General features: G+C 40.9%; 3 protein-coding genes across 10 annotated transcripts in view; 1 reads left to right on the plus strand and 2 right to left on the minus strand.

The window, feature by feature from the left end:
* Window positions 1–7,698: 7,698 nt before the first annotated feature.
* LOC133564523 (uncharacterized) lies at window positions 7,699–21,203 on the minus strand. Of its 4 annotated transcripts, none has more exons than XM_061918886.1 (3): window positions 21,052–21,203; window positions 17,635–17,771; window positions 7,699–12,989 (listed from the first exon to the last, which is right to left on the minus strand). In XM_061918886.1, the coding sequence occupies exon 3, from the start codon at window positions 12,075–12,077 to the stop codon at window positions 10,584–10,586; it is 1,494 nt and encodes a 497-aa protein (XP_061774870.1). In that variant the 5' UTR covers window positions 12,078–12,989; window positions 17,635–17,771; window positions 21,052–21,203; the 3' UTR covers window positions 7,699–10,583. The 4 variants fall into 4 exon arrangements, with proteins under 4 accessions (XP_061774870.1, XP_061774871.1, XP_061774869.1 ...); XM_061918887.1 differs by lacking the exon at window positions 17,635–17,771 and adding an exon at window positions 19,824–19,982; XM_061918885.1 differs by lacking the exon at window positions 17,635–17,771 and adding an exon at window positions 19,824–19,988.
* A 195-nt stretch (window positions 21,204–21,398) lies between these two features.
* LOC133564524 (period circadian protein homolog 2-like) lies at window positions 21,399–41,266 on the plus strand. 4 transcript variants are annotated; one of them, XM_061918888.1, is made up of 22 exons: window positions 21,399–21,550; window positions 24,640–25,201; window positions 26,766–26,858; window positions 27,964–28,118; window positions 28,248–28,369; window positions 28,540–28,741; window positions 31,266–31,317; window positions 31,653–31,795; window positions 31,915–31,993; window positions 32,081–32,187; window positions 32,342–32,495; window positions 32,675–32,783; window positions 32,867–33,146; window positions 33,981–34,134; window positions 34,220–34,356; window positions 34,528–34,731; window positions 35,037–35,282; window positions 35,351–36,366; window positions 36,481–36,697; window positions 36,795–37,032; window positions 37,266–37,416; window positions 39,563–41,266. In XM_061918888.1, the coding sequence occupies exons 2-22, from the start codon at window positions 24,759–24,761 to the stop codon at window positions 39,716–39,718; spliced, it is 4,458 nt and encodes a 1,485-aa protein (XP_061774872.1). In that variant the 5' UTR covers window positions 21,399–21,550; window positions 24,640–24,758; the 3' UTR covers window positions 39,719–41,266. The 4 variants fall into 4 exon arrangements, with proteins under 4 accessions (XP_061774872.1, XP_061774875.1, XP_061774873.1 ...); XM_061918889.1 differs by lacking the exon at window positions 21,399–21,550 and adding an exon at window positions 22,848–22,966; XM_061918890.1 differs by lacking the exon at window positions 21,399–21,550 and adding an exon at window positions 22,855–22,878.
* A 15,598-nt stretch (window positions 41,267–56,864) lies between these two features.
* her13 (hairy-related 13) overlaps window positions 56,865–72,089 on the minus strand; it is a 22,051-nt gene continuing 6,826 nt past the window's right edge. The window contains exons 2-5 of one of the 2 annotated variants that reach the window (XM_061919475.1): window positions 70,995–71,345; window positions 70,850–70,936; window positions 70,692–70,773; window positions 56,865–57,825 (exon numbers count right to left, since the gene is read on the minus strand). In XM_061919475.1, the coding sequence (XP_061775459.1) occupies window positions 57,374–57,825; window positions 70,692–70,773; window positions 70,850–70,936; window positions 70,995–71,048 (675 nt within the window). In that variant the 5' untranslated portion in view covers window positions 71,049–71,345 and the 3' untranslated portion in view covers window positions 56,865–57,373. Of the gene's footprint in view, window positions 57,826–70,691; window positions 70,777–70,849; window positions 70,937–70,994; window positions 71,346–72,089 lie in introns of both variants that reach the window. The other variant, XM_061919474.1, reaches the window with a different exon arrangement.

Here is a 72,089-nt window from a genome sequence, read left to right on the forward strand (position 1 = left end):
TGTAATTCATCCCAAAGGTGTTTTATCAGGTCCAGGTCAGGACTCTGTGCAGGCCAGTCAAGTTCGCCCACACCAGGCTCTGTCATCCATGTCTTTATGGACCTTGTTTAGTGCACTGGTGCAAAGTCATGTTGGTTGAGGCAGTGGCCCGCTTGGAAGTTGGGAGCATTGAATTGTCCAAATTGTTTTGGTATCCTGGAGCATTCGAAATTTATTTCACTGGAACTAAGGGGCCAAGCCCAACTCCTGAAAAACAACCACACACCATAATTCCTCCTTCACCAAATTTCACACTCGGCACAATGCAATTCGAAATGTACTGTTCTCTTGGCAACCTCCAAACCCAGACTCGTCCATCAGATTGCCAGATGGAAAAGCGTGATTCCTCACTCCAGAGAATGCGTCTCCACTGCTCTAGAGTGCAGTGGCGACATGCTTTACACCACTGCATCCAACGCTTTGCCTTGGACATTGTGATGTATGGCTTAGATGCAAGGAAACCCATTCTATGAAGCTCTCTGCGTACTGTATGTGGGCTAACTGGAAGGTCACATGAAGTTTGGAGCTCTGATCACTGTGCAGAACGTTGCGACCTCTTTGCACTATGCGCTTCAGCATCCGCTGACCCCTTTCTGTCAGTTTACCTGGCCTACCACTTAGTGGCTGAGTTGCTGTTGTTCCCAAACTCTTCCATTTTCTTCTAATAAATCCGACAGTTGACTTTGGAATATTTAGGAGCGAGGACATTTCACAATTGGATTTGTTGCACAGGTGGCATCCTATGACAGTTCCACGCTGGAAATCCCTGAGCTCCTGAGAGCGGCCCATTCTTTCAAAAATGTTTGTAGAAACAGTCTCCATGCCAAAATGCTTGATTTTATACACCTGTGGGCGGGGGAAGAGTTTAGGACACCTGATTCGATATTTTGCCTTAGCCTTGAATTAACACTTGATACATATAATCACAGCAGTATGATGATTCTATGTGTCTACATTAGAACATTCTTCTTCATACTGCATTAATATATGCTCATTTTAAACTTTTATGCAGAGAAGGAAATCACAACTAAGTCAATTGACCAAAACTGTTAGTTATTAAAGTTATCAGCAATTGACTTTTCAAACGATGCTACATATTAGCAGTAATGCTACTTTTGGTAGCAACGCTTGTGCCCCACACTTGACAAATTAAAGTTGTCCATTCAACATATTCCCGCTTGAAGCCGAACCACCGCCAGACGATGGACCCCCTGCGGTTTTTCTTGGGAATAAATTCTTTCTTCATTTGTTACCAGATTTGCACTTCATTTTTCTTGTATTTCCACTCGCACGGCTTCGCCAGTAACACAGCTAACGTTACCCATGCTACTACCTCTCTGCTGGGCGAGGGCGTATACGTATGTGATGTATGACGTGACAGTATGTGACGTATGTAAGAAGGTGCGCTTGCTGTCTGTGAGAAGGAGACACAAAAAGGAGTGGGAAGAGTCTGTAGTGTAATGCCTGCAGCAAAAAGCAACTGCGTGAGAACGTATACTCGAATATCACAATATAGTCATTTTCTATATCGCACAGAGACAAACCCGCAGTATAAAAAGTTCTATTTTGGTTTCATCTGACCACATGACATTCTCCCAATCTTCTGCTGTATTATCCATGTATCCATTTTGGTATAAACTCAACTCGTCGTGTTTGGAGGAAGAAGAATACTGAGTTGCATCCCAAGAACACCATACCTACTGTGAAGCATGGGGGCTGGAAACCTCATGCTTTGGGGCTGTTTTTCTGCTAAGGGGACAGGACGATTGATCCGTGTTAAGGAAAGAAATAATGGGGCCATGTATCGTGAGATTTTGAGTCATAACCTCCTTCCATCAGTGAGAGCTTTGAATGATTGACCAAATACTTATTTTCCACCATAATTTACAAATAAATTATTTAAAATTCCTACAACGTGAATTCCTGGATTGTTTTTCACATTCTGTCTCTCACAGTTGAAGTGTACCTATGATGAAAATTACAGACCTCTGTCATCATTTTAAGTGGGAGAACTTGCACAATCGATGGCTGACTAAATACTTTTTTGCCCCACTATGTATGTATGTATATATATATATATATATATATATACATATATATATATATATATATATATAATGTGTGTGTATTTGTGAAATGGGAAAATAAGACCACAAATACAACTAAGAATTTAAAAAAATGGAACTAAGAAAAAATATATAAGTAAAATCATTAATTGAATAAATTAAGAATAAATAAATGGATTTAAGAAAAAAGGTAACGCTATTTAAAAAAGTATTGTGAAAAAACTAAAAATACATGTAACAAAATGATAAACAAATGGAACTAAGAAATAGGAGATTTTTAAAGTGTGGGATTATTTGGATACTTTAGTACCAAATGCAGAGTAAATGTTCTCTTCCACAACTCTGGTCATTGAGCTAAATAGCAAACAAGAAAAGATGTACACAGTATTCGACACTAAAATATCCAAACAACATCCCACACTTTAGAAATCTCATTTTTGTTAATTCCATCTGTTTATCATTTTGTTTTTGTTTCATGTATTTTTGTTAGTGTTTTCTTAGTTCCATTTACAGTACTTTTTTCAGTACCCTTTTTCCATTTATTGGCACAAGGGTTAGTACCTCACACTAAGAAGGTCCTGGGTTTGATCCCCGAACGCGGGGTCTTTATGTGCGGAGTTTGCATGTTCTCCTCGTGGCTGCGTGGGTTCCCTCCGGGTACTCCGGCTTCCTCCCACTTCCAAAGACATGCACCTAGGGATAGGTTGATTGGCAACACTAAATTGGCCCTAGTGTGTGAATGTGATGTGTTGGCCCTGTGATGAGGTGGCGACTTGTCCAGGGTGTACCCCGTCTTCCGCCCGAATACAGCTGGGATAGGCTCCAGCACACCCCGTGAACCCGAAAGGAACAAGCAGTAGAAAATGGACGGATGGATTGTTTTACTTGCTATATATTTTTTCTTAGTTACATTATTATTTTTTTTATTGTTTTGTTTTTCCTTAGTTCTATTTATTTAATTGTTTTCCTACTCATTTTTGCTTCTTTCTTCGGGCAATTTTTTTTTATATAACTTTTTTTGTCTTTGTTTATCTTGGTTCCATTTTCAAATTGTTCTTTTTTATTTATTATATTTATTTTTATTTTATATATTGGTTTTTTTTTGTTTTTTTACTTCCATTCATTTTTGTATTTGTCTTTTTCCTTCATTTTTTTTTATTTATTTATTTTGGATTTTGTTTGAATCCATATATTCAACTTTTTTTTAATTAATTTTAACTACCGTTATTTTCTTAATTCCCTTTATTGATTATATTCTGCTTTTAAAAAAGGTTTTTCCTAATTTAGTTGTTTTTTTTAGTTCTATGTTTTATATATTTTATTGCTTTCTTTTTCCATTTCCGCTTCTTTATTTGTTGTAACTTTTTTCATTTCTTTTTATTTGGTTCCACTTAAGTTTTTTTTCTTAATTCCATTTATTTTGTATTTTTTTTGTTATTTCAATATTAATTTTTGTATTTGTTTTTCTTATTAGTTCCATTTACTTTTTATGTTTTATTAATTTCTTAGTTGCATTAATTCTGTCATTTTATTGTTCTTTTATTAAGTTTTTCTCTTAGTGACATGTATTTTCTTTTTTTTAATATTATTTTTCCAATTTCTATAATTAAAAAAAAAAAGTTTTTATTCACAATTTTTTTCTTAGTTCCATTAATGTTTTATCAACTTTTTTTGAATTACATATTGTTCTCCTAATTCCATTAACTTTTAATGTTGTAAATGTTTTAAATGTTATTTTTATTTTTTTCTTGGTTCCATTTAGCTGGATGTTGGTGACAAAAACCGAGCAACAGTCGACAATACATGGTCATCTTAAAGTGACACACACGCAAAAGCAAACAATGCATTTGTAGAAAAAACAAACAGTGTTGTTTCCCCCTGCACAATTAATCAAGTTACTTTGTTACATCATGGACTGTTTACTGAACACCACCTTTCAGTGATCATCATTTATTGACTGGCTTGTATTCCACGCCACAGTCTTAGCTCTGTGGGAACGAGGAATCACCTGCTTGTGGGTTATGTAACACAAAATAAGGCGCTAGAAGTGAGATAACATGATTTCTAGTCATCAGAAGGAGCACAAATGTCACAAGGACAATCACAAATGTTTGTGCCGCAACAATGCGCAACAACTTCTCACAAGCTAGTTTAATCAAAACTATGAAACTAATAAAAAAGTATTGTATATATTATGTATGTGTGTGTATATATACATTATATATATATATATATATATACAGTGGGGCAAAAAAGTATTTAGTCAGCCACCGATTGCGCAAGTTCTCCCACTTAAAATGATGAGAGGTCTGTCATTTTCATCATAGGTACACTTCAACTGTGAGAGACAGAATGTGAAAAAAAAATCCAGGAATTCACATTGTAGGAATTTTAAAGAATTTATTTGTAAATTATGGTGGGAAATAAGTATTTGGTCAATCATTCAAAGCTCTCACTGATGGAAGGAGGTTTTGGCTCAAAATCTCACGATACATGGCCCCACTCATTCTTTCCTTGACACGGATCAATCGTCCTGTCCCCTTAGCAGAAAAACAGCCCCAAAGCATGATGTTTCCACCCCCATGCTTCACAGTAGGTATGGTGTTCTTGGGATGCAACTCAGTATTCTTCCTCCTCCAAACACGACGAGTTGAGTTTATACCAAAAAGTTGTATTTTGGTTTCATCTGACCACATGACATTCTCCCAATCCTCTGCTGTATCATCCATGTATCCATTTTGGTATAAACTCAACTCGTCGTGTTCGGAGGAAGAAAAATACTGAGTTGCATCCCAAGAACACCACACCTACTGTGAAGCATGGGGGTGGAAACATGATGCTTTGGGGCGATTTAAACGCCTTTCAATTGTTCGCCGTCGGAGCGAGGACCTTTCAGCCGTGACGTTACAACAGGAAGCAATCCGCCATTTTCTCAAACACATTACACACACCAAGTCAAATCAGCTCTGTTATTTTCTGTTTTTTAGACTGTTTTCCGTACCTTGGAGACATCATGCCTCGTCGGTGTGTTGTCGGAGGGTGTAACAACACGATCAGGGACGGATTCAAGTTGACTTACGTGGAGAGTGCATCGATTAGCACGGCATGCTAATCGATGCTAACATGCTATTTAGGCTAGAGTTATGTACATATTACATTGTTATGCCTCATTCGTAGCTATATTTTCCCTCCACCCACATTTAATGCCAAACGAACACATACCAATCGACGGATTCAAGTTGCACCAGTGTCAAAAGATGCGAAAGTCCCTCGTTTGTTCTGCACATTTTACCGACGATAGCAATGCTACGACAGATGTGTAAATATCCTGCGACACTCAAAGCAGATGCATTTCCAACGATAAAGTCAACGAAATCATAAAGGTGAGTTTTGTTGATGTTATTGACCTTTGTGCTAATCAGACATATTTGGTCACGGCGTGACTGCCAGCTAATCAATGCTAACATGCTATTTAGGCTAACTGTATGTACATTTGTAGCTATATTTGCATCCAGCCTTTCCCTCCACCCACATTTAATGCCAAACAAACACTTACCAATCGACAGATTTAAGTTGCTCCAGTGGTCAAAAGATGCAATCGTTGGTAAGAAGGCGATCGCCAAATAGCTTCAATAGCTATAACTATAGCTATTGAGCGAATAGCTTCAGTTTCTTCTTCAATTTCGTTTTCGCTATCTGCCTCCAAACTCCAACCATCCGTTTCAATACATGCGTAATCTGTTGAATTGCTTAAGCCGCTGAAATCTGAGTCTGAATCCGAGCTAATGTCGCTACATCTTTCTGTTCTATCCGCCATGTTTGTTTGTATTGGCATCACAGGAAAATGGACGGGTGGATTTACAGATAACGAAAATCAGGCACAGAGCCTTTTTTCGGGATATTCCATGATGGGTAAACTTTTGAAAAAAACTTCAAAAAATAAAATAAGCCACTGGGAACTGATTTTTATTGGTTTTAACCCTTCTGAAATTGTGGTAATGTTCCCCTTTAAAAAAAGTTAGCATGTGTCATGTACCAAGTCGTATGAGCCCGTAGGCGTTGGGCTGTAAAATTGGTTTTAAAAAGTTGGCACTTTAATATTAGCTTGCTAACAGCATGTGTCAAATACCAGGTTTTATGAGTCTGAGGCATGGGGCTGCAAAATTGGCTCAAAAAAACTTTGCAAGCTAATGTTAGTAATGAGGTGGCGACTTGTCCAGGGTGTACGCCGCCTTCCGCCCGAGTGCAGCTGAGATAGGCTCCAACACCCCCCGCAACCCCAAAAGGGAAAAGCGGTAGAAAATGGATGGATGTTAGTAATGCTACCTGAGCCAATCAGTGGCCACGATACTGAACAGTGGTCTCGTCTAGGGGCCAATACCGTACTATTGATATTTTTACTTCATATATCCATTTTGATGCTTGAAAATGCCTATATCGGGTAAAATTATGTAAAATATGCTTCTTTTTTTTTTTTCTTTTACTAACAACACAACGAAATGGATATTGCAGTTCAGTGTTCGATGCTAATAGTTTAGCTTGTATTGGTTAACCTACATCAGGGGTCTGCAACCTGAGGCTCCAGAGTCGCAGGTGGCTCTTTAGCACCATCCTTGTGGCTCCCTGCAGCTTTTTCAAAAATGTATGAAAATAGAAAAAGATGGGGGGGAAAAAAATATTTTTGTTTTATTAGGGTTTCTGTGGGAGGACAACATGACACAAACCTCCCTAATTATAAGAAATCCCAGTGTTTATATCAAACATGATTCCCTGATGAGAGTATTTGGCGGTCTTTGAACTCACCGTAGTTTGTTAACATGTATAACTTTATTCAATGATGCCAGAGAAAGACATATTTTATGCCACTTATTTTTTGTCTCATTTTGTCCACTAAACCTTTTATACTGTGTGTGAATGCTCAAAGGCGAGCTTTGTTGGTATTATTGAATTGTGTGGAGTGCTTATCAAGCATATTTGGTCATTGCATGACTGCAAGATAATCGATGCTAACATGCTATTTAGACTAGCTGTATGAACATATCGCATCATTATGCCTCGTTTGTAGGTATATTTGAGCTCATTTAATCTCCTTTTCTTGTATCCTCTGCGTATATAATTTAGTTTTGCATGTCTCATGACAGATCGTCTGTATGTAATATTGGGTGCATTTCTGATTGTTGTTTGTGTGCCATGTTGTTCCAGACCACAGCAAACATTACCTAGCTTGCCAAAGATTGTAATGAATCTATTAAAAGAAAACAGCCTGCCGGTTCCTTTAAAGGGGAACATTATCACAATTTCAAAAGGGTTAAAAACAATCAAAATCTGTTCCCAGTGGCTTGTTTTATTTTTCAAAGTTTTTTTCAAAATTTGACACCTTCCGGAATATCCCTAAAAAAAGCTTAAAAGTTCTTGATTTTCGCTATTTGCGGTGCGACTGTCCATTTCCCTGTGACGTCATACAGTGCTGCCAATACAAACAACATGGAGGTTATCACAGCAAGATATAGCGACATTAGCTCGGCTTCAGACTCAGATTTCAGCGGCTTAAGCGATTCAACGGATTACGCATGTATTGAAACAGATGGTCGGAGTATGGAGGCAGATAGCGAAAACAAAATTGAAGAAGAAACCGAAGCTATTGAGCGAATAGCTATTGACGCTATTTGGCCATAGCATGGGTGCCTTATTAGCATCGCTGGTAAAATGTGCGGACCAAACGATCAGGACTTTCTCATCTTGTTACACTGGAGCAACTTAAATAGTATTTTAGCAATGATTAGCGTAGCATGTTAGCATCGATTAGCTGGCAGTCATGCCGCGACCAAGTATGTCTGATTAGCACATAAGTCAACAACATCAACAAAACTCACCTTTGTGATTTTGTTGACTTAATCGTTGCAAATGCATCTGCAGGTTATCCATACATCTCTGTGCCATGTCTGTCTTAGCATCGCCGGTAAAATGTGAAGACACTCTGGCACATTCAATGGGGGTCTGGCAGCAGATTTCTTGCCAGTGGTGCAACTTGAATCCCTCCGTTAGTGTTGTTACACCCTCCGACAACACACCGACGAGGCATGATGTCTCCAAGGTTCCAAAAAATAGTCGAAAAAACGGAAAATAACAGAGCTGAGACCCGGTGTTTGTAATATATTGAAAATGAAAATGGCGGGTGTATTACCTCGGTGACGTCACGTTCTGACGTCATCGCTACAAGACTAATAAACAGAAAGGCGTTTAATTCGCCAAAATTCACCCATTTAGAGTTCGGAAATCAATCAATCAATCAATCAATGTTTATTTATATAGCCCCAAATCACAAATGTCTCAAAGGACTGCACAAATCATTACGACTACAACATCCTCGGAAGAACCCACAAAAGGGCAAGGAAAACTCACACCCAGTGGGCAGGGAGAATTCACATTCAGTGGGACGCCAGCGACAATGCTGACTATGAGAAACCTTGGAGAGGACCTCAGATGTGGGCAACCCCCCCCCTCTAGGGGACCGAAAGCAATGGATGTCGAGCGGGTCTAACATGATACTGTGAAAGTTCAATCCATAGTGGCTCCAAGACAGCAGTGAGAGTCCCGTCCACAGGAAACCATCTCAAGCGGATCAGCAGCGTAGAGATGTCCCCAACCGATACAGGCGAGCGGTCCATCCTGGGTCCCGACGAGCGGTCCATCCTGGGTCTCGACTCTGGACAGTCAGTACTTCATCCATGGTCATCGGACCGGACCCCCTCCACAAGGGAGGGGGGGACATAGGAGAAAGAAAAGAAGCGGCAGATCAACTGGTCTAAAAAGGAGGTCTATTTAAAGGCTAGAGTATACAGATGAGTTTTAAGATGAGACGTAAATGCTTCTACTGAGGTAGCATCTCGAACTGTTACCGGGAGGGCATTCCAGAGTACTGGAGCCCGAACGGAAAACGCTCTATAGCCCGCAGACTTTTTTTGAGCTCTAGGAATCACTAATAAACCGGAGTCTTTTGAACGCAGATTTCTTGCCGGGACATACGGTACAATACAATCGGCAAGATAGGCTGGAGCTAGACCGTGTAGTATTTTATACGTAAGTAGTAAAACCTTAAAGTCACATCTTAAGTGCACAGGAAGCCAGTGCAGGTGAGCCAGTACAGGCGTAATATGATCAAACTTTCTTGTTCTTGTCAAAAGTCTAGCAGCCGCATTTTGTACCAACTGTAATCTTTTAATGCTAGACATTGGGAGACCCGAAAATAATACGTTACAGTAATCGAGACGAGACGTAACAAACGCATGGATAATGATCTCGGCGTCTTTAGTGGACAAAATGGAGCGAATTTTAGCGATATTACGGAGATGAAAGAAGGCCGTTTTAGTAACGCTTTTAATGTGTGACTCAAAGGAGAGAGTTGGGTCGAAGATAATACCCAGATTTTTTACAGAGTCACCTTGTTTTATTATTTGGTTGTCAAATGTTAAAGTTGTATTATTAAATAGAGGTCGGTGTCTAGCAGGACCGATAATCAGCATTTCCGTTTTTTTGGCATTAAGTTGCAAAAAGTTAGCGGACATCCATTGTTTAATTTCATTAAGACACGCTTCCAACTGACTACAGTCCGGCGTGTTGGTCAGCTTTAGGGGCATGTAAAGTTGGGTGTCATCAGCATAACAGTGAAAGCTAATACCGTATTTGCGTATGACGTCACCTAGCGGCAGCATGTAGATGCTGAAGAGTACAGGGCCAAGGACCGAACCCTGGGGAACTCCACACGTTACCTTAACATAGTCCGAGGTCACACTGTTATAGGAGACGCACTGCATCCTATCAGTAAGATAAGAGTTAAACCATGACAGGGCTGAGTCTGAAATACCAATTCGTATTTTGATACGCTCTAATAAAATATTATGATCGACGGTATCGAAAGCAGCGCTAAGATCGAGGAGCAGCAACATAGATGACGCATCAGAGTCCATCGTTAGCAATAGATCATTAGTCAGTTTTGCGAGGGCTGTCTCAGTCGAGTGATTTGCCCTGAAACCGGATTGAAAGGTTTCACATAGATTGTTAAACGCTAAGTGCTCATTTAGCTGCTCTGCAACAATTTTTTCGAGGATTTTCGAAATAAAGGGAAGGTGAGACACCGGTCGGTAGTTTACCATGAGGTCTGGATCGAGGTTAGGTCTTTTAAGGAGAGGATGAATAACCGCTTTTTTGAATGCAACGGGAACAGTGCCCGAGGAAAGTGATAAGTTTATAATATTTAGCACTGATGGACCTAATAATACAAAAAGCTCCTTGATAAGTTTCCCAGGAAGTGGGTCAAGTAAACATGTTGTTTGTTTTATTCCATTTACACGTTGTAACAATCCTTCTAATGTTATTTCATCAAAACGAGAGAAACTATTTTGGATATTTGCAGTATCCGCCGTATATACAATCGTATCTGTGTTACTATAACCCCGTTGTAGCTGGGACGCATTGTCTTTAATCTCCTTTCTTATTAAAGAACTTCATAAAGTCATCTGCCGAATGGGTGGAGCTACTGGAAGGAGTCCCTTGTTGGGTTAGCGATGCTACTGTACTAAACAAAAATTTTGGATCGTTTTTATTAATGCGGATGAGATTTGAGTAATAATTAGTTTTAGCTAAGGTAAGCATGCGTTTATAAGTTATTAAACTATCACTCCATGCTTGATGGTGCACCTCAAGTTTAGTCGTGCGCCATTTGCGTTCCAGCTTTCTACATAATAATTTCTGAGCTCTAGTTTCTTCAGTAAACCATGGCGTACGCCTTTTTGGAGCCTTTTTTAACTTCAGCGGTGCTATACTATCAATGGTTTCGCGCAGGGCGTTGTTAAAGTTGTTAGTGAGGTTATCAATAGAGCCCACATACTTTGGGAACGGTGCCATTACCGAGGGCAGTAGGTCCGCAAGAGTCGTCGTTGTGGCAGCATTAATGTTGCGGCTGCTATAGCAGTTATTATTATTATTAGCTTGCCGAACATGAGTCTGAACTTCGAATTTTATAAGGTAATGATCGGACATTACTTTAGTATACGGGAGTATCATAACTTTGGAGACGGTGATACCTCTGACAAGCACTAGGTCTATCGTATTACCGCTGCGATGCGTCGGTTCATTTATTATTTGTGTAAGACCACAGCTATCAATTATAGTCTGGAGCGCCACGCACGGTGGGTCCAATGGGGTATTCATATGGATATTAAAGTCCCCCATTATAATTATATTATCGGCGTGCGTCACTAGATCAGCAACAAACTCTGAGAATTCACTAATAAAGTCCGAATAGGGCCCTGGGGGGCGGTAGATAACGGCCAGGCACAGAGGCAGAGGTGTGGCAGACTTCATAGAAAGCACCTCAAACGATTTATATTTATTATTTAAGTTAGGACTAAAGTTAAAGTTTTCGTTGTATATTAGTGCGACACCCCCTCCCCTTTTGAGGTGACGGGCAATATGCGCATTCGTATAGTTAGGAGGGGATGCCTCATTTATCGCAAAAAAATCGTCTGGTTTAAGCCAGGTTTCGCTAAGACCGATGACGCTAAGGTTGTTGTCTCTAATGACCTCATTGACTAATAACGTTTTGGGAGACAAAGATCTGATGTTTAGAAAGCCCATATTATAGGTAGTGGGCTGTTTTAAGGAGTTGTTGATAAAATTATCCGTAGTAGCAATATTAATAATGTTGCGTTTATTATGCGCAGTGTACTTAAAATAATTACGACCATATCTAGGAATTGATATGACGGGAATTTTCAGATTGTCTACTTGGCGCTGCGATAAACTGAACGCATCATAATTTGCCACCTCAGTAGAACGCATGTCTAACGCTGACGAAGTCATAGACACAGTAGAAAAAACATTTTGTGAGTTGTGTATTATTCTACGAAAATTGCTATGTGTACAGGGATCATCCAGCCTGGCGCTGGCTAGTTCTAACTTAACTGACTCCATACCCAGGCTAGCAGGCTCTGTAATTGCCTGTGACCGGGCTTGCTCTAGTGCAGTTAGTCAAATGTGGCTCAATGCGAAGTCTATGTTCCGAGACAAGAGGATAGCGCCTTCCTGGTTAGGGTGAAGGCCGTCTCTCCTCAGCAAGCCAGGTTTGCCCCAGAAAGAGGGCCAATTATCAATAAACGTAAATCCCTGTTGTCTGCAGAAGCTATCCAGCCACCTGTTAAGAGAGACTAATCTGCTATATCTCTCATCATTGCCTCTCCCAGGCAGGGGGCCAGAGACAATTACTCGATGCCTGGACATCTTTCTGGCGAGATTACAAGCCCTGGCTATGTTTCTCTTTGTAATCTCTGATTGTCTCATCCTAACGTCATTGGAGCCAACGTGTATTACTATATTCGCATAACTAGTGGTGCGGTTAGCCTGCCGTACGTGCTTACTAGACCTGTTGCGAGTTAGCTCCCTAAGATTAGCTTCAATGTCAGGTGCTCTGCCCCCGGGAATACACTTAATTGTGGCTGGTTTGCTAAGCTTTATGTTTCGGGTGATGGAGTCCCCTATAACTAAAGTGTGGTGCCCGGTAGACTGGGGTGTAGGACTAGCTAAAGGGCTAAATCTATTATGTGTCTCAACCGGTACACCGTAGCTTGTAGGCCGATTAGGGCTGCTACAAGCTGGGCTAGTTAGCTCGCTACAGCTAACGCTAGCAGATGTGTCCGCAACATCTAAAGTTACGAAATTACACTGCTCTAACTGGCGGACACGGCTCTCTAGCAAAGCCAACCTATCCATGAGTAAAGTGCATGAAGCGCAGGAAGCCATACTCACAGAAACTTTCCGTCGCCGAGTGGAGTGCCAGCTGTCTTCGGGAAGTGGTGGTCACGGTTGAAAAAATACATGGTCTTTTTTCTGCAACATCAAGGTATATATTGACGCTTGCATAGGTTTGCTGATAATGTTCCCCTTTAATTTGGACACACATACCTTTTTTCCAGGGGTTATCTCACCTTGTGAGTAGCCTCTGATTTACTAATGATTTTTAATGTTGTAAAAATGTGTAGAATAAACATTTCAACATTTCTGTCAATGGAGATTTGCTTCAGCCTGCGACACATAGTCATTTTGATAGTAGGCTATTATAGGTAATATAGACACTTACGTCAAGTGTTGCCTTCACTATAAGACTTACAGTATATACAGCGTTTAATTTTTTGCGGCTCAAGACAGATTTGTGGTCCAATGTGGCTCTTTCAGCGTTTTGGGTTGCCAACCCCTGACCTATATTGTATTTATTTTAGCATTTTTAATCTACAAAATGTATCAAAGTGTCTCCCACATCCTTCACTTTTTATGTATGCAACCCTCGCTGGAATAAAGTTTGCACACCCATGTTGTACAGTAAAGGGTAAAAAGACTAAATTAACTACTTTCATGCTGTGTTGGCCCTGCGATGAGGTGGCGACTTGTCCAGGGTGTACCCCGCCTTCCGCCCGATTGTAGCTGAGATAGGCGCCAGCGCCCCCCGCAACCCCAAAAGGGAATAAGCGGTAGAAAATGGATGGATGGATGTTCATGTCATACTAACCAAATATTTAAAAAAATACAAAAGTGCTAAGAAGAACACTGGCAACACTGTGACCCTCCCCTGCATCATAACACCACATTCATATGCTTATTTGTGTATCCTCCTCGATTGTTTTATTTTTCTACTTTTAATTGCAAGTTATGTATTTGACTGAGTGACATTTTTGCTCTATATGGTCATAAAAAATATTGCTAACACAACAAATCTAATAAAGGTTTTTGCACCGTACTATACATGCCATGAATTGATTAACGTGGACCCCGACTTAAACAAATTGAAAAACTTATTCGGGTTTTACCATTTAGTGGTCAATTGTACGGAATATGTACTGTACTGCGCAATCTAATAATAAATGTTTCAATCAATCAATCAATCAATCAACGCATTCATGTCACCAAGGTGCCACAACAAACCTTGAATAAAACCAGAGGATTTCTGGTTAGATAATCTTTACTGTCTTTTTTTAAAGCTCCGGAGCTGCCCACACGGTGACTCACTTGTTTATAGGATTCCACCCACCCGTGGATCTGGAAGGAGAATCTTCCTGTCTAATGATGCAGGAAATGGTATTAAAAGAGCTTTTTTCACAGCAAGATACACACACTATGCACATATGGTGTTTCCGGAAAACACCATAGTGCTTCACTTTTTGCCCATTTTTGTGTTACAGCCTTATTCCGAAATAGAATAATTTCCTTCTTATCAAAAATTGGCACTTACTCCGGACTACAGAGCGCACCCACTAAATTTGAGAAGAAATACATATTTTTTCACATCCATGCAATAAGCCACTAATATATACATTATATAAGTTGTGAAATTAGTTGTTTACACAGAAAGTTTTGTGAACGTTAACCATAATTGTTTCCAAATGGTGCCTGTAATGACTGTTACTTTGAAAAAGACGGGTCTTGGTCAGCGTTTGGATTTTTTAAAATTCAACATTTAAAAGACATAAGCCAAATGTGATCCTGAACACCAGGAGCACCCTTGAAAGAGTCTGAAATTGCGGGAAAACCAAAGAGCAGACCAGTGCTCAAAAACACAAGAACATAAGGTAAGCAACCAGTATTATCTTTTGTGTCCTCTTCTACTGATGTTTTCCTCAAGCTGCTTAAGGAAACACAGGCTATGGAGTCTATAGAAGTGGTAATTCTTTTATCATTCCTTTTTTTGCTCATTATGTTAACCATATCTGTTCTGAAGTAATGATGGAGCAGGGCAACAAAAACATGCAATTAAGTGATAAAAATAAAATTTTTACATGCATTTAACCACACTATCTATGCTGAAAAATGGTTTCCTGTTCTGTAGGTCAGATCTTAACAATATGGTCAGGGCCCATTGTTGGGTTGTGGGCACTACATTAAGGAGCGCCAAAAAAAATTGTTTTTTCAGCTCTTCAGCGCAAAAAAATATGACTAAAGTGGTAAAGCTGTATTTTTGTTTGCACTTTAATTTAATTGACAGTTTAGTTAAGAAACCATTCATCCATCCATCTTCTTCCGCTTATCCGAGGTCGGGTCGCGGGGGCAGAAGCCTAAGCAGGGAAGCCCAGACTAGTTAAGAAACATAATTAATAATTTAGCTTACTTATTTTAGACCTAATTACAACATATTTGTATGTAAATGTATTTTTGTGTGTTAATGTTAGAGTAGGGTCCTTCTGTAGTGGAAAAGTTAAAGAACCCCTGCTATAGATGACATAAAACCAAAAGGGGGCGTTCCTAGTACAGTTAGTTATCTACTCATTACTCAAAAAAAAACATTGATATCATGTATATAACTGATTAAATTAATTGTCAGATTACTGTCAGTTCAATTTTCAGGAGCAAAAAAAAAAAAAGTAAATATAGTCATCTGGAAAATAGGGGTATTTTCCTGGTAGCGATGGATCAGCATTGCAAACTTAGTGACTTTGACATAATATTTAGCAATTGTATGTCACCTGATTTTCAAGTCATCTACCTTTGTTTCCCACACAGTATGCATCAAAAGTAAAAGACTGGAAGTGTATTCTCCAGAATTTTTCCCTACACATTGAACCCTGCGGCTTATAAAACGGTGTGGCTAAATAATTATTTTTTTCTTAGCTAACTGCCATGGTGTTTTGTACTGACATTCTTATAGTATTGTTTCCGTTTTGTAAATTCACCAAAACATCAACATGGAATTATTGAGTCTGTTTAGCTGATTGGAGAGCTAGCTTCCACAAAGCGAGTGGGTCCATGGCGATGACTTGTGTTTTGTTTGATCAGCCGTTTTACTGCTATGTGGCAGGCACCGTTTGGAAACAATTAAGGTATGTAAATAAACATTTCGCACCGATATACACTATATTGCCAAAAGTATTTGGCCACCCATCCAAATAATGAGAATCAGGTGTCCTAATCACGTGGCCAGGCCACAGGTGTATAAAATCAAGCACTTAGGCATGGAGACTGTTCCTACAAACATTTGTGAAAGAATGGGCCGCTCTCAGGAGCTCAGTGATTTCCAACGTGGAACTGTCATAGGATGATACCTGTGCAACAAATCCACTCATAAAACGTCCTCGCTCCTAAATATTCCAAAGTCAACTGTTGGCTTTATTATAAGAAAATGGAAGAGTTTGGGAACAACAGCAACTCAGCCACCAAGTGGTAGGCCACATAAACTGACAAAGAGGGGTCAGCGGATACTGAAGCGCATAGTGCAAAGAGGTCGCAACATTCTGCACAGTCAGTTGTTACAGAGCTCCATTCTTCATGTGACCTTCCAATTAGCCCACGTACAGTACGCAGAGAACTTCATGAAATGGGTTTCCATGGCCGATCAGCTGCACCTAAGCCATTCATCACCAAGTCCCATGCAATGTGTTGGATGCAGTGGTGGAAAGCACGTTTCCACTGGAATCTAGAGCAGAGGAGAAGCGTTCTCTGGAGTGATGAATCACGCTTTTCCATCTGGCAATCTGCTGGACAGTTCTGGGTTGGGAGGTTGCCAGGAGAACAGTACATTTCGGACTGCATTGTGCCGAGTGTGAAATTTGGTGGCGGAGGAATTATGGTGTGGGGTTGTTTTTTAAGAGTTGGGCTCGGTTCCTTAGTTACAGTGAAATTAACCTTTAATGCTCCAGGATACCAAAACATTTTGGACAAGTCCATGCTCCCAACCTGGTGGGAAGACTTTGGAGCGGGCCCCTTCCTCTTCCAACATGACTGTGCACAAGTGCACAAAGCAACGTCCATAAAGACATGGATGACAGAGTCTGGTGTGGATTAACTTGACTGGCCTGCACAGAGTCCTGACCTGAACCCAGTAGAACACCTTTGGGATGAATTAGAACAGAGACTGAGAGCCAGGCCTTCTCGACCAACATCAGTGTGTGACCTCACCAATGCGCTTTTGGAAGAATGGTGTAAAATTCCTATAAACACACTCCGCAACCTTGTGGACAGCCTTCCCAGAAGAGTTGAAGCTGTAATAGCTGCAATAGGTTGACCCATATCATATTGAACCCTATGGGTTAGGAATGGGATGGCACTTCAAGTTCATTTGTGAGTCAAGGCCAGGTGGCCAAATACTTTTTGGCAATATAGTGTATATCTGCCGCTTATAGCCCGGTGCAGCTAATATATGTAAACATATTTTTTTCTTCTAAAATTTGGTGGATGCGGCTTGAATACTGGTGCGTTCTATAGCCCGAAAAATACGGTAATGCGAGAGATACCTGGACATATGGACAATTTAGACTCTCTAATTAACCTAACGTGCATGCTTTGGATTCTCAAACTCTCTATCAGTTGGTCTCAGTTTGCCTCAGGTTGAGATTGGTTCTACTTTACAATTCCCGCACAGAATATTTGCTGCCAGTGAGTCACAGCAAAGTGGAGCCCGAAGGTGGATGTGTGAGACTGCTCCTGCTGAGTGTGAGGACAGGATGGTTGGATTGTTGACAATGGCAGCAGGCGGTCACTCCACACTTACTCAGCTCTCGTATCCTGCAGTATGTTGTCCTGAATTGTACAATATGTTGGAATGTGTTGTATGAAAACAACACATGCTCTGTCTGGTCTGAGGCACTCACAATGGATTCATATCAGCTGTTTCTCAGTCATAAGGCCCTGGTGAACACAATATATTGTTATCTTTATTGTATATATTAATATACTGGTATAATTAATATTATATTATAGATATAATTAATATTTTTCATGATGCATCCTCCATCAGGCCTGGGCAATTATTTTGACTCGGTGGCCAAATTTAGAGAAAAAAATGTGTCTGGGGGCCGATACATCTATTTTTAGAAAAACTAATACAAAACCTCACAATAAAGTCTCATTGAATGCTAGACATGTTATGACAGACCGCCTTACAAAAAGAATGGATTTTTTTGCTATGAACGATCAAACCCTGAATATTAAGAACATATGAACGTCTCAATCGACATATTTTACAATCAAGCCAAATGCAACAAAAATGCAACAAACACAGCGCAATATGAACATGAAGGGTTAAAAAAAATAAAGAACATCTACAATCTGACATAGGTGATATATCACTAAGCTTAAGAACTTTCTTGTAAAAAATCTCCTTCCACGTCTGTCCCTGACACACTCCTTTCAGGCTGGCCGCTCTAGAAACGCTCTGTGGAAACGCTCTGTGGAAACGCTCCCCACACACACTGCTTGGTGCTTAGTCTGACCTGCTGTGACGTAGATTACCATAGTAACTAGTAGGGTTGTACGATATATGGGTATTAGTATAGTACCGCGATACTAATGAATCATATTCGGTACCATACCGCCTCTGAAAAGTACCAGTCCGCCACACCCTAAGATTTTTTGTTAAAATAAAGCCATAATGCAATTTTTTCTGGTCCCCTTTACTTAGAATATTATCAAAGTACCGAAAAGTATCAAAATAATATTGGTACCAGAACAACACCAGTCACTAAAATATCATGCAAAAGCGCAGATTCCAACCATTGAAATATGTTTTATAGTTCAAGACTTATGGTCATTTGAAAACATTACTGCATATCATTATGGCAGCAACACTTTCCATCCTAAAGATCTAAAAAAAATATATATTTTTGGAATGTCCGGCGGGCCAGATTGAAAAGCTTAACGGGCCCCATGTTTCCCCCGGGCCTTAATTTGTCACACACACCAGGTGTGGTGAAATGTGTCCACTGCATGTCACTGATTGATTGATTGAAACTTTTATTAGTAGATTGCACATCCATCCATCCATTTCTACCGCTTATTCCCTTTGGGGTCGTGGGGGGCGCTGTTGCCTATCTCAGTTACAATCGGGCGGAAGGCGGGGTACACCCTGGACAAGTCGCAAGGCCAACACAGATAGACAGACAACATTCACACATTAAGGCCAATTTTAGTGTTGCCAATCAACCTATCCCCAGGTGCATGTCTTTGAAAGTGGGAGGAAGCCGGAGTACCCAGAGGGAACCCATGCATTCACGGGGAGAACATGCAAACTCCACACAGAAAGATCCCGAGCCCGGGATTGAACCCAGGACTACTCAAGACCTTTGTATCGTGAGGCAGACGCACAAACCCCTCTCTCACCGTGCTGCCCCTAAATTGCACAGTACGGTACATATTCCGTACAATTGACCACTAAATGGTAACACTTGACTAAGTTTTTCACGTTAATCAACTCATGGTAACCATGACCCATCACCTTGTTCAACCCCTGGGAGGTGAGGGGAGCAGTGAGCAGCAGCGGTGGCCGTGCCTGGGAATCATTTTTTGGTGATGAAACCTCATGACCATACTTGCCAACCTTGAGACCTCCGATTTCGGGAGGTGGGGGTTGGGGTGTGTGGTCGGGGGTGGGGTGGAGGCATGGTTCGGGGGCGTGGTTAAGAGGAGAGTATATTTACAACCAATATTTTTATATTGGCTGTAATTTATATATATATATATACATATATATATATATATATATATATATATATATATATATATGTATGAAATACTTAACTTTCAGTGAATTCTAGCTATATATTTTTTATTACATATATATAAATAAAATAAATAGTTTAATTTCAGACGGCACCTATCAAATACACAGTAATAAAAACACAGTTGTTCAACTAACTGTACTGTGCTTGCTGGGTGCTTGCTAAAAAAAAAAACAACACTTACCTTTCACTATTTGAGTAACGTCACTTCCGAGTTTCCAGAAGATGGCGCCAGTATGTGCTTTGCCCTGCCGTCTCTCGCTGACAGCTCTGTGTCAGGCCCGACCTGGATTAGCTGCGCCCTTGGACGTTCTGGCCCCCGCCAGGTTCGGTCTTGTGAACGCTAGATCTTTGACAAATAAAACGTTTATCCTGAAGGATTTCTTCACTTCCCGCGGGTGGCGGACTTGACTTCCTCTGTGTGACGGAAACATGGCTGAGAGCCGGTGAGTCCGCCCCTCTTAATGAACTTCTGCTTCCGGAGTGTTCCTACTTTAATTCTCCGCGGTCGTCCGGTCGGAAAGGACAAGGATTAGCAGTCGTTTTTAAAAATGACTTTAAATGCCGTCAGATCCGCCTGCAATCCTCCTTTTCAAGCTTCGAACTGTTTGAGCTGGAGGGGGGCGTGGCCTCCAGCTCCAGCTGAATTTCAGGAGATTTTCGGGGGGAAAATTTCTTCCGGGAGAGGCGCTGAAAATCCGGGAGGGTTGGCAAGTATGCTCATGACGCATGTATACTCATTGCACATTCGCATGAGATCTGATAGCAGAGGTTAAAAACAGGGGTCTCAAAATTAATTTACCTGGGGGCCACTGGACGCAGAGTCTGGGTGAGGCTGCAGCCTGGCACGTAAGAAAACCCTCATCTCCATGGCAATGTCTCTGTCGCTTTCACTCATTTGCCGCTTTTCCACTAAGGCAGGGGTAGGCAACCCAGAACGTTGAGCCATTTTGGCCCCAAATAACACAACCCTGTCAAGCGCCATTCATATAAAACTTGCGGGCTGCACTAACATTACACTTTCCTATTAAGGTGGGGGCCGCAAAATAACGTTTCGCGGGCCGCTATTGGCGTGTCTGAGACCCCTAGTTAAGAAAGAATGGATAGACTTGAAGACCGGAAGTTGACAAAATAAAGTACTATTTTAGTCATTTTAATAGAAATATGAGGTGGCGACTTGTTCAGGGTGTACACCGCCTTCCACCCGATTGTAGCTGAGATAGGCGCCAGCGCCCCCCACGACCCCAAAAGTGAATAAACGGTAAAAAATGGATGGATAGACCTCTCAGTATGATGCAGCGATACAACCACTAAATGTAAATGACGTCATACTGGACTGTATAACTATTGTATTGTGCTTTTTTTATGGCTGTATGCTAGTAGACCACGAGTGTAATCAAACAAGCACTTACACATGCGTGTCAAAGTGGCCTCGCTGTCCATGAGCCACCCGTATTGTGTGTGGCTCTCCGTTGACGACGCGGAGCTCATACTTTCACTTTTATGTAATTTCCAAACTCCAAACACTACAGCTACTCGACGCCGGGGCGCACGTAACATGGGATTCCACGTGCGGGGGATGGCTTGTTTATATAAAACGACGGACAGCGCTCTGAGCCAATGAGCGCCGCCCATTGTCGTGTCGTCACGTTTTCCATGGAAACCAACACTTTTTGACCAATAGTGCAACGCCAGGGGCGGAGTCAGAATTGAGGTCGCGCCGAGCGCTCGCTGATTGGCTCAGCGGGTCTGAGTCGGGAGGAACCGGCGACTGCTGTAGTCAGCCTGTCTGAATGCGGTCTCCCATTGAGCGTGCTGAGCCTTTGCCTGGAACTTTTTTCCCTTTTTCGGGATTTGTTTTTACGATACATCAAACAAGACTGGGAAGGTGAAGTTATTTCCAACACACAGGTGGGTTCCTTGTTCATTTATAATTGTAGTATGCTTTGATAATGTAAAAAATAAGTTGCATAACGAAACCCGATGTTGCGCATGCGCGACAATTCCGTTTGCTCTACTTTTCCACTTTTTTTTCCAGTAAAACATGTATTTTAATGTTATGTGACCAGCCAGATTAAAGCAAATGTCTCTTTTGGCAACATTGACCGTTTTTGGTCGCGCAGGTGCAGTTTTTTGTTATGTTTCTAGGCTAATACGTCACTTTTACATAACTGTGTCAGTGTACCGTGCTGTGGATTGCAGGTCAACGTGTGTGTGAATAGCAGGTCACTGTGGGGGAAGTGCCATTTCTCAGCATTTTAATTCTATTTATACGCTCTTTTTGATATCGACCTTCAATCTGATGAAAACAAATATGCCATTTTTATGGATGATTTTAAAATCACTTTTATTTGTCAAAATTCAGTGGCGTTGCCTATACAAATGTATACTAGACACACTCACTGTGAAGCAATATAAGTGTAGGATTTGTGTATATCTTTGCATAATATTTACACACTTGATTCTAAATACTTCAAACTTTCACTCTTGCCTCCAAAATGTGTTGTTCCAGCTCGACCTAGGGAAGTGGTTTTACATTTGTTCTATCAAATACCACTTCAGAAAACACATGGCTCTCTAAGTACCACCATAATGGCTCACAGTATAGCACAGTAGCGCAGTAGGTCTAAGTGTTCATTAAAACAAGGCAGATGTGAAAGCATTGTGGTGTTGCTGGCAAATTGGAGCTAAAGCAAGGAATATTCTGACGTTTTCCCACACAAAAGTTAAATATATACTTTATCTTTGTCGACATTTTACGTGAGTGTTATTCGTGAATTTTTGCCTTCGTTTTAATACAAATTTGCAAAATGCCGTTGCGCATTTTGCAAATTGCGCCCATTGGTATTGTGTTTGCAACAGATGTTATATTTAATAGGTTAGCTTTAGGATTGTTTCAGGATATGTACTTGCAGTAATATTTCTATTTGTTCACTGACGTCTGACATCCTTCTTCTTTCTATTAGTTTAGTTGCTAGAGCTTTGCCCCTGGCTAAGACGCATCCAGGTAGTAATCACTCTAAATGATGTCCTATGTTAATGTCCTCTGATATCTTGTAATACAAAGAGGAAGCATTGGGTTTTGTGCAACAAGGCTGCAGTGGAGCCAAATCCATGTGACTTGAGCGGCAGTTGTATAATGCTGAGATGTGTGTTAGTGACTGCTTCAGAGACTCAGCAGACATACACCGCAGAGCTGCAAGCAGTTGAGTTCACTTCCATTGTGACGCTCTTGTTGTGTGAGTTACATATTTGTGTATCTGAAGCTTTTACGCATTTGTCAAATCCATCGGTAGAGGATTCACAAACGGTAGGAATGGGGTTTTGGTAAGTTGCATCCCAGCTCTTATTCTAATGTCTGGTTCATGTTTTCTTACCTTTTTTAGCTACACATTTGTTTTTTGATTGTGCATAATCCAGTTTCATAATGTTATTCTTTTCAAAGTCTGAACTCTGTTGTGGGATGGACTGTTTATTGTAATGCAATCCTTATTGTATAGATAAAAATGCGATTGAAGGTATAAACAAAATGTAATGTGAACTTATGTAAGTTTGTTTTCAGTGGTAAAGGGAAAGAAATGCGCTTGTTGTCTATTACCTGACTGGTTCTAACCTGTTGACACTACTTGCTTTCTTCTTACTGGTTATTGGCTGCAGCCGATAGGAAGACCCCGCCCCCACTGAGAAGCTTGCTTATTGTTGTCCAGTTTCATAGCCAAGTTATCGTAGTTGCATGCTTACTTACATAGCTGAGAGTGGTGAGATATTGCTAGGGATTAAAGGGACAAGCGGTAGGAAATGGATGGATGGAGAATGAATAAATGGTAATGATGTTATTAGCTCATAAAGAATGAATAGTCTGCCTTGTAATGCCGACTGCACATAACTTCACAGAGCAGACTTTTTAGACGTTCTCCTTTTTAATAAAAGTAAAGACGAAGGATACCTGTGCCTGTAAGACAATTCTACAACTTATTGTTACATAAGATGATGTGTTTAAAATTCCATACACATTGTTGTGAAAAATATTGTCGTTTGTGTGACTTTTAGTAACGAAATATTGCATCAAAAACTACAACAGATTGTACAACAGCGCAGTACTTTATGAAGTAATGTGATAATAATGTACAGCATTTACCTTGGAGGGCAGACGTCTACGGTGTCTCCTGCAAGCTGCTTTTCCGTATTTTCTCTAGTAAATGTCCACTGTTTGGATATGATTTCTATCAACTCATTCTGCTTCAGCATTGTACAGATTAACAGTACGATGCTCCAATTGCTTTGCCAAGTCGTCATTATTATTATTATTATTATTTTTTTTATTCAACGAATACCACCCGCTTCTCTTTCACATTCACTTTCTACATTTCCACGGTTGGAAAAAACAAATTTGTGTCAAATAGTTTTTACCTAACGCCAGCGAGTACGACACCAGATGTTTTGATTAGCTCTTACGGCGACTACCAATTAGGAGGCAGATAACCCGTAAGCCGAAGCACCGCTATAGTGGAAGTTGAATCAACAGTGCCTCTGCAGGTCGCAGTCAAGTTGTGCAGTTATTTTGCTTTGGGATAACATTTAATAAAAGCTGAGATAGGGTCCAGCACCCCCCGTGACCCCAAGAGGAGCTAGCAGTAGAAAATGGATGGATGTATGGAAAATAACTAAATCCCTCCATTTTATGCCCATCCCTATTACAAATGCTCAAGGTTTGTGTTAACTTGTCTTCAAAGATATGTCATAGCCTTTTCATAGCTCTACCTTTCATTGGAAAGAAAAAGGCCAAAGCGTCCCGTGGAAAGGTTGAACCCCAGCTTGATGGCGATTGTGTGTGCACAATGTTAGTATCGACTTATTTTCAAGACAGTGCCCTTTTTTTAGCGCCCCATCCATTCGATCAAAGTTACGACCGTTATTGATTGCTGTTATATTTAGGTTCACACTCTCTGTTGAAGTCTGGTATAATGTCATATACCTGTGTCTTCTTTCTCTGTCCATAGATCGCATTCCCCTTGGTGTGAGGTCATCTCTGTTTACATCCCAGTGTAGTAATTCCATTTGTGCTGCTCCCATGACCGAGATTACCTAATGTCCCATAACCTGCCCTTTGGCCTGTTCCATGTCTGAGAACCGTGACTCACATCCTTACCTCTACTCGACCCTGGACAGCCGGGAGCGGTCCCGTGAAAGAGTCGGCCTTCAGGTGGAGAAAGGGAAGATCTCTCCCTGTTCCCCCATCAGCCAACTTCGCCGCATGGCTAGCAGTTACAACGAGAGTTGTGGCAGGCAGGATGGAGACGACCTGGAACCAGAGCTGGGTTTGGCCTCGGAGGGCAGCGACAGCAGCCACGAGCACCCTACCTCGCCAGGTTCACCCCACGATGATAGGAAGCGGACCCACTTGCACGAAGATGTCGAGATGGCTTGTTCAAGTGGGAGCGGGACAGAATCCCATAGCAACGAATCTCATGGCAATGAGTCCCACGGTAATGAATCTGTGGCCAGCTCCAATGGAAATGGGAAGGATTCTGCTCTCCATACGTCTTCAGGAAGCAACAAGAGGTGAGAGCACTCAAAAGCACTCAGGCACATACAGATATTCTGCCGTTATGTGGAAGTGGACCATCTAGGTCATGGAAGTGGGGATCATTAGATATAATAGAGTGACCATTTTCTTCTGTATGAGTCATGATTGTAATGCCTTCTTCAGACTCTGCAAGACAGGTGACAGCTATAGCAAAGTTTATTCAGGAGAGTCAGGTTTTGTCTTTCTTGAATGAAAAAAATATTTACAGATATGTCATACTCCTAACTGGACTGTGTTGTAGTTGTAATACAAAAAAGGTACATAATATGCCATTTCCAGGAACTTGTATGAAATCTGCGTGTTTTAAGTTACTAAGGCCACGTCAATGTTCACAGCTATTTATTCAAATCATGTTCATGGCCTTCAGGGTAGGGATGTGCCGATCGATTAGCCGCCGAACAGTATTGGACGATTTTTGTGAAAAAGAATGTGATGGCCATTGACGATTAAGGCCTTTCAATGACGATCACAAATGTCGATCCCTTCTGGTTGAAATAGTAGTTTAGTAGTAGTCCCTCAGCACACCAGTAAATTTGTCAACTATTAATTTAGCCCTATTTATCGCCAACAAGGTATTTTCCCCTGACTAAAATGAAACAATAACCAATAAAAAAAGATGCAGATTGACTAAGATGATGACGAAATTAACTAATATTTTAGTCAACGAGACAAAATTTTTGACAGAAACAAAATCAAATCATATTTCTTGTAGACGAGTGGAACAAGTTTGTAGTATGTCCAATCATGGCTCTTAATGCCGGGAGTGAGTTACAAAGGAAAGCCAATCAGATGCTTTTCTTTGTGAGATAAGGAAGTTGTATGCCAAAACATATCTGTAAGCATTTAACAAGTCTCACAAGGTAATATGTGTACACCTGTGAGAAAGAAAAGCCCAGCAGGCACAATAAAATATTACAATGTTGAGAACTTGTTGAATCAGGTTCTGACGTCAAGAAACTCAAACATAACGTTGGAACAACATGCTTTTTAACGACAATTATTCAATGTCAGGTTGTGACATTGATTTGACCATTGAAATTTGGTCATTTCCCAACCAACAACGTGGATTCAACGTTAGACATCAACGTTGTCTCAATTTACAAACAGAACTATTTTGCAAAGTTGTTTAAAAGTCAGTTTTAAAATACATATATGTATACTCAACGTTGTATCAGTGTCTTGCTGGGAGAGGACTGAATTCGACTCAGTTTATTGTAAATTTAGTTGACTAAAATATTGTTAAAAGTTGACTAAAATTATATCAAATAAGATGACTAAATTTAAAAGACAGTGATTAAAACTAAATTAAAAACTGCTATCAAAATTAATACTCAGTCAGGCAGGCGGCTAGCAGTTAATCATGTGTGTTCATAGAAAGTGTAGAGACGCTCCCTGAGTTACTAACAATCACCTCCATCACGGCAAATCATTTGCATTTCTTCATATCTTATGTACCATTATCACCAGAAAATGAAGCTAAACATGTTACACACGGAGATTTGCTGCACTTCTGTCATAACATGTTGTTTATGGTTGCAGCACCAACTCTCACAGCCCCTCACCGCCAAGCAGCTCCAATGCCTTCAGTCTGGTGAGCTCCGAGCAGGACAACCCTTCTACCAGTGGATGCAGGTTAGTGCACTGTGAATTGACTTACTATCTTGCTACATGCATATTCGTTGGTATCAAAGTGTGGGCCAGCAAAAACAATTCTACTTAAAGTTTAGCAAGTGCAGTGGAACCAGGGTTTTCAAACTCAATTGGTTCTTAAAAATGGTTCGTAAACCGAAAAGTTTGTATAGTGAAGCAGAGTTCTCCACACGAATCAACATAAAGTTAGAAGTTAAAAAGAAGAAATAAGAAGTAAACAAGAATAATTGGTTGTAGCCTCGGCAAGAGTCCCTATTTTAGTAAAAAAAACTGCACACTTTGAAGACTATATATCAAGACAACATAACAAAGGGGTAATGGCTCAAAGATGTATTTTTTAACCAAACAACACAAAAACATTACAGCAAGCTTAAATGTCAACACACAAACACACCAGAAGTCTCAGTGGTGCACTCCAAAATGTTAACCATGTGTGGCATTCTTGAACACAGGGATTTTTGGAGTGATAAACGATCAGTGGCTTCATGTAGTCACCACTAGCATTGGCACAAGCTCGAAGCAAGATCCTTCATCGCTTGTGTCCTGGTAGTGCCTTCTAACAATAGTCAGCTGTGTCATCTATTACGGTCTCATCACAATTAAAGACAAACTGCAAAACAAAGCCCCCTTCGCTGATAAAATCGTTGAAGTGAAGGTGCCACTCGCTAAAACGCTAGTTTAAAGTGGTCGTCAACGAGACCTGATCACACAAACGTTTGTACACTGAGGCATGGTTCGCACAAAGGCTTATTTGGTGCCATGTAAAGCTTGGTAAAGTGAAAAGGTTGCAAATAGAGACGTCTGAAAATTGAGGTTTCACTATTTCCTACTTTGTACTGAATGTGCATATGAAAAGAATTACACTATCGCACATCTCCTGTTCTTCCTTCATGATATAAATAGTGTACCAGATCATAGGACAAACTTCCATTATTCCTGCCCTGATCTAAAATGTGACTCGCCTCAGTGCCAATCAAACCCGTCATTCCTCAGCACGTTTTTGTGCCTCCACCACCTCGGAGTGCGCCAGCGTTGGTGAGAGATTTCCCTGACGCACGTGTATTTTGTCTCATGTATGCTCATGCAGCAGCGAACAGTCAGCCAAGGCGAAGACACAGAAGGAACTTTTTAAGACTCTCAGTGAGCTAAAGATGCATCTGCCCCTTGAAAAGCGAAGCAAGGGCAAGTCCACCACCGTCAACACACTCAAATATGCACTGCGCTGTGTCAAGCAAGTGAAAGGTAAGATTTCTTCTTTGCTCGGTCATCTTGTGTCGACCAGCAACGACAGAGACATCAATGTTATCGTGACTTAACATGACTTTTTGATTACACCTTAACTTTGCCGTTTTTTTCCACTCTGCTTCGCAGCCAATGAGGAGTATTATCAAATGCTGATGATAAATGACAGTCAACCGCCTGGATTAGAAGTCTCATCTTACACCATTGAGGAAATCAATAGCATCACTTCAGAATACACCCTCAAAAACACTGTAAGTGCCAGCCAAGACCCCTCACCAGGCAATATAACACCCATCGTGGATGTTGCCTCTTTCTTTGTACTGTCACAAATATATATTTAGTCTGTTGCTCTTTTATAATGAACAGTTTTGTAGTTTGAGAGTGAGCGACACTAAACTTTCTGAAACCTTGTCTCCTCTAGGATATATTTGCCGTGGCCGTTTCACTCATCACAGGGAAGATAGTTTACATTTCCGATCAGGCAGCGTCCATCTTAAACTGCAAGCGGGAAGTGTTCCATAACGCCAAGTTTGTGGAATTCCTAACGCCGCAGGACGTCAGCGTGTTCTACAGCTTTACTACGCCGTACCGCTTGCCCTCATGGAGCATGTGCACCGGAGCAGGTAACAGCAGTTTGAAAAGTGGTCTAAACCATAGCATTTACGGTGCTTCCGGAAAGTATTTATGCACTTCACTTTTTTCACATTTTATTATATTACAGTGGGGCTCTTGTGGGGCGGTATGGCTTGGTTGGTAGATTGGCCCTGCCAGCAACTTGAGGGTTCCAGGTTCGATCCCCACTTCCGCCATACTAGTCACTGCTGTTGTGTCCTTGCGCAAGACACTTTACCCACCTGCTCCCAGTGCCACCCACACTGGTTTATATATAACTTAGATATTGGGTTTTCACTATAGCGCTTTGAGTCACTAGAGAAAATCACTTTATAAAAATAATTCACTTCACTACAGCCTTAACCCCAAATCAGGGATTCTCAAACTTTGGTACGGATACCACTAGTGGTACATGGTCTCCATCTAGTGGTACGCCAAATAATCACTTCATTAAATATTCAAACACAGTGTTACTGGTTAAACTGTGTGTAATGTTACAATGGCCAAAAATATTGAATATTCTTGTTAAATAAAATCTCTGCCTCTCTGCCTAATACTTAGGCCTATTATGGTACTGTATTTCAATGCTGGTGATTATGGTGGTACTTGGAGAGCCAAGTGTTTTCTGAGGCGGTAAACAGTTTGAGAACCACTGTCTTAAATGAAGTAAATACATTTATGTCCTCAAAACTCTACACAATACTCCATAATGACAATGTGAAAAGGTTTTCTCCAAAATTTAGCAAATGTATTAAAAAAATCCCATGTACATAAGTATTCACAGCCTTTGCACAATACTTTTTTTAACGCACCTTTAGCAGAAATTACAGCCTCAAGTGTTTGTGAATACGATACCACATGTCCATGTGATTTGTTTTTATTTCTTTTATTTATAATAAATATGCAAAAAAAAAATATTAACATTTTTCACATTGTTCTTATAGGGTATTTTACTTTGAGGACAAATATTAATTTATTCTCTTTTGGAATAACGCTGAACATAACAAAATGTGGAAAAAGTGGAAAAAACTGTCAATACTTTCTGGATGCACTGTATACCAAGGATGTCCTTGAGCCATTATTTGTAAACTCCAGGGAAAATAAGTGATTGTTGTTGATCTTATACATACTGCACATTCCTCTTTCTTCATCATTGATGATGACAAATTATGCGAGTTGTATCCCAGCTGTCTCTACATCAAGCACGTGGAGAACCCACATGTAACCCCAATGACATCACCTGTGCACACATATAAGCTTCCATTTCCTTCACGAGCCACCTACTAACACATGCTTGCCCCCACGTATCACATTTTTTATTAGCATGATCAATCACACCTTAACAAATTGCTGGCTGCACACTCACAGCCACCTGCCACACTGTTTTTATTAGGATGATCATCAGTTTGTTTAGAGGCTGACATCTTAGCCATACTTCTCATGTTTGGTTCATTGCTGCCTGTTTGAATAGCATGTTGAGTTTGTACAGTGGAACCTCGATTTGTGAACTTAATTGGTTCTAAAACAGGGTTCGTAAATCAAAAACTTTGTGTAGTGAAGCAAATGTCTCCATAAGAAACAATGTAAACATGAATAATGAGATCCAGCCTCGAAAAAAGTTCCAATTTTAGTTAAGGTTTGTACTCTTAAAACAAAATGTAAAGCGCCATACAGTACTGGATATCAAACAAACATAAAACGGAGCTGATGGATCAACTGTCACTTCGTCAACAAGCCAAAACAACGACGACCAGCTGAACCGTGCTGTGCGCGCCGCTCTGTCAACACGCGCACACACACAGAATTCCCCTAGGTGCCCTCACGAGCGATCAGAAATCACAAAAATCTTTAACTTTAATAATGTAGCAACATGTTAGTTAAACATTTTAAAAGTAAAATTCACTAACAGTACATTAACATCAGCCAAAGAGCAGCTCACGAGAGGAGAGAAAGGAGCAGACAGAGGGACAGAGGGGAAGGGGTTATGAGCTATGTGTGTATGCTCTCGAAAGTTTTGCCGCTGAATGAGTGGTAGTCTCCTCCGCTGTGATATAAGTCCGTTTTGGCATATTTTTCCAGAAAAGCCTGTTCTCATCACAATTAAAAACTTGATGTGGCACGAAGCCAGCTTCATCAACAAGAGCAAGCACAAAATGACTGCCAGCGGGACACAACAGGAATACATTTTCGTACACAGAGACATGGTTCGCACACAGAGGCGCATTTGGCACGATCTATAAGTTCATAAACCAAAAAGTTAGCAAATAGAGGGGTTTGTAAATCGAGGTTACACTGTATTTATTAATCTGGAGTTTTATGTGCTAAAAAGTCATTTTTGCATTATAAATCTTCAGATGACCAAAGTGTCAGGAAATGACAGAGCTGCCAAGTCGGTCTATTTTTATATGAAACCTTTTAGTCGGATTGTTAAAGGTCATCTTACTGGCTTCAATTTTGGTCGCATACAGATTCAACGGTTGGGCGATTATGGAAACACTGATATATTCGCCCCTCTCCTTCCTTTGTCTTATTCAGAGTCGTCTCCCACGGAGTGCATGCAGGAGAAGTCCTTCTTTTGCCGCATCAGGTGAGTGACAGTTCAGCAGCTTCTGTGATTCATACATTTCCTGCTCAATCAATCTCTGAGTAAAAAAGTAGCACTGTGCATGAGCAAATAGTGTACCATGCTGGTTAGCAGCTGTGAGATTAGTTTCCATCGAGTTAGTTTGGAGTATTCAACTTTGGTATTTGTGGCAGGAGGGTCACTAATAAATGTATGGTAAACACCAATATCAAACATGATCAAAAGGTTGGGCTCAACTGCTTTTTAGGTTTTTTCAATTCCATGTCCTATTTCTCATGCACAAATTAAATAAAGCTTTCAATTTCAACAATTAATTTGAATTGTCACATGTATTACAGTGGTGGAAAGGAGCATGACGGCGACCTGCAGTACTACCCTTTCCGCATGACTCCTTACCTGATGAAAGTCCAAGATGCGGAGCTGTCTGAGGAGCAGTTTTGCTGCCTCCTTCTGGCAGAGAGGGTGCACTCGGGTTATGAAGGTGAGACCTCTGGACACTGAGAAGTGGCCTCCGTTGTCGCTTAATTGAACAACACTGCACACAAATTATTAAAAAAATGTTCTAATGTTTTTTTTTCTTCTTCTCTTGTCTGTTCCCAGCTCCCAGAATCCCTCATGACAAGCGCATTTTCACCACCACACATACACCTAATTGTGTTTTCCAGGATGTGGATGAGAGGTGAGTGGAGTTTTACAAGCTCTATAAGGCTGATGGAGTGAATATTGTAAATTAATGTTTTTAACACGTGGTCTTTTCCACCATCAGGGCTGTTCCACTCTTAGGATACCTTCCCCAAGACTTGATTGGGACTCCGGTGCTGCTCAATCTGCACCCAAATGACAGACCACTCATGCTGGCTGTGCATCGCAGAAGTAAGCATCTGTTTCATTCACTTGTACCACCAAAATATAATAGTTTTTAAAAAATACACTTACGTAATTTGAGACCCCCATTAAATTAGATGGACTTGTCACTCTGTATTTTAATGTATTTGCATCTCACACACGGTTTGCCTTACACCAACAGTCCTGCAGTGTGCTGGCCAACCATTTGACCAGTCCTCCATTCGCTTCTGTGCGAGAAACGGCGAATACATCACGGTGGACACCAGCTGGTCCAGCTTCGTTAACCCCTGGAGCCGCAAGGTCTCTTTTGTCATCGGCAGGCACAAAGTCCGCATGTAAGTGTGCACAGAAGTTATGCAACCCCTCCTTAGTAGCCAGTATTGTGCAACACTATTTAACATTATGACGTGAATGCTGACAATTATATTTTCTTAGGCTCTATAAGAATGAACACATTTTCTGATTTTGTGTAACATGACAAGTGTCTCTTTAAGTGTTAATGTTGATGTTGCAGGGGTCCTGTGAACGAAGATGTTTTTGCAGCAATGGCTTTCAATGAAGGGAAGATGATGGACTCCGACATCCAGGAAATTAGTGAACAGATCCACAGGCTATTACTACAAGTATGTACACACATCAGATGATATTTCAACACACGTTTACACGTTTGTCACTTTTCTTAAATTACAACTCCCTTTATCCTCAGCCTGTTCATAACATGGGCTCCAGTGGTTACGGTAGCCATGGCAGCAATGGTTCACATGAACAACTGGTGAGCATCAGCTCGTCCAGTGAAAGCAATGGGAATGTCATGGCGGGAAACACGACGGAGGAGACGAGGAAAGCCAAACCTACCCGGACATTTCAGGAGATCTGTAAGGGAGTTCACATGCTGAAGAACCAGGACTCTCATGGGTGCCTGCGCTCCCCTCCACCCTCGCCTGCTCCCTCCACGTCCAAACCAGAGCAAAAAAAAACAGCTGACGGTGAGTACAGTGTTTGCACCCTGTTCATGGTATGGAATAACGCTGTTAATTGGAAGGTTTGGCAGTCGATTGCGCTTTATAGAAGCTGGCGGTCAGGGGTGCACAAACTTTTTCCACCGAGGGCCGCACACTGAAGGATCAAAGGATGCAGGGGCCATTTAGATGCATTTCTTTTTTAAAGCCAATACGAAAAGATGGAAAAAACAAAATAACAGCCTGAATGTCAGCTTTGTGTTATTAGCAAAGCTGCATGATTGATATTGGATAAATAGTTATCATGTTATCAGTTCTAATGAGGTAAAATTAGCTGTATTGAGCTCATTGTAAACAAACATGTAGTCGGATCGTTTGTGACTTCTTTTACTGTTTCAGAGAAATTATTTTCCGTGCTATTTGTACCCAAAACATTTTGAAGCGGAAGAAAAAGTCAATAAAAAACATTACGCTGCATTCAACACATCAAATCTTATCACCCACCTGAAACACCAGCCTTGCTACAAGTGTTTTGGAAAGTTATGGGGCAATCGCTGCTAAAGAAGCTGCCCCAAAGCCAGCCATTCGGTTACCAGAATCTTTCTTAAGCCAGCAAGAAGAAATCTGTATTCGTATTGACTTGATATTATATACATTTTGCATTCCTAGTTTTTAGCGTGAACATTGCAACTTTATACATAATTGCTCTTTTATTCAGGTTTTTATGTGTTATTTTGTAATGGTATTTTTAGAATATGTAGCAAGCCTTTGAAAAACGTGCTGCGGGCGACACGTTTGACACCCCTGTACTGTACTGTATTGTATGTTTTTCTGATACGTTCTTGTTTTTATGTGGGACAGGAGTCGCTCAAAAGAATTCAATGGTGCGTCTGAAGGAATCAGCCCACCCTCTGCAGGCCAGAGACAGTAATGCAGCCAGCATGGACGACTACACCTGCAAAGACCAGACTGTCTGCTCCTACCAGCAGATTAGCTGCCTTGACAGTGTCATCCGGTAAGTGTGTGTGTATGATTACTAAGGTTAAGACCTCAAAGGAGTTAATGACTTAAGGAAATATCTATTTTCTTCTGTTTTCCAGTTACCTGGAGAGTTGTAACATCCCCCTCACAGTGAAAAGAAAATACCAGTTTTCTTCAAATACCACCTCCACCAATTCAGATGATGACAAAAAGTGTACTGAGGACAATGCACAAGTGCCTGGGTGTTCCAACACAGGTGTGTGAAAAGTCCTGACCAGACACACACAGACAAACACATGTGCACACACACGCACACACACAGAGCTCACATGTGCCTCATCAAGGACACTCGATCAATGTTTTTTTTTGGTTTGGGTGCCCTTTCACTGGATTTAGTGATCGGCTAACAGTCACTCTCTTCCGCTAGATTCTTTAATGCTCGACGGCCAGCCTGGACTTTCAAACATGAAAGCACCAAAGAAACCTCCATCAGGGGCAGTTGTGGTTGGCGCCCCTCTGGGACCACTCCCTTTACCCAGCAAGGCTGAAAGCGTTGTGTCAATCACATCTCAGTGTAGCTATAGCAGCACAATTGTGCATGTGGGAGACAAGAAGCCTCAACCGGAGTCTGGTAGGTCCACTGCATGCATCACAGCTTACTATAGCAGTCCCTACGAGATAGCTTGCAATCGCAGTATAGGGTTGACACCAGATGATTGGACGCTACGATTTACAAAGACAACAGTGCTGCTTTATTGCCTTATAACAAGGCCGTTCTTTTGTTGAAGAATTATGATATAGTGAACGCTTGAAAAAACGCAGCTTTCACACATGTGCTTAACAGTTTGCTTTGCAATTTCACCCAAAAGTTAGTTATGCAAAATTGATTTGATATGATATGAGTGCTTGATAGGTATTATTGTGGTGTTTTGGCAGAAATAATTGAGGATGTGGCCGAGAGCCCTGCACCGCCGGCTCCACCCGTCAGTGTGGTGTCTCCACTTAGCCAGGAGAAAGAAGCCTACAAGAGGTTGGGACTGACCAAGCAGGTACTGGCAGCCCACACGCAGAAAGAGGAGCAGGCCTTCCTAAATCGCTGCCGAGAGCTGCGTAATGCTAAGACTTTCCAGAAGGACTGTTCCACGCGCCTGCACAAGCAGAAGGGTCCAGACAATCCTCAAGGTAAACCTTGTTTCACAGCATTAACACAAGACTGCCGGCTTTGGTTAATGTATATTGCGTCTCTTTAGAACCTGTTGGACTTTGCAGCGCCGCCAAACAGGGCACCACCAGGCCAGAGACTGTTGCCAAGAAGGGAAACCGCAACAGGAAGTCCAAAAAGCCCCGCATGAAGCATCCCGATTCATCGGACAGTGCCGTGTCACACCGCAAACCCCGCCCCCCTCTCCAGGGCCTCAACCAAACATCCTGGTCCCCGTCGGAAGCGTCCCTGTCGGCTTTCAACGTGTCCTACCCAGCAATGGTGCCTGCCTACCAGCTCTACCCGCCGGCACCTGCTGCTGCCCCTGCACAGGTCGCCCATCCTGACCCCACCCTTTCCACTGGTTTTGTGGAGGGCCCGAGCACACAAGCTCCTCCTGCCGCCTCTTCCTTTCCTGCCCCCATTGTTACGCCTATGGTGGCTTTGGTGCTACCAAATTACCTCTTCCCTCAACTTGGACCGATTGGCCAGATGGGGGCTGCTCCCAGACCAGCGTTTTTCCCGGAGCAGACGCAAACGCAACCTCAGTTTAATGGCCAGCAACCCTTTCAGCCGCAGCAGCCAGCATACACCATGCAATCCCAACCTCCCTTCACCAGTCAACAGATTTTCCCGGTGCCGACTGCCTTCCCAACCCAGCCACCTTTCCAGCCTCGCCCGCCGGCCTTCACCCCCCAGCAGACCTTCACTACGCAGCCATCTTTCGCTGTGCCGACTCCATTTGTGGCTCAAGCACCCTATCCGGCTCAGCCCTTCGCTTACGGCCTAAACACACCGCCCCCTAAAGCCGCGGGTGCAGAACCCCGAGAGGGTGCAGCTTCTCGCTCCTCCACCCCTGCATCAGGTGCACGCGAGCGCACCACATCATCGCCCACGCTGTTCGAGTCGCGGTGCAGCTCGCCCCTTCAACTCAATCTGCTCAGCATGGAGGAGGGCCAGCGCTCGGTGGAGCGGCAGGACAGCACAGCGCCCTCTGCTGGTCTTCAGGGCGCTGGCGGCGTCGTGGCTTCTGTTGCTGCAGTCAAACTTGAAACTCTTCAAAAGGTGAGGGAAACAAGTGTGTGGATCTTGTAGTACTCGATTGAGCCGAATCAATTATGATCACGGTTCCGTTGCATTGTGTAAGTTGTTTTTGTTTTTTTGTCATGGAATATCCAGGAGTATCCAGAAGATGGCGCTCATAGTGACGGTCATTCCTCATCATGTGACCTGCTGAATATACTGCTCCAAGAGCAGGAGGACTCCCACTCTGGCACCGGCTCCGCAACCTCTGGCTCCATGGGCTCGGGATCAGGATCTGGATCGGGCTCAGGTTCAGGCTCGGCTTGCAATGGCTGCGGCACATCGGCGAGCGGAGCCTCGGGCAGCAGAACAGGTTTGTCAAAAAGTGCTAATCCAAGCAAAAAGGATTAATAATCAAAGTTTATTTTATGACTGATGGTTTTTTTTTGTTTTTTCAAAACCTCAAATAGGGAGCAGCAACACAAGCAAATACTTTGGAAGTGTTGATTCATTGGAACAAGACCCCAAGACCAAGGCCAAAGCCAAGACAAGAGGAACAGGAGACTGTGATGCAGGCCTATCACCGGCCAAGATGTCCGCCAGTGGGGAGGGAGAGCATTTAATCAAATATGTTCTCCAAGAGCCTGTTTGGCTGCTCATGGCCAATGCTGACGACAAGGTCATGATGACCTATCAAATGCCATCCAGGTGAGTCACAGAAAAAAATTTAGGTATATGAAACTTTGAAGTTTTCCAGAAAAAATGTAATTGATTGCACCAACTGTTTAGAACAGGTGTGTCAACCTGACTTCAATGAGGGTCTCCAAGCATGACTCATACAGTGTGTTACATAGTCCATATTGTGAACTCACTTGCAAAAACCTTTTCTGACAAAGTGATATCACAGATGGCTGACGTGTAAATGTTTTGCTGTTCCACAGGGACATTCAGAAGGTTCTGCGGGAAGACAAGGAAAGACTGAGGCAAATGCAGAAGAACCAGCCCCACTTCACCCCAGACCAGCGGCGAGAGCTGCTGGAGGAGCACCCCTGGATGAGAAGAGGGGGTCTACCAGCTACTATCAATGTGAAGGTCAGAACTACATTTTTATACTCATTTGTCAGACTTTCATGGGGAGGTTTTAACCAATACATGATGATATTTCGAGGAACAAATGATGCTGTGTTATGTGCGTATAAGTTGAATTAGGAAGTGGAGTTATGATGCAGAGTTGCAACAATAATAATAATAATACACAGTCCCATTATTAGGGGCGTACGATACAGATGGAGCCTTGACTATTTGCCGATGTTAGAGCCGATAAGATATCAGTACAAATCATGCATCCTTGTATTATTTTGTAATGTGGGATGTTAAAAAAGTCATGATCAAGTGAAATTAGTCAAAAAGAGAACAATAGTAGGTATAAAAACATGTGCCTATTTATTATTAACCACCTGGAATGGACGTAAGCTGTCTTAAAGTTGAAGTGAGTGGCAATTGCTTTTTTGGCGACACGTAGTGGCTACAATAATTAAGTTATGCTCATGACGCAGTAAGTTGAATGATGCGGACACGTTGGTTACTGGATACTTTTTAATATGCTCCTGCCTCAGAGGCGCAGCAGGACTGCTTGTATCGGAGATTTTGGATGCAAGTTGATAGGATATGAGGCTTGATTTTTTTTTTTTTATATCTGATTTCAAGAAGGGATCGGGACAGCCCTAAACAATCTCAATGAAAACACAGGGACATGACTAAGGCGTGAATTATTAACTAAATACAGTTGTTCCTGGCCACTTTAAATATTGCGGTTTAACCACATTGTGAATATTTAGTATTTTTTGAAAGTATATTCTAAAAAAAATGATGGTCTTAAATTAAGCATTTTAGTCATAAAAAAATGATTAAAGAATATCAATACTACAGTAGTATTGGGCACTTGATGAGACCAAACCAATCAGATCACTCTGTTAATTATCGTGGCCACTGATTGGCCCAGCCTTAAGCAGCATTACTATACACCCAGCAGCCACAAGACATTAAAATGCAACACGGAACAACACAGGAGGTCCTTCATACCGACAGCCATCAGACTGTATAATGCATATGTTCCTTCTTAAATGCATTTAAATGTAGAATATGTGTAGAATATATTTATAATATTCATAAATCATATATTACATATATAATATGTCATATTATATTTATTATTATTATTGTTTATTGTGAGCGAACTGTGGTGATGAATTACCCCCAGGGATCAATAAAGTACTTTCTATTCTATTCTATCTATTCTTCTAAAACAACGTTGACAACTTGTTGGACTAGGTCCTGATGTTGAAACAATTTGCTTTTTGGCGACATTTATTCAATGTCAGGTTGTGATGTTGATTTGACCTTTGGAAATTTGGTCATTTCCCAACCAACAACGTGGATCTAACGTTAGACATCAACATTGCCTCAATATACGAATACAACTATTTTGCAGTGTTGTTTCAAAGTCAGTTTTAAAGGACGTGTATGCATAATCAACGATGTATCAATTTCTTGTACCTGCTGGGTTGGACTAACAGAGTAGCAGACTAATTGTCAAATTGAGATATGCAGACCAGTTGCCAGCTGGCAATTAGCGCTCTAGTTGCCATCTAGCTATTAGCAGACTAGTGTCCAGCTTGCTATTAGTGCTTTAGTTGCCAACTAGTAATTTGCACACTGGTTGATTAGCAGACTAGTTGTCAAATTGAGATTCGCAGACCAGTTGCCAGCTAACATTTAGTGCTTTAGTTGCCATTTAGCGATTAGCAGACTAGTGTCCAGCTAGCTATTAGTGCTTTAGTTGCCAACTAGTAATTTGCACACTGGTTGCTAACTAGCGATTAGTGGTTTAGTTCCTAACTAGCAATTTGTCGGCCAGTTGCAAGCTCGTGATTAGCTCTTTCGTTTCCAGGCAGCGATTAGCGCTGTTGTTGCTACCTCGCAATTAGACTGCCAGTTGCAAGCTAGCGATTAGTGCTCTAGTTCCCAGCGAGGTATTAGCAGCACTACTATTATATGAATGTCTTAGTATTGCATAATAACAAGGAGCCTTTATCACCAGTTTGATATAAAACACTTTGTTTTGTCAGTATAAAATCAGTTTGGGCGACCTTGGCCTGGACAACGTTGAAGACTCCTGATCTGAAGTATGTCCATGACCCACAAGGCTTGTTATTAACATGTTAGTTTGTGTTTCCAGGAGTGTCTGTACTGCAAAGACGTTGTGGAGGCCCCCATCACAGAGACCCTGCCTGACATGGACATGTGCGAGCTGCGGGAGGAGCTGAGCCAAGAGTGCGAGAACACTCACAGCCAATCAGAGGAGCTGAAAGCCAAACTACATTCTGGCTCCTGAGTTTGTTCAGCGCCCAGCAGGGGGACTCACTCAACCAGCCACGGACCCTTAAAAACACTCATATTGCAAATATGTGACAAAAAAAAAAAAAGATCTTGTGCCTGCTGGCCGTGCTCGACACTTGTAAACACACACGAACTGAAGTAGTGTGTGTTTGTGTCGACCCTGTGACAGACACTTGTAAACACACACAAACTGAAGTAGTGTGTGTTTGTGTCGACCCTGTGACAGACACCTGTAAACACACACAAACTGAAGCAGTGTGTGTTTGTGTCGACCCTGTGACAGACACCTGTAAACACACACAAACTGAAGCAGTGTGTGTTTGTGTCGACCCTGTGACAGACACCTGTAAACACACACAAACTGAAGCAGTGTGTGTTTGTGTCGACCCTGGGACAGACGAGATCGAGGTCGGACCATGCGAGGCCTTGAGCTGCTGTCTCACACAAACATTTTCCTCAAAGACGATGTGAAAACAATCACAGCTATCTTCACAAAAAACACTCTTTGTTTCCCCATCAGGAATTTGACAGGATGTTGTCAACAGGGACCTATGCTTGCACAGCCTCACCTACTGTACATGCAGTCGGACTGTAACTGGCGACCATCCCGTGACACAAACTAACCTTATTTATTTTTCCGCTCCGACAAAGACTCCAGTTTTATCCAGCTACAGCCAAATCACTTGACGGATGTATATTACAGTACATGTTTCATGTCCAGGTCACTTTAGCCTTAGCTCGTTTACATTGGAGCATACAGCCTCCAAGTAAAGAAGGCATTTGCATACCGTTGGCAATATTATTTTTTCTCCGAATTGCCAGATATTGCAAAAAATGTATCCACAAGCGACATGCACTTGGTAGAGAAAAAAGGGAGTTATCCGCTCCTGAAGAGAGAATGATGTAGCTAACAAGGGGACCACGGGGAAGAAATGGTGCAGAGACAAGACACCCTGCTGGGGCAAGACTTGTGAATGTATCCCAGACCGGACCAAGGACGTCTCACTAGCTTAGTTTAGGGATTCACATTTTTATACACTTTTTTTTTTTTGTATATTTGTAATTGAAGTAAAGCTGGATTAAACACGTGTTTGTGACAATTCCATTGCCCGGTGGACTTGAGGCGCCACGTGCAATGGAGGGAACACCGCAGATGCTCTTTTGTCTCCATTCCAAGTGGGAGGCGAACACCGCTGGTGTATAAAAAGAAACACCCACAATGCAAATGTGGCTAAAAGAAATGTTGTTACGCCTTACTGTTTGTCACAAAGAGGGAAGTCAATATTTATTCAATGACCAGCTGGTGTGTGTATGTGTGTGTGTGTGTGTGAGAGAGGAGGCAGCTTGGTCCTGTAAATGCATACGCACCATACTGGCACATATTGTGTGTGTGTTTGGTTGTGTACATTGGTTTCATCGCCGTATGAATGTATGAATCTTGATGTATGTATGAAATTATAGTGCGGTTATGTGCAATTTTGTAGGAAAGAATTCATGTTTGAAACATGGAAACCGTTGTAATAAAATTGGAAAACTATTGAAACTCTTGTGCTTTATTCATACGTTCAACCAAAAAAAAAAAAAAAAAAGTGTCGGCTGCATAAGTTCATTGATTATTAAAGGCCTACTGGAACCCACTACTACCGACCACGCAGTCTGATAGTTTATATAACAATGATGAAATATTAACATTGCAACACATGCCAATACGGCCGGTTTAGTTTACTAAATTACAATTTTAAATTTCCCTCTGAGTTTCTTGTTGAAATCGAGGAATGATGACGCGAGTTTGTGACGTCTCAGGTTGTAGCGGACATATTAGCCCAGCACCACTTACGGCTAAAAGTCGTCTCTTAATCGCATAATTACACAATAATTTGGACATCTGTGTTGCTGAATCTTTTGCAATTTGTTCAATTAATAATGGAGACTATAAAGAAGAATGCTGTTGGTGGACAGCGGTGTATTGCAGCTGCCTTTAGCACCGAAACACAGCCTGTTTTCCTTTGTTTGTTGTGAAGCTTTAACAGAGAGCGGTCAAGCAAACATGTTTCTCTACGTCAACCAGCAATTGGATGGGAAAATTGTGATATTAAGTCGGCTCTTACCGGAGACTTGAGTGGATTACTGGACCTCCTCCTGTAGCTGTCAAAAAGGCAGCTGCGATCTTGGCTCCTTGGCTTCTCTCAGAGACACTTGCGTTCACCGCAGCCATTCGACTTTCAGGTATGACTTTAGAATCTCACTAAAATACGATTAACACAATAAGCAGATAAGGGATTTTCCAGAATTATCCTAGTAAATGTGTCTAATTACATCTGAAATGCTCATACTGCCGGAGCCGTCGCCTTTTTTTTTTTGTTCTTCACTCTAACTTTCCTCATCCACAAATCTTTCACCCTCGCTCAAATTAATGGGGAAATTGTCGCTTTCTCGGTCCGAATAGCTTTTGCTGCTGGAGGCTATGATTGTAAATGTGAGGATGTGAAGAGCCCTACAACCCGTGATGTCACGCGCACATCGTCTGCTACTTCCGGTAAAGGGCAGGCTTTTTTATTAGCGACCAAAAGTTGCAAACTTTATCATCGATGTTCTCTACTAAATTATTTCAGCAAAAATATGGCAATATCGCGAAATGATCAAGTATGACACATAGAATGGACCTGCTATCTCCGTTTAAATAAGAAAATCTCATTTCAGTAGGCCTTTAAATATTTATGTGTCAAGTGAAACTGAGTGCACAGCGTTGTTATATTCACCTTGATTGTCGTATTTGAGCGATGATTTTGCTCTTGACACGATAAATATATAACCACAAAAACGTTGAGCCCTTCAATGCATGGTTATTGGCAAACAAACAGATGCTGTGCATTGTCTGATGTGCCTCTTTACAGCCAGGTAGGGGCGCTGTTTAGCTTCTTATCTAAAGATAAAACTGCATTATCCATCTATCTATCTTCTTTTGCTTATCAGAGGTCAGGTCGCGGGGGCAGCAGCCTAAGCAGGGACACCCGGACTTCCCTCTCCCCAGCCACTTCGTCCAGCTCCTCCCGGGAGATCCGAGGCGTGTCCTGGGTCTTCCCCGTGGCCTCTCACCGGCCGGACGTGCCTGAAACACCTCCCTAGGGAGGCGTTCAGGTGGCATCCTGACCAGATGCCCGAACCACCTCATCTGGCTCCTCTTGATGTGGAGGAGCAGCGGCTTTAGTTTGAGTTCCTCCCGGATGGCAGAGCTTCTCACCCTATCTCTAAGGGAGAGCCCCGCCACCCGGCGTAGGAAACTCATTTCAACCGCTTGTACCCGTCATTTTATCCTTTCGGTCATGACCCAAAGCTCATGACCATAGGTGAGGATGGGAACGTAGATTGACCGGTAAATTGAGAGCTTTGCCTTCCGGCTCAGCTCCTTCTTCACCACAACGGATTGATACAGCGTCCGCATTACTGAAGACGCCGCACCCATCCGTCTGTCGATCTCACGATCCACTCTTCCCTCACTCGTGAACAAGACTCCGAGGTACTTGAACTCCTCCACTTGGGGCAGGGTCTCCTCGCCAACCAGGAGATGGCACTCCACCCTTTTCCGGGCGAGAACCATGGACTCGGATATGGAGGTGCTGATTCCCATCCCAGTCGTTTCACACTCGACTGCGAACCGATCCAGTCAGAGCTGATATTCTTTAACGGCAGCAAGTCGGACCCGTTTCGGCTTTCGGACCCCTGGCCCAATTTTTTCCCGCCCAATCCCCCCAAGTCAAACAGTTTGGACACCCCTGCTGTAGAAGATTAAGGTAGGCCCTATGTATGATAATTATTCTCAAAATAGCGTACTTTTTAAGCTTCTTGTACAAACATTACACTTTGCTACCTGCTAGAAGGCCAAAAAGACCACTTCTGACCCACTGAGGCCAGCTTAACGTTCACAGCTAAGCTAGCAACGGCTAATAGCTAAGTTAGCTAACATTAAACTTTACACTTACTTCCTGTTAGAGGTTGATTTCAAATGAACATAAACCAATCCTTTTTTTCTCATTAATACATTTAAAATTAGATTAGATGTACTTTTATTGTTGCCCTGGGGCGAGGCAAATTAAATTAGAGTAGTGAAATTTAAATTCTAAAAGCAGCAACAAGGGGTGTGCCGTCAGGGCCAGCAAATTAACATACCGGGGCGCTAATTATTTTAAAACCTCTTCTCACTCCGGCACTTACCAAAGGAATGCAGTAAAAAATGTGAATGTGATGTAAGCTTGTAGCTTAAATCCTACTGAATAGCTCTTAATCTTCTTCCCTTTATGCGATTTCAAATTACCGGTATTGAAATCAGCCTCCTCCATTTTGAAAATGATGACAGGGGAAGTGTCACTCGTGACGTCACGAGTTTGACCAGGCGGTAATACTAAGCATGCGTTAATTATTTTGCGAAGCCAGTTTGACCCGGCAGTAATTCAAGGCAGGCGCATACTATATGCCCTGCGGCAATTCAAGGAAATACGGTAATTAGAAATCATGATCATAATTAAAGATAAAAGTATATATATATTTTTTTTCCCTAAATATCTAAAAGTATTCATATTCTCTTCATGTCGTATTATGCTCTTTCCAGTGCTGTGGTTTTCAGGTTAGAGTTTTTATCCAATCAGAATTCAGCTGGCTTATGTTGCCATGCTGTACCAAATCTGCCTGAGGCCTTCAGAATCAACAAGTGAACGGACACAAACATTTGACAGACAGTTGCGATAGCCAATCAGATCACGAGTTGTTGTCAGTAAGGCCGTCTAGATAAGCTAAGGCAGTTTTATAGTGACGTTATGAGCCAGGTAACGTAAGAACTCCATTACCCAGCAGGCCACAGTGGTGAAGAGCATACCAGCGGGATGTTATCGGTGAGCATGCTGTGGAGTAAACTTTAAGAACTCGGCCACCATGATTAAACAAGACAAGATATATATTTGCAAGGCCATTTTCAAGAAGGATATTTAAATAGAAACTACATATTCAGTCAATCAATCAATCAATCAATCATCCATCCATTTTCTACCGCTTATTCCCTTTTGGGGTCGCGGGGGGCGCTGGCGCCTATCTCAGCTACAATCGGGCGGAAGGCGGGGTACACCCTGGACAAGTCGCCACCTCATCGCAGGGCCAACACAGATAGACAGACAACATTCAATCAATCAATGTTTATTTATATAGCCCTAAATCACAAGTGTCTCAAAGGGCTGCCTAAACCACAACGACATCCTCGGCAGAGCCCACATGAGAGCAAGGAAAAGCTCACCCCAGTGGGACCTCGACAATGATGACAATGAGGAACCTTGGAGAGGACCGCATATGTGGGCAACTCCCCCCCCCCCCTTTCCCCCCCAAGGGGACCGAAAGCAATGGATGTCGAGCGGGTCTAACATGATATTGTGAAAGTCCAATCCATAGTGGATCTAACATAACTGTGAGAATCCAGACCAAAGTGGATCCAATATAGTAGATCAGTGTTGTTCAACCTTTTTTAAGGTAAGGCACATTTTTGTCACCAAAAAAAAATCCGGAGGCACACCACCAGCAGAAAACGTTAAAAAATGTACTTTGTGTTAGCAAGCAAGGCTATCCACGTTGTTGCTATACTTTTTTGTGTGGACATTGTTGATTGTCGTGTCACGTACGGATGTACTTTGTGGACGCCGTAAGTTTTTGCTGTTGTCCAGCATTCTGTCTCTGTTTACTTTGTAGCCATCTTGTGAGACCATGTCGGCCAACCCCGGAAGTTCGAATGGGTTCTACAAATTGGGATTTCAGATATTTTATTGATTTATTTTTTCATGTTTTTTTTTTTTGATTGATTGAAGCTTTTATTAGTAGATTGCACAGAACAGTACATCCATCCATCCATTTTCTACCGCTTATTCCCTTTGGGGCAGCGGGGGGCGCTGGTGCCTATCTCAGCTCCAATCGGGCGGAAGGCGGGGTACACCCTGGACAGTACATATTCCGTACAATAAGTTTTTCAACTTGTTTAAGTCGGGGTCTACGTTAATCAATTCATGGTAATGGTTTAATATGTTTTTTTGCAGTTTTAATTTTAGACTTAGACAAACTTTAATGATCCACAAGGGAAATTGTTCCACACATTAGCTCAGTTACAATGATGGAAAGTGGAAAGATGGAAAGGACAACGCAGATATAAAAAGACTAAATATAGCGATATAAAATATAACATATATACATAATATTTACATAATATATGTACAGTGTATTATATATACTGATATATTATATTGTATTATGTCTATATCATATACACAACTTATAACAATTACCATGTACAATATTACAGTATATGTGACAGCTGCAGCAGAAAATAGACATTAAAAACAAAGAGAAGTAGCTAACATAGAAGGTGTCAGGTAATAGACAGATATCATCTACTGCTGTTATTGCTATTGCTATTTTGACGGTACCACATAACATTTGCTTTAATTGCTAGTGCAGGTTTAGTGATTTTTAAATGCACCCGTTGTGTACACTGTTGAGAAGATTCAATGCACAGTAGTGTGTTAATCTGTTCCTATATAGTATTTCTCCAGCAATGGTCACGTGGGGACATCAATCATGGTATTTTGAAAGGTGATCATGCAAGTCAGACGTCACTGAAGGCCTAGGTGGGAAACCCACGGCCCGCCACTGGTTGCAACCATACTTGCCAACCCTCCCGATTTTTCCAAGAGACTCCCGAATTTCAGTGCCCCTCCCGAAAATCTCCCAGGGCAACCATTCTCCCGAATTTCTCCCAATTTCTAACCGGACAACAATATTGGGGGCGTGCCTTATAAACAGGGTGGCCGTATAAACAACTATAACACTGTTGCAAATATGCGCCACACTGTGAACCCACACCAAACAAGAATGACAAACACATTTCGGGAGAACATCCGCACCGTATCACAACATAAAATACCCAGAACCCCTTGCAGCACTAACTCTTCCGGGACGCTACAATATACACCCCCGCTACCACCAAACCCCACACTCCCAACCCCTCCCCCATCTCCCAATTTCGAAGGTCTCAAGTTTGGAAAGTATGGTAACACTGTATGCACTAGTAAGTAGAAAAATAAAATAGTATGATATAGTGACAACAAAATTGTGAAAATACAATTTTATATATGTATATATTTGTATTTATATATATATATATATATATATATATATATATATATATATATATATATATATACTCTTTGTATATTTGTACACAACAGTAGATTAATGGTTCCTCAAAGAACACCCCCTCCCCACCCCACAGACACAGTTGGAAGTGATTGTTCTCTCTCAGTCAAAGACCAAAGACAGTTGAGGTTGTCTGCGCTCCCCAGAGATCCGTTTCAGCGCCATATGCTGCCTCGCGCCCGTTAAATCCCTCTCAGACTAACTGCTGCTGAACTTTGACCCACAATCCATATGCACGGGCACCAGGCTGCAGCTGAGGTGTGAAGATTCTGCATCTTTCTGCAGTGGGACGATGCCTTGAATCCAGTGGGGTGCCGTCAGGGCCAGCAAGGTCTTCTCTGCCGGCCTAACATAACCAGAAATCATGATTAAATCATTAAATTAAAGATAAATTATTATTTTTTATTTATTTTTTCCTAAATTTCTAAAAATATTCATATTCTCTTCATGTCATATTATGCTCCTTCCAGTGCTGTTGTTTTTAGTTTTAGTTTGTATCCAATCAGAATTCAGCTGGCTTATGTCGCCGTGTTGTACCAAATCTGCCCGAGGTCTTCAGAATCAACAATGCGGGCGTCCGTCCACTGTAAGTGGACAGGCACATACAGTTGATAGATAATTGCGATAGGCAATCAGATCAGGAGTTGTTGTCAGTAAGGCCTTCAAGCTGGCCTAAGGTTGAACGTGACGTTTACGCGTCCTGTGATTAGATACTCATTCATTTCAGAACACATAGAGTTGAGAGTCAGTTGCGATAGCCAATCAGATCACAAGTTGTTGATATGAGTAGCCTGATGTGAACGAGACTGTGATTGGATACACACTTGTCACTCCAAAGTGAGTATCCATTCACAAGTTTCAAGTCACACACACACTAGGTGTGGCGAAATTATTCTCTGCATTTGACCCATCACCCGAAAAAGGAAAAGCGGTAAAAAAAAATGGATGGATGGATGAATCTCATAATTTTGACTTTCTTATTTCATAATTTTTTACTTGTTTATCTCATAATTTTTACTATACATCTCATAATTTAGATTTTTTTTTATCGTATAATTATGACTTTCTATAATCCAAAGAGGTTCATTAGGTCACACAGGTCTGGCTATAAGAATAACCCATCCATCCATTTTCTACCGCTTGTCCCTTTTGGGGTCGCGGGGGAGGGTCGCTGGAGCCTATCTCAGCTGCATTCGGGCAGAAGGCGCTGTACACCCTAGACAAGTCGCCACCTCATCGCAGTAAAAGAACAACAAAATTGCATGTGACTTTTTACCGTATAATTTGGACTTTCTTTTCTTATCATTTTCATTTTTCTATCAGATAATTATGAGTTTTTATGTGATCATTTTTACTTTCTTATTTTATAATTATTAAGGGTGTGGGAAAACAATCGATTCGAATACGAATCGAATCGAATACGTTGTGTGATTCAGAATCGATTCTCATTTTTTTTAAATCAATTTTTTTTTTTTTTATCAATCCAACAACATAATACACAGCAATACCATAACAATGCAATCCAATTCCAAAACCAAACCTGACCCAGCAACACTCAGAACTGCAATAAACAGAGCAATTGAGAGGAGACACAAACACGACACAGAACAAACCAAAAGTAGTGAATGAATATTATCAACAACAGTATCAATATTAGTTATAATTTCAGCATAGCAGTGATTAAAAATCCCTCATTGACATTATCATTAGATATTTATAAAAATTAAAAAAAAGAACAATAGTGTCACAGTGGCTTACACTTGCATCGCATCTCATAAGCTTGACAACACACTGAGTCCAATGTTTTCACAAAGAGAAAATAAGTCATATTTTTGGTTCGTTTAATAGTTAAAACAAATTTATATTAGAGCAATCAGTTGATAAAACATTGTCCTTTACAATTATAAAAGCTTTTTACAAAAATCTACTACTATGCTAGCATGTCAACAGACTGGGGTAGATCCTGCTGAAATCCTATGTATTGAATGAATATAATCCTTTTAAATCGGGAAAAAAATCGTTTTTGAATCAAGAATCGTGTTGAATTGAAAAAGAAATCGATTTTGAATCGAATCGTGACCCCAAGAATCGATATTGAATCGAATCGTGGGACACCCAAAGATTCGCAGGCCTATTAAATAGCACTAAATACAGCTTTACCTCTTTAGTCATAATGTTTGCGCTGAAAAAACATCTCTATTACTAATTCTGTTTGTTTGATATTGTCATTACTGCCGCAAGTGGTGGAAAAGTGTATTACAACTGAGTACCGCTGCGGCCCATACGCACCTCAGCTGAGAAACAGATATTTACGGGGGCTCTCGCCTTGTTGTTTAGAAACACTATAAGGATACGCCGATAGTGTCGATAATATTAGTCTTAGATTAGTGCCAGCGTGATATTTTTCAGTGCTCTTCCATGTTTATTTTCACAAATATCTGTGTTATGTTTTGTTAAGTCGTTCATGTTGTCAATATTGTGGTGGTAGTTGTACCTGTATGTGTTGTGCTGTCACCACCAGGAGTGAGAATAGTGCTCCGTGTGATGACCCTCTCTTCCAATGTGTTGGCATGCTTGACCTTGAAGATGTCTTTGACTTCCTGATTGTTCCTTTGAAGAACCCCGGCCAGCTTGTATCCTTTTCAGCGCCGCCGGCTTTAACGCTTCCCGGCTTTGATCATCGGCCTCCTTTTCCCGCGTGCTTCCTGTCACTTTCACGCCCATCCTCCACCATCTTCTAGGAATCTCATGACACCAGAGCATGAACCCCCTATCCCAAAGCCCTGTGAGTGTACAACTTCAATGTCAGCAAATATCAAATGTTGCAGACAAAATATAGAAATGACGCACAGCAATTTCTTACAACAGGAAGGAAGAACATGGCTGTGATAGTGGCGGCTCCACACATGCAGGATCTAACAGCCTTTCGCTAATGACATCATCAGATCTAAGGTGAGAGGACGGACACTTGGAGAGGTGCCACGAGGTGGTTGTTAATAGGAAGACACACACACACACACACACGCGCGCACGCACACACACACGCACACACACACACACACACACACACACACACACAGATGCACACACACTGGTCAATGCTTTGTTTTGAGCATGGACATTTAAATGGGAACTGGCCTTTTTTTGGAATTTTTCCTATCACTCACAATCCTTATGTAAAAAAAGAACACACTTATATACATATATATATATATATATATATATATATATATATATATACAAACCCCGTTTCCATATGAGTTTGGAAATTGTGTTAGATGTAAATATAAACAGAATACAATGATTTGCAAATGATTTTTTGCAAAAAAAAAAATGTTTATCAGTTTTAACATCAGATATGTTGTCTTTGTAGCATATTCAACTGGATATGGGTTGAAAATGATTTGCAAATCATTGTATTCCGTTTATATTTACATCTAACACAATTTCCCAACTCATATGGAAACGGGGTTTGTATATATATATGTATATATATATGTATATTTTTGTTTTTAATCTAATTTCAAACTCGTAAATAAACGCTATCAAAGTCAGCTAACAATGGAGCAAAAGGAAGTCATGACGTCCCTAAAAAACATCCAAAAAGTGCCAACAATACTCCATTAACATTTTGTGTCCGGAATTTTACCCAAGTTTTAGCTATATTGTTATTATAAGCGCTAATATAAAGGAACTATTTATAGCAGCGCATTGATCACAGAGAGTCAACGAGCATATACTGCTTTATGCTGGCGAGCTGCTGCATCGCCTCTGAGTTGTTGAAAGTTAATTGTAGATTATAAATCATGCCTCTCACCTGGATAGTGGAAATATGTCGCCATAAACCGTGACGTTGGTCAACTTTGACATACAATTTTGACCCGGGGATGGCTGATCTTTCTTCATCCAAATGTGGATCCATCCATCCATTTTTCTACCGCTTGTCCCTTTTGGGGTCGCAGCAGGGTGCTGGAGCCTATCTCAGCTGCATTCGGGCGGGAGGCGGGGTACACCCTGGACAAGTCGCCACCTCATCGCAGGGCCAACACAGATAGACAGACAACATTCACACTCACATTCACACACTAGGGCCAATTTAGTGTTGCCAATCAACCTATCCCCAGGTGCATGTTTTTGGAGGTGGGAGGAAGCCGGAGTACCCGGAGGGAACCCACGCAGTCACGGGGAGAACCTGCAAACTCCACACAGAAAGATCCCGAGCCTGGGATTGAACTCAGGACTATTAAAGTTAAAGTTAAAGTACCAATGATTGTCACACACACACACACACACAGATTAAGTGTGGCAAAATGATTCTCTGCAATGAAAATTCCATCAGTCAGCATCCCAGTGAGAGCAGACATTGTACAGTAAATGATTATTTTATTATGTTTGTTGTCTCTTGCAAATCTGCTGTGATTTGAAAAGACTGATGTTGTTGAAGTGAACATCGTGATCCGTCTATGAAATTAATGCGGTGATGTATGCTTGTAGTGAGTAAAATACTAATTATTACTTGTTATTATGACTGTACCTGTTACAGCAATACATATAAACTTACAGTGTGTATGTAAAACGTTGATGGAGGGTTTTGAATGTTTTTTAGAGCGCTTTATAGGCGGAATAGATCGATTTCCATTGAGTCCGTTGTTGGCTGACTTTTGCTAATGTTTATTTACTACTTAGAATGCATAAAAAACAAAAACATATGTGTTCTTGTCTTACATGGGAATTGTGAATGATGGACACAATTCCCCCTAAAAGTGCACTTCCCCTTTAAAAGAGCACACACAACCTCCCAGAACAACTGCGTGATAGACCTGCGCAAGACCTGAGGGATATCCGTCTTCATAGACAATAAGCGATATGCCCAAAAGACAGTTGTTGAAATAAAAATACATACTCCGGCTTCCTCCCACCTCCAAAGACATGCACCTGGGGATAGGTTGATTGACAACACTAAATTGGCCCTAGTGTGTGAATGTGAGTGTGAATGTTGTCTGTCTATCTGTGTTGGCCCTGCGATGGGGTGGCGACTTGTCCAGGGTGTACCCTGCCTTCCGCCCGATTGTAGCTGAGATAGGCGCCAGCGCCCCCCGCGACCCCGAAAGGGAATAAGCGGTAGAAAATGGATGGATGGATGGATATTTTTTTTATGCATATAGGAAAGTCTAGGCTAGGTGCTGTATGACACTCTGAAATATTACGGCTCATGATACCTTCAATCGATATCCCTCAGGTCTGGTTATAACTTCCTGATAGCCTGAATAACTTCCAAGTTCTGTCATGCACTTATTTAGGGGGTTGTATGTGTTCTTTAGTGATGTGTGGATCGATACTGAAATATCGATACCGCCGATACCAGATCTTTATGCCTCTATATCGCTTCTCAAATCAAAGTATTGATACATGTGATTTTTAGTTCAGGGGTGTCCAAACATTTTCCATCAAGGAGCGCATACTGAAAAGTCAGAGTGTGCGTCTGTATGTGTGTGTCTGTATGTATGTATGTATATATATATATATATATATATTTTTTTTTTTAAATGCTAAAACCATATATTATATATAATTATATTGTATATTATTATTATAGGTGACTCAGTGTATTTTTCAGCTGAGATAGGCTCCAATACCCCCTGCGACCCCGAAAGTGACAAGCGGTAAAAAAAAATGATGGATGGATGGCATTTAAGCAATGTTTTGCTCTTTTTTCCTACATTTTTCCTATTAATTTTCCCCATGTAAGAATAGAATAAAAACAATAATAGCAATAATGTGACTGCATGACTACAAAGCCCAGTTTGTCAAAAATTCTCCCTGTGTGGAAATATTAATGTTCAGTTATGTATTTTACAGTGTTTATTATTCTTGTTGTAATTTAAAAAAAAACATTTGTTTTATAAATTAATATTATCTTATTTTTTATTTGAGAGCTTATGTTATTTTGGATCAAGGATGTTTAAACTTTTTTCACCAAAACAAAGTAAGGGGGCGCCATTTTGATATTGTATTTATCTATTTGTTTTTAGTTTGTTACAAACCGTTTGTATATATATATATATATATATATATATATATATATATATATATATTTAAAGACACAACTTTGTGTTTTAGGTGACTAAGTCTGTTATTATTAATTATTTGTTAAAAGATTTCAGCTTTTTTTCATTACATTCCAATTTTTTTCCTCTTTTTTTCTTACATTTTACTGTTGTTGTTTTTTCCCAATAAATATGTTATTATTTGAAAACATAGCGTTTTACATTTTAAAAAAAAGTGTCATGTCTTTGTGATCATGTTCTGTTTAGTTATGTTCTGTTTTGTTTTTGACTTCATTAGTTCCTGTTTTTGCGCACCCTGGTTTGTTTTTGTTTCCATGTCAACCAATTAGTTTTCACCTGTCCCCATGTCACGCACCTGATTCACATAGACCCATGCAACTGTTGCCAATCACCACCTCACCTTTTAAGCCTGTAGTTGCCAGGCAGTCATTCTGGCGACATCAACTTCTACTCCCCCTGTATCACCTCCTACACACCCATGTTATCCATGCCGTTGATCCATGCCCATATCTCGTTCAAAGTGAGTTATTGTTATTCATGCCATATATTTAAAGTTTTGTTTTCATGTCCATAGTTTGCGTTATAGAAATAGTTTTGTTTTCATAGCCAAGTTTGTTCTCCGCCTTGTGCGCGCCTTTTGTTTGTTCCTTTTTATAGTAGAATTAAAGGATGTCTTTACCTTCATGCCGTGTCCACTCCAATCGCTTTGCACCACGGGAAAAGAATCCTCACCAAAGTCCTCGTCTTGACAAAAAGTTAATTGTAGCAGACACAATTGGTATATTTGCAGTGTTGGGATCAGACCGGTATCGCCGATACCAGCTTTCATTTTACTTGGTATTGGATCGGAAAGAAAATCAGTAGGTATTGCTCATCACAAGTGTTGTTGGCATCTGCTGCATTTTTCTCAGGCATTTGTTTTTAATACCCCTTTATCTAATAATTCAACAACATTAATTTAACAATTTAAGGACCTACTGAAATGAGATGTTCTTATTTAAACAGGGATAGCAGGTCCATTCTATGTGTAATACTTGATCATTTTGCGATATTGCCATATTTTTTCTGAAAGGATTTAGTAGAGAACATAGACGATAAAGTTTGCAACTTTTGGTGCTTGTAAAAAAGCCTTGCCTTTACCGGAAGTCGCAGACGATGACGTCACCAGGGTGAGGGCTCCTCACGTCCTCACATTGTTTTTAATGGGACCAAGAAAACGACAATTTCCCCATTAAGTTGAGTGAGGATGAAAGATTCGTGGATGATGATATTGATAGCGAAGGACTAGAAAAAAATAAAAATAAAAGGCGATTGCATTGGGACGGATTCAGATGTTTTTAGACACATTTACTAGGATAATTCTGGGAAATCCCTTATCTTTCTATTGTGTTGCTAGTGTTTTAGTGAGATTGAATAGTACCTGATAGTCGGAGGGGTGTGTCCACGGGTGTCTTGAGGCCAGTGTATGAGGGAAGTCGACGGCAGATGCAAGGATGGCGCAAACTCCACAGATCTCCGGTAAGAGGCGACTTCTTAACACAATTTTCTCACCGAAACCTGCCGGTTGACAAGTGGTCGGGATTCATGTTCGCTTGACTGCTCTGATCCATAGTAAAGTTTCACCTCCGGGAATTTTAAACAAGGAATCACCGTGTGTTTGTGTGGCTAAAGGCTAAAGCTTCCCAACTCCATCTTTCTACTTTGACTTCTCCATTACTAACTGAACAAATTGCAAAAGATTCAGCAACACAGATGTCCAGAATACTGTTTAATTGCGCGAGGAAAAGAGACGACTTTTAGCCGCAAGTAGTGCTGCGCTAATATTTCCTGACAGTCCGTGACGTCACGCGCATACGTCATCATACCGCAACGTTTTCAACAAGAAACTCCGCCGGAAATTTAAAATTACAATTTAGTAAACTAAAAAGGCCGTATTGGCATGTGTTGCTATGTTAATATTTCATCATTGATATATAAACTATCAGACTGCGTGGTCGGTAGTAGTGGGTTTCAATAGGCCTTTAATGACTGTACTGGACAATTGACATTGCAGCAGGTGACACTGGAAGTTCTTTTTAGCCTGGATGTGAGTTTAGATAGGAGGATGTCATTGTGGCTGATTTTGGATGTTTTTAGAGGGCCTAATGGGCGCAATAGAATACTATTGTTGGTGGGGAAGGGATTTGCGGTTCCTACATCTACGTCACGTGATTACGTGACTGGTTCCTCATTATCTCTCCAAACGGCTCTGGAATCTCTGTGAGATTGACGCTCTTTTGATCATATATATTTACTCTCAAACTTTGTAAGCCTTCTCTGTCATACATCAGATATATATGATCATAGCTTCAATATAGAGCAGGGGTAGGGAACCTATGGCTCTAGAGCCAGATGTGGCTCTTTTGATGACTGCATCTGGCTCTCAGATAAATCTTAGCTGACGTTGCTTAACACGATAATTATGAATAATTCTGCTGGAATTCACAGTGCTAAAAATAACGTTCAAAATATAAAACATTCTCATGCATTTAAATCCATCCATCCGTTTCCTACCGCACCTATTCAAGAAGTCGCATTAATGGTAAGAAGTATTTTATGTCATGATGGGGGGGTCGCAGCTTGCTGCGGGGTTGTTCCCCCAGGAAGGCAGACGGACTACTCGAGACATGGCATTTAGGTAAAAACTTGACTTAATTTAAACTAAAAAAAGATACAAACAAAAATTGCTCACAGCGGAGGCACAACTTGGGCTAAGGAAGAAAGCTAACGCATAAACAGACAATGAACATAAATCAAACAAAACTTACTTGGCATGGCATGAAGCACGAAACTATGGCAAGGCATGAAACAAGTCAGCACAGAGCGAGAAAAGATCACATTGACGCCAGGGCGACTGACTGGCAAAGACAAGCTTAAATACTGCCTCTGATTAGTGCTCGGGATGCATTAATGGTAAGAAGTATTTTATGTCATGATGGGGGGGGCGCAGCTTGCTGCGGGGTCGTTCTCCTAGGAAGGCAGACGGACTACTTGGGACATGGCATTTAGGTAAAAACATGACTTAATTTAAACTAAAAAAAATACAAACCAAAATCGCTCACAGCGGAGGCATAACTTGGGCTAAGGAAGAAAGCTAACGCATAAACAGACTATGAACATAAATCAAACAAAACTTACTTGGCATGGCATGAAGCACGAAACTATGGCAAGGCATGAAACAAGTCAGCACAGAGCAAGAAAAGATCACATTGACGCCAGGGCGACTGACTGGCAAAGACAGGCTTAAATACTGCCACTGATTAGTGCTCGGGAAGCAGGTGAGCGGGCATTTTGTCCACCAGAGACAGGTGGACAAAATGAGTAACCAAGGAAACCAGACAAGGGAGTGGAAAAAAACAGGAACTTAAAGAGTCCAAAAGACAAACAGCACATGGCCAAACAAAAACATGATCAACAGACATGACATTTGATTTATTATTGGCTAGCTTCAGAATAACAATGTTATTAAAAAGAATAAGAGACTTATTATACTCTAAAAATGTTGGTCTTACTTAAAAATGCACGCATTTAGTTGTATTCAGTGTTAAAAAATATGATATGGCTCTCACGGAAATACATTTTGAAATATTTGGCTTTCATGGGTCTCTCAGCCAAAAAGGTTCCCGACCCCTGATATAGAGGGAACATGTTTTTCCACTCTATTGGTATTTTGCATCGTTAGCTACCTTGTACTTGTTTTATATTACAAGTTAGAATGCATAAAAAAAATAAAAACATACATGTGCCTGTTCTACATAGGGATTGTGAAGAAACAAATGGGGTAAATCTGCATCATGGAAGTATGAGATATTTTCTTTGCAATCTTTTTATTCATCAAGTTCAGTCGACTACACATCATAACACCACAACATTCTAAAGGAGGTTACTGCACAAACAAACTAACAATCTTTCCCAAATACGATAAAAAATATTTATATTAATCAGAGGCACTGCCAAACTTAGACTTTTTTTTTGTTTCCTAAAGAGCTCTCTTGTACCAATACCAATCCTATTTACAGTACATAAAAAAAAAAAAAAGGTTTTCTTCCTTCTCGGTCCTTAGTGGGGAAGTTGTGAGGAAGACCAGGCTACTTGAGGAAAGAAAATTCCTCTCTTTTTAGGGAAGTCATTCAAAAAACAAAAAAAAAACAGACATTTTTCTTCGTTTTCATAAGAATGTAATCCCAGTGTCTTCATAGAGTCATGAAGTCCGGGCGTAATTCCATGAAAGAACTTCATTGCAGGAGTAGATGATTATTAAGTGTTCATTTTGGGGTGGGGTATGTCTCGTCTCGTAAGGGTAATGATCCATGGTACCCTTACCATGGTCTCCACATAGACCTGGGGCAGGTTATTGTGGGGACGCCCAGAGCTTCCCTGTTCTCCAAAGCTTCCGCGGTGCTCTGGTTGTGCTCGCTGTCGGTGTCCTCCAAGTCGGAGTACAGGTCCTCGCCGGACGCGCTGGAAGGGGCCGGCGAGAAGGGCGAGCCGCTCGACACGCTCCGTCCCCCGGGGGAGGCCAGTATGGAACACAGCGGGTCACCGCCGCCGTGCCACGTGCTGCCGGACGTGTCGGCGATCAGATCGGTCAGCACGTCCTGGACGTGGTCCTCGTTCAGGGGCATGCACTCCAGGAGGTGGTTGAGCAGCTCGGCCGCCACCGTTGCGTCGATGCCGGGACAGGTGGACACGAAGGTGTGCACCTCGTGCATGCATTGGATGTAGCCGGCTGCAAACCTCTCGCTCGCTTCATGGCTCAGTGTGTCGGCTTCTGTGGGGGAAAAGAGGACTTTTTTATTTACAATTGCCGAAAAGGATCAGACAGAAGCAGAGCTTATTTTGCCCTATACCAAATTTCAAAGTGTCAGCATTTTTTCATTACTAGTAAAAGAAAATGATCCATCCATTTTCTACCGCTTGTCCCTTTTGGTGTCGCTGGAACCTATCTCAGCTGCATTCGGGAGGTACGCAAGGTACACCCTGGACAAGTTGTCGCCTCATCGCAGAAAAAAATGATCAAAAGTGTAATACTAAAGGTCATACACAGTAAAAAGTTACCAGGATGCATCCTTTTTTGTACCGCTTGTCCCATTTGGGGTCGCAGAGGGTGCTGGAGCCTATCTCAGCTGCATAATGTCAGGTTTGGACCAAGGCAGGGGTCGGGAACATTTTTGGCTGAGAGAACCAAGAAGCCAAATATTTTCAAATGTATTTCCCTAAGAGCCGTATAATATTTTTTTTAACACTGAACACAACTAAACGCGTGCATTTTTAAGTAAGACCAACATTTCCAGAGGATAATAGGTCTCTTATTCTTTGTATTAACATTGTTATTATGAAGTTAACTGTGTAGGGGGTGTGGCCTGCGGGCCTGCAGCAAAGCGGGATGTTGCCAGGACCGGCCTCGAAATCAGCGACAGGTGCGTAGATGGCCCACCTGGGCCTTGTTATCTAATCACCTGTCGCTCTGTTATAAGCAGCAGCCAGGAGGAGAGACGGGATTGAGGCTGGAGCCAGAGCGCGAGTGAGGACGAAAGATAAAAAGACAATTGCTGGAAAGCAACTGAGAGAAAAATAAAATAAAACAATATTGTAACCCTAAAACAGGCTCTTGGTGGTTTGAAGAACCCCAAGGAGGGCAAGGCCCACACTAACCAATAATAAATAAAATTACTTCTTACCATTAACGCAACTTCTTGAACATAAAAAAGCATGAGAATGTTTTATATTTTGAACGTTATTTTTAACACTGTGATTACAAGTGGAATGATTACTTATCGTGTTAAGCAATGTCAGCTCGGATATATCCGAGAGCAGGATGCAGTCATCAAAAGAGCCACATCTGGCTCTAGAGCCATAGGTTCCCTACCCCAGGACTAAGGAGTGGACTCAGACGCATAGATGAGATTCTTAGTAAAGCTTTTATTTTGACAACTCTTAAACCTCCAGAGCCAGAGTTATACAAAATCTATAAGTAACAAAAACGGTCAGCGAAAAAAAGTTCCAAAAAGGGAAAAAAACAAAGATCACTCCTAAAAAGGAGGAAAATACCAAAATAAAGACAAACTATAATTAGTAGGGCTGCGAATCTTTGGGTGTCGCACGATTCGATTCAATATCGATTCTTGGGGTCACGATTCGATAATATGTTGATTTTTTTCAATTCAACGCTATTCTCGATTAAAAAACGATATCTTTCCGATTCAAAACGATTCTGTATTCATTCAATACATAGGATTTCAGCAGGATCTACCCCAGTCTGCTGACATGACATTCCCCAAAAAATGTTATAATTGTAAAGGACAATGTTTTATCAACTAATTGCAATAATGTAAATTTGTTTCAACTATTAAACGAACCAAAAATATGACTTATCTTATCTTTGTGAAAACATTGGACACAGTGTGTTGTCAAGCTTATGAGATGCGATGCAAGTGTAAGCCACTGTGACACTATTGTTCTTTTTTTAAATTTTTATAAATGTCTAATGATAATGTCAATGAGGGATTTTTAATCACTGCTATGCTGAAATTATAACTAGTATTGATACTGTTGTTGATAATATTCATTGTTGTTTCAATACTATTGGTTTGTTCTGTGTCGTGTTTGTGTCTTCTCAATTGCTCTGATTATTGCAGTTCTGAGTGTTGCTGGGTCAGGTTTGGTTTTGGAATTGGATTGCATTGTTATGGTATTGCTGTGTATTATTTTGTTGGATTGATTAAAAAAAAAAATTCAATAAAAAAAAAAATAAAAAATGAGAATCGATTCTGAATCGCACAACCTATTTGATTCGATTTGTATTCAAATTGTTTTTTCCCCACACCCCTAATAATTAGTGTCGCATCTGCTATGAAAACTTAACATAAAACACTCCAACAGGAGGAAGAAAACATCCATCCATCCATTTTCTACCGCTTATTCCCTTTCGGGGTCGCGGGGGGCGCTGGCGCCTATCTCAGCTACAATCGGGCGGAAGGCAGGGTACACCCTGGACAAGTCGCCACCTCATCGCAGGGCCAACACAGATAGACAGACAACATTCACACTCACATTCACACACTAGGGCCAATTTACATGACTATAAAAATTTCCACTCTGATCTTAGTCTAATAAAGGTAAACAAAAAATCACTCAAAAACTTTGAGGAAGGAAGGATTATTCGGAAACAATCTCTCACCACTTCGGTTGAACAAAGGCTAGATAACAAAAGTCGCTCTGAGGAAGAGAAAAAGTTAAACTCAAAATCACAGCGTGGGAATTCTGGATCCAAGGGAGTAGACGTGGGAGGAGGCAGGGGATGGACATGAACATGAACATGGACGCTAGACAGACACATAAGCTCAAGACGATCTGGCACAGAACAAGGGGAGGCATGGGCTTATATGGAACATGAGGGTAATGGGAAACAGGTGGAAACAAGGGTCGGGGATGACGTCAGACTGGTGACACAAGAGGAAGGGCCCGTGATCTGAAACAAGAGGAGTTGCTTTTCAAAATAAAACATGCAAATCACAAGACAGAAAAAAACCAAGACAAGACATCCCTCACCGCGGTGTGACACATTCGGGCGGTAGGCGGGGTACAATCTGGACAAGTCGCCACCTCATCACAGGGCAACAGGATATCACAGTATATTTTTACCAGTAAAATACTGTAATTAAAATGGCTGTGAAAAATGACAATGCCTTATATTTCCTTATTTTGAAGTAAAACACTGCGATCATATCACTGATTTGTCTCTAGAACTATTAAATCACAATTGTGAAGTTACAGCATGTACCGATGTCTAACCGTGAAATCACAGCTCTGCAGTAGGGATGCAACAATACACGGTCATAATAATAACCGTGGAAAAACATCCGAAGGTTAATATTACCGTATTAAATTAAAATGATCAGAAAATCGTGATTGATAACCACACTCTGACATCATTTTGGACTGACCAGCGTCAGCTTGCGAGCAACAGACTAAAAAATGGTTGGTTATTTTGATAACCCAATTTATGAGTTGCGAATATTAGGTTAAAATTTTGAGTTATTTTTATGGAACGCAATCAATTTTTTGGGTTATAAGGGGATTATTTTAACTCAATTTCAGTGATTTCAAAACTATCAAAAATGTTTGGGTTGTTTTTCACTGCGTAACGCATTTTTGGGGATAAAATGACTTCTTTATTAAAAAGGGGCTTTTTTTCTTGAAGAGAATTTTATTAAGGATTAATCTCATTAACATTATTTACGATCACACATCTTATGTACATGAAAATATTTGAGCGTGCTGTATAGAACGACTATGACTATACACAGCAATTGTTGTAAAAACATTTCACTTATATCTTGCTTTTGAGTATATTTTAATGGAAAAAAAATTGATCTGTAGTTGGGAAGGAGGAGGACAAATCAGCAGTAAAATGTCAAATTTTTAACCAACTATTTGGTCAAGAGCGCTAAATTGCGCAACCCAATAGTTGGGTTTGGAATAACCCAACATTTTAGTGAGCACAACTCAGTTTTTGTGTTAAATAAATTCAACCCAATTGTTGGGTTATGAATCAACCAACATTGAGTTAGCATAACTCTACTCTCGGGTTAAATAATTTAACCCAATAGTTTGGTTGGGAATAACCCCACTTTAAGTTATCGTAACTCAACTTTTTGGTTAAATGATGGGTGTCAAACTCTGGCCTGCGGGCCCGCTGTGTAATTTCAATTGGCCCTTGAGGCAATATCAAATTAACATTAGAGTTGGCCCGCCGCTGTAACACCACGTTCACCGCTAATACTCCTACTCGTCAACCCTCCCAATTTTCCCGGGAGACTCCCGAAGTTCAGTGCCCCTCCCGAATTTCCACCCGGACAGTAATATTGGGGGCCGACCGTAAAAGCACTGCTTTTGGCGTTCTCTACATGTCGTCACGTCCGCTTTTCTTCCATAAAAACAGCGTGCCGGCCCAGTCACATAATATATGCGACACGTACACACACACAAGTGTATGCAATGCATACTTGGTCAACAGCCATACAGGTCACACTGAGGGTGGCCGTATGAACAAGGTTAACACTGTTACAAATATGCGCCACACTGTAAACCCACAGCAAACAAGAATGACAAACACATTTCGGGAGAACATCCGAACCGTAACACAACATAAACACAACCGGACAAATACCCAGAACCCCTTGCATCACTAACTCTTTCGGGACGCTACAATATACACCACCGCTACCACCAAACTCAACTCAAACCCGCCGCCGAAAAATGCATTAAATTTTTGTTTTTATTTTATTTGATATGCCATTGATATTTTTTAATTATTATTATTTGAAACTGGATTTTACATGTCACTATAAAGTTATATAAGCCTTGCTTGGTCAATATTCAATGCAAAACTTGTTTGGGTCCCTATTAAAGGGTTAATTTGTTCAACCTCGGCCCGCGGCTTTGTTCAGTTTTAAATTTTGGCCCACTCTGTATTTGAGTTTGACACTACTGGGTTAAATAATTCAACGCAAAACTTGGGTTAAAAAAAATTAACCCAAAATGTTAAGTTAAAATAAGTCAAATAAGGGGTTTGTCCTTTTCTGAACCAGCAGTTGGGTTAAAATTGGGTTATTTTTTTTAACCCAACATTTTTTAGTGTGTACCCTGAATGCTAACATGAAAACAGGAGACATGAACGCCTTTCCCCATTAAGAAAAGTTATACCCCAATCTAAACTTGAATATACACATTACTGTCTAAACTACTATGATACAGTATCAACATTGGCCATAAAGAATGCGCTGTCTTATAACAAAGTGATGGATATATACTCGACAGTGTCGAGTTGAACCAGACCGAGGTGTCTTCAACAGGAAATAAACTCACGTGACGTCACATAAACCAGAAGTGTTAAAAAAACAAACAAGTGTTTACAAATTAAAATTGAAGACGATAAACATATTTAAGCATACAAATAAAAATAAAATGGCTCTTGTGAAGCCGGAACAATATTTCATGTTTCTTCTGCCACTTAAGTATGTTGTGTGTCTATTTATTTTAGTTAAAAAAAAAAAAAACTTGGTTAAAAGTACTTTTTGAGCACAGCAATAATAATGATAACCACAATAATTTTGCTCGTATGAAATGTTATGTCATTACATCCCTAGTCGGCAGTTACAGTAAATAACTGTAAGGATATTTCACAGTGAATTACTTTTACTGTGAAAGTAATGCAATTATTGGCAAGTAACTTGCTATGAATTTATAATAATGTTGTGCTGTGGTAGGTTTGATGTAAAGAAAAAAAAAATCACAAAAAATAGAAAAAACAAGATAACAAAAATGGAAAAATTATTTGAAAAATAGTAAATAATAAATAAATAAATATTTAATAAAAGTATTGAGACACATGTGCTTTCTTTTTTGACCCCAAAAAAGAAAAACAAGATAACAAAAATTGATTTTTTTTTTGATAAATAGTAAATAACAAAAAAAATGAATATTTAATAAAAGTATTGAGACACATGTGCCTTCTTTTTTGACCGGAAAAAAAGAAAAACAAGATAACAAAAATGGAAAAAATATTTGAAAAATAGTAAATAATAAAAAAATAAATATTTGTGCTTTGTGGACTTGGAGAAGGCATTCGACCGTGTCCCTCGGGAAGTCCTGTGGGGAGTGCTCAGAGAGTATGGGGTACCGGAGTGTCTTATTGTGGCGGTCCGCACCCTGTACAATCAGTGTCAGAGCTTGGTCCGCATTGCTGGCAGTAAGTCGGACACGTTTCCAGTGAGGGTTGGACTCCGCCAAGGCTGTCCTTTGTCACCGATTCTGTTCATAACTTTTATGGACAGAATTTCTAGGCGCAGTCAAGGCGTTGAGGGGTTCCGGTTTGGTGGCCGCGGGATTGGGTCTCTGCTTTTTTCAGATGATGTGGTCCTGATGGCTTCATCTGGCCAGGATTTTCAGCTCTCACTGGATCGGTTCGCAGCCGAGTGTGAAGCGACCGGAATGAGAATCAGCACCTGCAAGTCCGAGTCCATGGTTCTCGCCCGGAAAAGGGTGGAGTGCCATCTCCGGGTTGGGGAGGAGACCCTGCCCCAAGTGGAGGAGTTCAAGTACCTAGAAGTCTTGTTCACGAGTGAGGGAAGAGTGGATCGTGAGATCGACAGGCGGATCGGTGCGGCGTCTTCAGTAATGCGAACGTTGTATCGATCCGTTGTGGTGAAGAAGGAGCTGAGCCGGAAGGCAAAGCTCTCAATTTACCGGTCGATCTACGTTCCCATCCTCACCTATGGTCATGAGCTTCGGGTCATGACCGAAAGGATAAGATCACGGGTACAAGCGGCCGAAATGAGTTTCCTCCGCCGGGTGGCGGGGCTCTCCCTTAGAGATAGGGTGAGAAGCTCTGCCATCCGGGAGGGACTCAAAGTAAAGCCGCTGCTCCTCCACATCGAGAGGAGCCAGATGAGGTGGCTCGGGCATCTAGTCAGGATGCCACCCGAACGCCTCCCTAGGGAGGTGTTTAGGGCACATCCAGCCGGTAGGAGGCCACGGGGAAGACCCAGGACACGTTGGGAAGACTATGTCTCCCGGCTGGCCTGGGAACGCCTCGGGATCCCCCGGGAAGAGCTAGATGAAGTGGCTGGGGAGAGGGAAGTCTGTGCTTCCCTGCTTAGGCTGCTGCCCCCGTGACTCGACCTCGGATAAGCGGAAGATGATGGATGGATGGATGGATAAATATTTAATAAAAGTATTGGGACACATGTGCCTTCTTTTTTGACCGGAAAAAAAGAAAAACCAGATAACAAAAATTGAATTTTTTTATGGAAAAAATTGTAAATAATAAATAAATAAATATTTAATAAAAGTATTGAGACACATGTGCCTTCTTTTTTGACCGGAAGAAGCTGAGAGGAACATGGTTTGAATGGCTCAGGGGTCATTGCTTTCCACTTCTTCTACACTACATGTATCCAAGCGTGACTTTTTGGACATCTGCTTCATCATGCTGGAACAAAAATGAGTGACGTTCCCCTAAATGTTCCCAGCCAAGTTGGCTGAAAGGATTTGTTACGATGAGGAAGTAACATTTTGTTTACATTTACATTGCTTACCATTTTACATTTTCGCATTAAAGACGCTAAAAGCAATCCGATGTAGGTCCTTCTAGTGCAGGGGTCACCAACCTTTTTGAAACCAAGAGCTACTTCTTAGGTACTGATTAATGCGAAGGGCTACCAGTTAGATACACGCTTAAATAAATTGCCAGAAATAGCCAATTTGCTCAATTTACCTTTAATATACATACATATATATTTATATATATATATATATACATATATATATATATATATATATATATATATATATATATATATATATACATATATATATATATATATATATATATATATATATATATATATATACAGGTGCGCCGAAAAGGGGGGGTAAAGGAGATGGATTCTAGGGGCCCATGATGGAGGGGGGCCCAGAGAGGCCCCTAATGATGATGAAATTATATGAAATTATGTGTTGGGGGCCCTGTAAAGATTCTTTTCATGGGGCCCAAAATCCCTAGCTGCGCCCCTGTATATATATATATATATATATATATATATATATATATATATATATATATATATATATATATATATATATATATATATATATATGAAATGGTATTTCTGTCTGTCATTCCATCGTACATTTTTTTTCCCTTTACGGAAGGTTTTTTGTAGGGAATAAATGATGAACAAAAACACTTAATTAAACAGTTTAAGAGAGGAGAAAACAGGAAAAAAAATTAAAATTACATTTTGAAACATAGTTTATCTTCAATTTCAACCTTTTAAAATTCAAAATTCTACCAAAAAAATGAAGTGAAAAAATTGCTATTTCGAATCTTTTTGAAAAATTAAAAAAAATAATTTATGGAACATCATTAGTAATTTTTCCTGATTAAAATGTATTTTATAATTTTGATGACATGTTTTAAATAGGTTAAAATCCAATCTGCACTTTGTTAGAATATATAACAAATTGGACCAAGCTATATTTCTAACAAAGACAAATCATTATTTCCTCTAGATTTTCTAGAACAAAAATTTCAAAAGAAATTAAGAAGAATTTGAAATAAGATTTAAATTTGATTCTACAGATTTTCTAGATTTGCCAGAATATTTTTTTTGATTTTTAATCATAATAAGTTTAAAGAAATATTTCACAAATATTATTCGTCGAAAAAACTGAAGTTAAATTGAAGAATTAAATTAAAATGTATTTATTATCCTTTACAATAAAAAAAATACTTGAACATCGATTTAAATTGTCAGGAAAGAAGAGGAGGGAATTTAAAAGGTAAAAAGGGTATATGTGTTTAAAAATCCTGGAATAATTTTTAAGGTTGTATTTTTTCTCAAAAATTGTCTTTCTGAAAGTTATAGGAAGCAAAGTAAAAAAATAAATGAATTTTTTTAAACAAGTGAAGACCAAGTCTTTAAAATATTTTCTTGGATTTTCAAATGCTATTTGAGTTTTGTCTCTCTTTGAATTAAAAATGTCGAGCGAAGCGAGACCAGCTTGCTAGTAAATAAATAAAATGTAAAAAAATAGAGGCAGTTCACTGGTAAGTGCTCTTATTTGAGCTATTTTTAGAACAGACCAGCGGGCTACTCATCTGTTCCTTACGGGCTACCTGGTGCCCGCGGGCACCGCGTTGGTGACCCCTGCTCTAGTGTATTATCAGCTCCTGTACGCATTGTATTGTAGGTAAGTATGTGTACTTGAGTAATATCTAACAAAATATCTCAATAATACTGACTTTGTTATATTTAAAAGATAGACTTCACACTCGCTACTTTGCACTTCAAATTCCGATGCTTTATCCATCACGGTTTTTGATCATATAATTATTTTTAAAAATCCTAACACCCCTTAATCACTGTTTCGCACGTGACTATGACATACTATTTATCAAAAATATAAAAACATTTAAACACATTTTTACATATATTTGGCTTAATTTATTTTTTTTCAAGCATAAAACTGGCACCACGGTTCATCATCATCATTGAACCAGATGCAGCGTGTTTAAACAGGCTAGTTGTGTTTACCAACTACGTGTGAGAATCTGAATAACCCGTGTTTTATTTATGTCTTACAGCACATTATACGTTTTCTTCTTATGTCCACTATATAAAGTAAATCAAGTGTAAAGGTAACTATACAGGCATTTCATGTCTAGAGGGCTCTAAAAATGCATTTAGAAGGTCAAAAATGTGTTTTTATCCTCTACCTATGAAAATATTCCCTTAACAAACAAGAATTTCTACTTCACAGAAATTCCTTTATCGTCTGGAACCAATAACCAGCAGTAAACGAGGGACAGTCGTATACCGAGGGCCAATGAAAACCAAATGGCTCCCTGATCGCACTTTAGACACGACTGCTGTAACAGTGAACAAACATCTTGTCGACTGTCAGCGTGAAGTGAATTATATTTTATATAGCGGTTTTTCTCTAGTGATTTAAAGCGCTATACATAGTGAAACCCATTTAAACCAGTGTGGGTGGCACTGGGAACAGGTGGGTAAAGTGTCTTGCCCAAGGACACAACGGCAGTGACTAAGATGGCGGAAGCAAGGATTGAACCTGGAACCCTCAAGTTGCTGGCACGGCCACTCTACCAACCGAGCTATACTGCGTGTATTGTTTGTAAGGTCGTAATGTTTGGGTCACACATAAACAGTCTATCAATATCATACTACGCACATAAACAGAAAAAATATATCAATATAGTACAAAAATATTTAAAGAAAAAAATCAAAAAGGAAATTCATGAAATATGTAATCAATTCAATTATATTCTATTGCATCATTTATAATATAGTAAATATTTTGTTCATTTATTTATGATTGTTATCTAATACTTTTTTAATACATTTGCTTATCTTTAATTGTATCATACTACACACATATACAGTACAGTATATCAATAATCGTCAATAATTATACTACAAAAACGAATATTTGAGGAAAAACTGAAGTCAAATGAGAAATGCAATACATTTTTAATTAGTTTAATTATATTATGATAATTGCACACATATATATTTTTATAATATAGTAAATATATGTATTTATTATTGTTATTTTGTATAAATACATGTGTATAGTATAGTTATTTTTACTTGTATTATACCACACAAATATTCACTGCAGTATATTAATAATTATACTACAGGAATAATATCTGACAATCAAGTCAAAAGTGTAATGTATTAAATGTATAATCAATTCAATGATATTCTACTAATTAAATGCCTTATTCATACTAAAATAGTATTTATTTATTATTTTTATTTAATATAAATATGTCTAAAAATTCTAGTATGTAAGATTTGTATTGTGTTTGTATGATTTTTAACTGTATTATTCAACACAAATGTACAGTGCAATTATACTACAAAAGTAATATTTGAAGGATAAACTTGCATCAAAGATGAAATTTATTACATTTCAATTCAATGATATCTTGTAATTACATGCATTATTCATGATATAGTAAATATTGTGTTTATTTATTTGTTCATTCTTGTAGATCAATAAATATACATAATATTTATCATGTATTTTTTTATTATATTTAAATCAAATTGTCCAGGGTGTACACCGCCTTCCGCGCAGAATGCAGCTAGGATATATTCCAGCACCCCCTGCGACCCTGAGAAGGGCACGCGGTAGAAAATGGAATGATGCTTAATAAATGTTAGATAAAATACAAAAAACTGAGGAGGGGGAAGTATAGACTTCAGGGAGAATTATATAAAATGTGCCTTGTCACCTTTATAACACTAAATCTAATTAATCACTTAATGGTCCCTAGTGTCCTGCGATGAGGTGGCCACTTGTCCAGGGTGTACCTGACCTGCCGCCCGAGTGCAGCTGAGATAGGCTACGGCACCCCCCACGACCCCAAAAGGGACACGTGGAAGAAAATGGATGGATGGGTCCGAGTCATACCAAAGACTATAAAAATGGGACCCATTACCTCCCTGCTCGGCACTCAGGATCAAGGGTTGGAATTGGGGGATAAATCACCAAAAATGATTCCCGGGCGCGGACCCAGCTGCTGCTCACTGCTCCCCTCCCCTCCCAGGAGGTGAACAAGGGGATGTGTCAAATGCAGAGGTTAGTTTCACAACACCTAGTGTGTGTGTGACTATCAGTTGTACTTTAAAGGTCCCTAATGTCCTGCGATGAGGTGGCGACTTGTCCAGGGTGTACCGAATACTGCTGAGATAGGCTCCAGCACCCCCCGTGACCCCAAAAGGGACAAGCAGTAGAAAATGGATGGATGGATGGGTCCCTAGTGTTTGAATCTGAGTGTGAACGTGTGTGTCTGTGTTGGCCCTGTGATGAGATGGCGACTTGTCTAGGGTGTAACCGGCCTTCCACCTGTGTGCAGCTGGTATAGGCTCCAGCACTCCCGTGACCCCAAAAGGGACAAGCTGTAGAAAATTGATGGATGGATGGATGGATGGATCCCTAGTCTGTGAATGTGTATCTGTGTTGGCCCTGTGATGAGGTGCAGACTTGTCCAGGGTGTACACAGCCTTCCGCCTGTGCGCAGCTGGTATAGGCTCCAGCCCTCCCGCAACCCCAAAAGGGTCAAGCGGTAGAAAATTGATGGATGGATGGGTCCCTAGTGTGTGAATGTGAGTGTGACTGTTGTCTGTCTATCTGTGTTGGCCCTGTGATGAGGTGGCGACATGTCCAGGGTGTAGCCTGCCTTACGTCTGTGCGCAGCTTGAATAGGCTCCAGCACTACCACGACCCCAAAAGGGACAAGTGGTAGGAAATGGATGGACGGATGGGTCCCTAGTGTGTTAATGTTGTCTGTCTATCGGTGTTAGCCCTGCAATAAGGTGGCGACTTGTCCAGGGTGTGCCCCGCCTTCCGGCGCGAGTGCAGCTGGGATAGGCTCCAGCACGCCCCGCAACTCCAACAGGGACAAGCGGTAGGAAATGGATGGATGGATGGGTCCCTAGTGTGTGAATGTGAGTGTGAATGTGTATGTCTATCTGTGTTGGCCCTGTGAGGATGTGCAGACTTGTCCAGGGTATAAACCGCCTTCCGCCTGTGCGCAGCTGGTATAGGCTCCAGCACTCCTGCGACCGCAACAGGGACAAACGGTAGAAAATGGATTGATGGATGGGTCCCTAGTGTGAGAATGTTGTCTGTCTATCGGTGTTGGCCCTGTGATGAGGTGCAGACTTGTCCAGGGTATAGACCGCCTTCCGCCTGTGCGCAGCTGGTATAGGCTCCCCAAAAGGGACAAGCGGTAGAAAATGGATGGATGGATGCATGGATGGGTTCCTATAGTGTGTGAATGTGAGTATGACTGTTGTCTGTCTATCTGTGTTGACCCTTGTCCAGGGTGTACGCCGCATTCCTGCCCGAGTGCAGCTGGGATAGGCTCCAGCACCGCTGCAACACCAACAGGGTCGAGTGGTAGAAAACGGATGGATGGATGGGTATTTAGCATATGTCGGTCAGCCTTTTTTTTTTTTTTTTTAAATAAAAATGCCCTCCTCTGATAATCCAGTGAAAGCGCTGAGCTCAGCACAATCTGACTCCCTCTCCTACCTTGCGACCTGTTCTTCAGGATGTCCTCCACCTTCTTCACCGTCATCTCCAGCACCTCGGCGTTCTCCATCTTGGAGTGCAGCTGCTGAGAGACACACTTGGGGAGTGAACATGTCTGCGAGAGAGAGAGAGAGAGAGAAGCGAGGTGTTGCACTCACGTCCGAGTCCTCCAGCAGACCCCTCAGCTCCTGCAGACTCTCGTTGATGCGAGCCCGCCTCTTCTTCTCCACCAGAGGTTTCCTCACCTGCAAGGTAAGAAGAGTCAGTACCTCCGTCACGCATGCGCGGCAGCATCTGGTCTACCTTTCTGTCCGCTTTGCACTCCTCCTCCTTGCCGAGTCGCGCAGAAGGAGCCATGTTGCTTTTGGTGGCGCTTCTCTCCTCTGCGAGCACGCCCCTGTCCTGCTGCTGTGTGCGCCTTTTATTGTGCCAGCCTCTTCTTAGTATTTATAGGGCGTGATTTACATGAGAATGGGGGTCGGGCTGGTGCTGCTGCAGGACAACAGGGCGCACACGGCAGCAGCCAATAGGAGAGCAGCTCTTTGTCCCAGCTCAGCACCGCTAGACCCGGATGGGCTTTAAAAGCGGTTAATTTATTGTGTTGAGGCAACGACCACGTCGTTTTTTTCCTCAATGGGAAATACTGTGTTGGTCCTAAAAGATGAGAGAGCGCTCATTAAATCTGGGATAAAAGTTATGGGTTACACTTTAGTATGGGGAACATATTTTAAAGGCCTACTGAAATTTGATTTTCTTATTTAAACAAAATAGAAGATCCATTCTACGTGTCATACTAGATAATTTCGCGATATTGCAATATTTTTGATGAAAGAATTTAATAAAGAACATCGACGATAAAGTTCGCAACTTTTGGTCTCTAATAGAAAAGCCCTATACCGGAAGTATGTGCGCGTGATGTCACGAGTTGCAGGGCTCTGTCACGCCAAATTTCTTCCCCCCTACAAGCCCCCCCCCCATTTACTTCCGGGGTTATGATTAATACAGACGTTTTGTTAACGTTATATTATAAAAAAAATACAAAAAACAATTTACAAACACAAGCTATGGGATGACGTATTTACTTCTGGGGTCACGTTTCCTCTTATGTCATCCCATAGTGTTTGTGAATTGTTTTTTAAATTTTTTTATAATATAGCGTTAACAAAATGTCTGTATTTTTATAATATAGCGTTATATTTTTATAATATAGCGTTAACAAAATGTCTGTATTAATCATGACCCCGGAAGTAAATGGGGGGGGGGGGGGGGGTTGTAGGGAGAAGAAATTTGGCGTGACAGCTCCACACATATTCACATTGTTTTTAATGGGAGCCACCAGCAGTAAGAGCAATTCGGACCGAGAAAGCGACAATTTCCCCATTAATTTGAGCGAGGATG

This window comes from Nerophis ophidion, linkage group LG13 (genome assembly GCF_033978795.1).
Source record: "Nerophis ophidion isolate RoL-2023_Sa linkage group LG13, RoL_Noph_v1.0, whole genome shotgun sequence".
Classification (NCBI taxonomy): Eukaryota; Metazoa; Chordata; class Actinopteri; order Syngnathiformes; family Syngnathidae; genus Nerophis; species Nerophis ophidion.

What these genes read in the sequence shown, in the direction of transcription:
- LOC133564524 (XM_061918888.1), top strand. Translation starts at nt 24,759, where the DNA reads ATGTCTGAGAACCGTGACTCACATCCTTACCTCTACTCGACCCTGGAC. An exon ending in GGCAGGCACAAAGTCCGCAT is followed by an intron (nt 32,496 to 32,674) that starts GTAAGTGTGCAC and finishes TTGATGTTGCAG; the next exon opens with GGGTCCTGTGAACGAAGATG. An exon ending in GCCTGGGTGTTCCAACACAG is followed by an intron (nt 34,357 to 34,527) that starts GTGTGTGAAAAG and finishes CTCTTCCGCTAG; the next exon opens with ATTCTTTAATGCTCGACGGC.
- LOC133564523 (XM_061918884.1), bottom strand. Translation starts at nt 12,077, where the DNA reads ATGGAGTCAGTTAAGTTAGAACTAGCCAGCGCCAGGCTGGATGATCCC.